General features: G+C 37.8%; 3 protein-coding genes and 3 long non-coding RNA genes across 6 annotated transcripts; 3 read left to right on the plus strand and 3 right to left on the minus strand.

Annotated features, from left to right (window-relative positions):
* Nucleotides 1–1,113: 1,113 nt before the first annotated feature.
* On the minus strand, nt 1,114–7,857 carry LOC119083793 (neurogenic locus notch homolog protein 1-like). The gene is made up of 7 exons (XM_037193601.1): nt 7,575–7,857; nt 6,509–6,537; nt 2,621–2,905; nt 2,378–2,425; nt 1,731–2,018; nt 1,307–1,669; nt 1,114–1,233 (listed from the first exon to the last, which is right to left on the minus strand). Exons 1-7 carry the CDS (start codon nt 7,628–7,630, stop codon nt 1,196–1,198), a joined length of 1,107 nt encoding a protein of 368 aa, XP_037049496.1. The 5' UTR covers nt 7,631–7,857; the 3' UTR covers nt 1,114–1,195.
* Nucleotides 7,858–23,477: 15,620 nt separating this feature from the next.
* Nucleotides 23,478–25,155, minus strand: LOC119083794 (lipase member H-like). The gene is made up of 5 exons (XM_037193602.1): nt 25,037–25,155; nt 24,683–24,970; nt 24,376–24,620; nt 24,116–24,316; nt 23,478–23,868 (listed from the first exon to the last, which is right to left on the minus strand). Exons 1-5 carry the CDS (start codon nt 25,077–25,079, stop codon nt 23,593–23,595), a joined length of 1,053 nt encoding a protein of 350 aa, XP_037049497.1. The 5' UTR covers nt 25,080–25,155; the 3' UTR covers nt 23,478–23,592.
* A 6,380-nt stretch (nt 25,156–31,535) lies between these two features.
* LOC119083804 lies at nt 31,536–32,503 on the plus strand. Its single transcript, XR_005088938.1, has 2 exons — nt 31,536–31,691; nt 32,310–32,503. It is a non-coding gene; the product is annotated as an uncharacterized LOC119083804 (long non-coding RNA).
* A 4,054-nt stretch (nt 32,504–36,557) lies between these two features.
* On the plus strand, nt 36,558–37,058 carry LOC119083815. Its single transcript, XR_005088950.1, has 2 exons — nt 36,558–36,611; nt 36,676–37,058. It is a non-coding gene; the product is annotated as an uncharacterized LOC119083815 (long non-coding RNA).
* Nucleotides 37,059–46,851: 9,793 nt separating this feature from the next.
* LOC119083808 lies at nt 46,852–54,637 on the plus strand. The gene is made up of 3 exons (XR_005088942.1): nt 46,852–46,970; nt 47,960–47,966; nt 54,627–54,637. It is a non-coding gene; the product is annotated as an uncharacterized LOC119083808 (long non-coding RNA).
* A 1,482-nt stretch (nt 54,638–56,119) lies between these two features.
* LOC119083798 (protein rolling stone-like) lies at nt 56,120–57,026 on the minus strand. The gene is made up of 2 exons (XM_037193606.1): nt 56,961–57,026; nt 56,120–56,901 (listed from the first exon to the last, which is right to left on the minus strand). The coding sequence occupies exons 1-2, from the start codon at nt 56,985–56,987 to the stop codon at nt 56,155–56,157; spliced, it is 774 nt and encodes a 257-aa protein (XP_037049501.1). The 5' UTR covers nt 56,988–57,026; the 3' UTR covers nt 56,120–56,154.
* Between the last annotated feature and the right edge of the window lie 13,983 nt (nt 57,027–71,009).

The following is a 71,009-nucleotide window of genomic DNA, read 5'->3' on the forward strand; positions in this document are numbered from 1 at the left end:
TTCTCCTCAAGTTCTTTCTTCAAACGCAATTTTTCTTTCAAAACACTTCTAAAGAGAGTCAATCTGAGTGTGACGGATAACAAAAGCAAAGAATTAGATACTCTGATAACAAAATCTCAAGCAGACAGCGACAATCAAAAGCGCATAACCGATCTATTGATGTTGTTAGTTAATAACAACCAAAATAAGTGAATTTGAATGTTGCTCAAAAAATAATAAATCAAAATAATCCAAACTGAGTGCCTCATTCCCTTAATTAATTTGTTTTAAGTTCAATCAATCCTTTCGATTTCAAATTTCTACAAATTTTGACGTGAAAATCAATTCCAAAACAAACTGCACATGATGTGGTCATCATCAGACTGCTGACAGTGATGATTAATTGCAATATCTGTGTCAGTGGAAAAACCCTAGGTGACCTCATGCCCCCCATTTCCATGGGCAGAAAATTTATCAACAAGTCCCTAACACACCTACGTTTGAAACCTTTGAGACTTTCATATTGAACGAATGAAAGATGCTCCAACGCAGTTGACTAAATTACTTCAAAAACAAATCTTACAAAAGTTCCCAGCAGCTGTGCAAAAAATGGGAATTTTAGAAAAAGTTCACAAAAAATGGCATCGCAAATTCCTATTATCTTCACATTTTCACAGTTTCTGGACATCTGCTGGGACCAGAGAAATGGTAAGTTGATACGCCTGTGGCGAGATTGGTTCCATTCTCTCCCATAGGAGCCAACATGCGTACCAACTTATAATTTCTCTGGCTGTGAACTATTTTCTTTCAACTTTTCATTTTTTTTCATTTTCTAAGAATTTCGATTTTTTTGGCCGTTGAACCCGATTTTCATAAATTTTTTCGCTTTTCGAAGTATTGAGGTGGTCTGTTGGTTCCCTAAGTTGCAACACTCCTCATGGTCCACCATCTTACTCTAAAATTCAAGGATTGGTTTTTTTTGGTACCTCAATAATCCCAACAGTGAAGAAGGCAACCACTGTTGGGATTATTGAGGTGGTGGTAGTATGTTGATTCTCAATATTCCAGCAAGCTCGTTACGCTAGAGGGTCACGTACGTATGTAAAATGTATACGGCATTTTACGCTGTTTTCGTTTTGCTCATTTAATTCGTAATTATATGTATTACAATGCATTTGATTAAAAATTGATTGGAGATACAATAATTTCGCTGATTTCAAGTCGATGCTACCCTGACGATCTGTACTCCTTCAGCTAAATGATCAAAAAAAAAATGTTCAACTTAATTATGGACAAATTGGCGTGTACAACGAGTGTTCGGACTTACCAGCAATGCACTTTGGTATCGCCGAAGGCTCAAAGCGCCCCGTCTCATATCGACAACGATACGTTGCTGCCGGTGAAAATTGATAGTCCGTTCCGTCGGGACAATAAATCGTACAGTTCGATTCTGTTGACGAGCTACTGCAGCGGTATCCACCATTAAAACCTGTTCTCGTTATCGAACACCGTTCGGCGGAATATTGACACTGCGGTCCTCGGTAATTCTTGGTACACTGGCACAAATTGTGAAAAATACATGACCCACCGTTCATACATCGAGGACTGCAAGTTGCTTGGTCAGCACCACCACTATTACCAGTAAACGTTCGTCCGACAGCAGTTCGTTGAATCACTTCAACACCTTCATCTGATATAGAAAACACATCACTGCACAACTATGCAAAGGCGTCATTAAGAAATCACCTCACCGTAAACACATTTTGGAACTCTAGCTGGAAGGTATGTTCCGGTTTCATATTTGCATACGTAAACTCCTGACGGTTGCGAGTCAAATTCAACACCAGGCGGACAACTTAATGTACATCGCATTTCTGTTGATCCGTAAGTGCATTTTATCGCGCCATTGAATCCAATCTTCTGCGGTGCACATCGATCGATTGAGTATTGACATTGAGGACCAACATAGTCCTTGGTGCACTGACACACGTCACGGAAGATGCAAGTACCACCGTTCTTGCAAGATGGATGGCAAGTGACTTAGTAAAATAAGTAAAATATTATAGCATTAAGAAGCTTCGAACAGTCGGGATTCAAGCCGACGGCGCGGCGATCGAAACGAGCTATATGCTATAGCTCAAACGATTCGTCGCTACAAAATATAGAACTTTAATGTAAAACGTCCATACTAATGGAATATTAACATTAATTCAACCAAATCAAGGCATACTAAACTATTGTCAACGTATGCTAGATCAATAAATCCAACAAAAGTGACACTTTTGAAGGGCTTGCTGAAAACCAAAGGCGTGGTTCGGAATTCACGTAAAGCATCAGCTACAACTAGATTCGATGGACTCCCATCTCCCTTTCTACATAGACAGCGTTCTATACTCACCTTGATCATTTCCACCGACAATCCTTCGAATAACTTCAACACCAGAACCTAAGACAGACTTATTAGAAAAGTGGGAAATTTTGAAAACAAAAATCAACTTCTAGATCTGTCAGCCAGAAAAACAATATCCAGATAGCGTTCCGCCGACGCATGGCTCCTCTTCAGTGTAATGCTATGCTGTTATCGTTTCTCTGTTCTATTATGAATCTATCTGTTAAGAATTATTATTAATTTTCCACTTGCCATAATTGCACTTTGGCGCTCTCGATGGTGTGAAAAGGCCAGTCTCAAACGAGCACGTATACACTGGTGCCGGTGGTGAATCGAAATCGACGCCACTTGGACATGATAATGTACAATTCATGCTGGTTGATGTTCCAATACATCTGACGCTACCATTGAATCCAATTTTTTGCGGAGCGCATCGATCAACCGAATACTGGCATTGCTTGCCAGCAAAATTGCTCGGACATCGGCAAATGTTGTGGAAAATACATGTGCCCCCATTCCGACAAGCTGGTGTGCACACTATTCGCATCGGAAAACAGTAGGTTACGTACATTACGCGCAAAAATGAACATGTAGGTAATGGGGAGAAGAAGCGTGTATGACAGGGAATAGATGGGAACAGTGTTATATGTCATCTAAAGCTATGCCTTACTCACTAGGCAATGATAAGGAAACAACGAAACCTTACGAGATAAATTGTTAGTGTGCCTTATCACACGGCGAAAAGGTGAATAAGGTGAAAATACTCTGACTGACTTTGGAGATTTCCAACAACATAAAATCATGGCCTTTTCCAATATGAGCAGGCTACGCCAATCAAAATATATAAACATGGAAGAATGTAATCACTCAGCGGATCAGAGAAATTACGAATCCCGACATTCTGGTGAATTCATTTTTGTAACGTTGCGATCGTCATATTTTCACGTGCATAATGTTGTTGCACCTGCTAAGTATGGGTGTAATCACCACTAGCTGCAACGTGACGCAAACAAATTCAACATGTATTCATCATAACGAAACTAAATTCACCTGAAAGTGGGAATCAGTGCGTAACTGTGCATTTGCATTAAGTTCAATGTTCATTTACTTTCGTTGTCGTAATATCATGTGTTACCAACTTAAAAATGTCAAATGTTCCGAAATTATCAATAGGTTTGTTCCAAGTAAACACGAATTTTGACTAGCCGAACGAACACGATTTCATCCGCAGAGATCGGTATTCAACAAATATTGATGAGGTTATGTCTCTATGGATGAAATTAGGCAGTAATTTGACAATTCGTATGGCCTTGGAACAGACCTATAGAATAAACCAAGGTTGTATATGAGGAGGTTATATACAGTTCGCCATTTTTTCACTGGGACCGTATTGCAAAGAAAGCATATATATTTTGTCAGTATATAAACACTGAAGGTAATGCAAGTCCACGGATTCAAACTTTCAGGTGAATTTTAGCTCCGTCATGTTGCACACGTATTGAATTCGTTTGTGTCGTTTGTGTCAAGTTGCATGTGGTGGTGAATTTGGAACGATTTAGCAGCGTTATGTTGCACACACATAAAATTCGTTTGCGTCAAGTTGGATTTAGTGGTGAATTGGAAGGATTTAGGGCCGTCATGTTGCACAAGTCTAACTTAGACAACATACGAAAATGAATTCACCTGAAAGTTCGGATCCGTAATTTCTCTGATCCGCTGAGGGTCTGCATTACCTTCAGTGTTTATATACTTTGGGTTGACACTGGAACGATTTTTAGCCCCGTACGAAGTACGAAGGGGCTTATAGGATTACGATGCCGTGTGTAATTGATGGAATTCGAAGCAGACGGTAAGGGCAAAGTGTTTGCCTATGTTCATAGATAACGAATCCGCAATAAAAATTTGGGCCGTCTGTCCGTCTGTCCATCTGTCCGTCTGTCCGTCTGTCCGTCTGTCCGTCTGTCCGTCACGTCGATATCTTGAGTAAATCAAATCCGATTTCAAAAATTTTTTTTTTCCTGAAAGATAGTCAAAATAGTGAGGCTAAGTTCGAAGATGGGCATATTCGGGTCGGCCCTTCGTGAGTTAGGGCCACCTAAGTGATTTAAGGTCTTTTGGTGATATTTATGGCAAAATAAACGAAGGAAATGTAAATGACACGGCAAATGATAGGTATTGTCAATACCAATCCAGGAAAAAAAAGTTTTATAAAATCGGGTGAGTGGACCGTGAGTTAGGGCCTTAGAAGTGAAAAGCTACTAGGGCCCTATGTGTATTTTACATAGAACTCAAGTAAATTTCATTCGTTTTTCGTAATTTTTGTGTCATTTGGAAGGTAATCAAAAGCCGAATAGAATGTTGTTGAAAAAAAAAATAAATTTGGGTCCTCGGACTAAGGCCGCTACTAGGGCCCTATGCGTATTTTACATACAACTCGTGTAAATTTCATCCGTTTTTCGTAATTTTTGTTTCATTTGAAAGATAATCGAACACCGAATAGAATGTTGTTGAAAAAAAAATTAAATTTGGGTCCTTGGACTAAGGCCGCTACTAGGGCCCTATGTGTATTTTACATATAGCTCGAGCAAATTTCATCCGTTTTTCGTAATTTTTGTTTCATTTGGAAGGTAATCAAAGGCCGAATAGAATGTTGTTGAAAAAAAATTAAATTTGGGTCCTTGGACTAAGGCCACTACTAGGGCCCTATGTGTATTTTACACTGAACTCGAGTAAATTTCATTCGTTTTTCGTAATTTTTGTGTCATTTGGAAGGTAATCAAAGGCCGAATAGAATGTTGTTGAAAAAAAAATTAAATTTGGGTCCTCGGACTAAGGCCGCTACTAGGGCCCTATGCGTATTTTACATACAACTCGAGTAAATTTCATCCGTTTTTCGTAATTTTTGTTTCATTTCAAAGATAATCGAACACCGAATAGAATGTTGTTGAAAAAAAAAAAAATTTGGATCCTCGGACTGAGGCCGATACTAGGCCCTATGTGTATTTATACTCAATAAATTAAAATTTTAGGTCAATTCGAAATTTGTGTTACATTTAAAAGGAACGTCGTACGGGGCTTCGTAATTGCGCTATGCGCAATTTTTAAGACGTACACATTTCATAAGAATTTTACTTTACCGACGTTTACGGGCGCAGTAGGTTTACGGTAAGAGTAGGGCGACGGACGAACTAGGGTCACGTACGCAATAGATGTACGGGTTTGTACGGGGCTCAGTCGCAGCAAACGCTCCGACTGTTCTGACGGCTCGTTTTTTCGCTTGCTAGTGTCAAGCGGTACATGGAAAACAGAGAGAAGCTAAGATGATGGAACAGCACAAGGCTGTATACTGTTGGGGAGGTCACGCCCCCAAAGTTTACGGCTTTGGGAAAAGCATACATTTGTAGCGCACCAATATTCGCATCACGTCCCAATGTAATTATGGTGTAAATTAATCTTTAGGTTGAATTCACAGTCGTATTGCCTCCTTTTACGTGACGTTTCTATTGTTTGAATGACTTTTGTTTTAATTCCAACTGTTGAGTAAACGGCAAAACTGCTGGAAAACGGACGACTGTACATTCAACTTTAAGGAGTGCCGCACGTTCAGTCAAGGGAGCTTGACGCGATACCGAATATACGGAGACTAGTAGATTTTGAGAAGATATGCAAAGAACTTTCGCACAATCAATATCCGACACGACACGACACGAATTTTGACAAAATACGATCCAACAATTCGTAATGCTCAAAACAAACGAGGCATTGAAAACGTGTTTTGGTCCTATTTTTCATGACGAAATTTTCGAAACTGTCAAATGAAGTTAGAACTTTTTCTATTCAAAATCGCGACTGCTGCATCTGTCAATGAAAACTAGGACCAAAACACATTTTCAATGCCTCGTTTGTTTTGAGCATAAGGGATTAGGCGCAAAAGGAATTTTCGGTAAGAATTCCACATTCACCTCCCTGTGTGTTCTTCTGTGCACAAAATAACAAATGCCTCCCGTCTACGTTGTTTTGATTCATTTCACTTGGACTAAGATAAAGTGACTCTTTTTCGTGGAATAGGTGCATAGGATCAGTTGTAGCAATGAAATTCAATGATAGAGTGATAATAAGACACATAATTGATATACATACCACTCTCACTGGCCGCTATACGGAGAATTCTGAAAGTGAATCAAATTCAAATTTTTATCAGCGATTAGTTTGTGTGTGAACATGAAATGCTACAGGTCAATGTTAAGCAAACAATTTGTATACGCGTACGAAGTGCTTGAGCTTGTGCGTTTGACGAAAAACATAAGCAGGGACCCGGACGAATAATGCACGCAACACAGTAGAATGCTTGAAAAACATCATTTTTACCGAATTATTTCACATTTGATGATCAAGGGTGGGAAACCACATTTTACTGGACGCGGAAAAGGGTAGCCCGAAAATCACGTGGAAAAGAAGCAAAGAAAGCCGAGAAAGAAAAGACAGAAGTCGAGGCACACGCACCGAATCGAATACGATGGTGACAGTTGGTAGCCTAACCGATAGTCTTTTAGATAGATAGATTCTATGCTCCATCGAGGAGTAAGATGACAGATGATGATTTAACATTTACGGAAACCCAATATGGCGGCTGTCGCTCATTCTGTCAGGGTATTGAAAATCGAATAAAACTTACTCGAGATAAAGGTTTTACCTTCCTTTACTGTACGGCCGAGTAGCCGACTCACTTGCCAACTTGTGATCAAATTTGTAATTTTTTTTTTCCGGATTGAAATTATCAGTAGTAGAGCTGTGCGGGCCTTAAACTAATTGTGGGATAATTCCAGCATTCTTTGTTTCGAATTTAACCTTCCTCTTGACATTTCTTAGGGAATCGAACTCGACTTGATACAAACGTAGTAGTAAAAGTGTGAAATCCCTGTATTTCGTGCGGGTCTACAAATTCCAGCTCGATTCGGTCGTGTGCCCTGATGTAAAAGTCTCACACATGACCATTGACAAGGTATGAAAAATAGAGTTTTCGGATGAATTTTGTTGATTTGAGGAATAGCAGAAGTCAATAAACACACGAACATGAGACTTTTCATCTTTTCATCCCGAGTTATCTAATGGATTTTCATTCAACATGTATGTGCTATTGTAAACGTACGGGTCTCCTTGTGTCGCTTAAGTCTTAGAAAATAACCAAAATAAGGTTACAACTCACCCAACTACAAGGATTAGCATCAATAACCATTTTGGTATGTTTTCAGGTTTAGCCATTTTGTTTACTTACAGCAACGCGACGATGTACTTTTCCACTTTTTACAAACAACTTTGTTTACCGCTCACTTATTATGTAAATGAAAAATATCAACTAACTTGGTCAGTGTTCAAACTCACTCTAATTATCTTCAAAAATGTTTTACTCTTTAAAGCTGTTATCGCTAAATAATTAAAAAAAATTTAAGTTATTCATCAGCCTTGATCGCTTTATTAGCCAAAGCTAAAGCATTCTTCGTCTTTATTTGATACAATTTTGTATTTTAAAGTAAACTTTTTCAACTAATCGGACCAAAAATGTCACTTTCTCTCACCAGATAGCAGATAGAGAGCTGAAACAAACAATTTTTTCTCTCATCTTTGATTTTACTTTTCGTTCCCAGTGACATCACTTTTCCTTCCGACTCACGTCACTTTTTGGGTGTTATGAATAAAATGCAATTCGATATCAAGTCTGAATTCACAGTCATCCGTTTTGCCTACGTGTACATGACAGATTGACAGTTGACATTTTATACAATAGTGCACATTTTGAAACGACAACTGTCACGTACATGGACAACATAGAGGTAGACTACGTAGAGGAATTATGGTCAGAAATTCATCGAATCCCGAAATCGCTGTTTTTTAGAAAATCTACAGAATTCGATGTTTAGCAGATCGTGTAACTAGATCTTTAAGAAACCAAATTAAACGACAGTGGCATCTAAAGTTTGAAAATTTTGCTCATGATCATTCATAAACAGTTTTTTTGACACTAACTCAAGAAATAATTATTTATAAAACATTGAGCTCCGCTACCGCGTTAATGATAAAATTACTATCACCAGTGGACGCATGGTTAATATTTTAAAACATTAGACACCGTCAATTACAGACGGCCTCTTCAATAGTTTGACGAGACATCAATTAGCATTCAATTACTTAATTAGTAGTTACATCTTCAACAGGAGTTCCAGAGGCGTTGGCTGTAGGTATTGTGTTCGTTCAGTATTAGTCTGTGCCAACCCTTTTCCCTACCATGTTCGGACCAAAAAAAAATCGAGCCCATTCGCCTCTAGTTCACAAAGCTCAGGTGAAGAACAATCAGACAAAAAAAAGATAAGCTAACGCCGCCCGTACGAAATGTGGAACTCTTTATCTCTCTCCCTTTATTCTCTGCTCTGCTGGAAAGCTATGAGCCCTTTAAAATCACCTACATTATCGACTCTTTTCCTTGTTATCATGCATCCACACACAACCAATACTTCTCTGTTAACAGATTTTTCCAAAACTTTTACAAAAATTCAATATGGCAGCCGGCAGCCATTTTGTTAGGAGACCGGAAATAGTACTGATGCCTTACATTCATGAATACCTTTCAAACGAAAAATTTCATGGAATTCGGTCAAAATTTACTCGCAATATTGACAAAAAACACAGCCCTAACTGTACGGCCGAGTAGCCAGATATGAGCTCACTTCAAGAAACCTAGCTCACGCACTGGTAAACCGAATTTCATCAAATTTTTTTTTTTTTTGATTCATTCATTTGTCTGTCAAGGCAAAAACAATTGAAATCCGTTCACATTTGGCCGACCTACAAGCAGAAACTGCTTCGGGCCCTGTACCTGGTTCACATCAAGGGCTCTAACTCACGAGTCGGTCATCCGATTTCTATAAACTTTTTTTTGCCGATTCGTATTGTAAATACCTTTCATTTGGTGTATCACTTACAAGTGTAGCGCTTAAAGGTCCGGAGATATCTTCGAAATACCTTAAATCGTCCATCTTCAAACTTAGTCTTTCTTTTAACATTTTTTTCCCGCTAATTTGTCATCACTGTACAACCACAATAGATCATTGTCAATGTCGTTTGAGCTGTCAAATAAGTTGTCATTTTCAAAGCTAACCTCAAATCAAACAAAAAAAGTATTGGATGGTGAGACGCCGCACAAATTTTCATACATTTCAAGGGTTTCCCCTTACTCAGGGAGTCGAACTCGACGTGTTACACGATGTAGTAAACCCTCAGTACTTCGTACGGGTCTGAGCACAGGTGACCACTAATGACTTCAAAATGTAAGCGACTCTCCTTAATTGTACCTACTACTTGATGGAATAACACGAACATCAACACCCACAACTTATCTCATTAAAATATTCATGGCTTAATTAAAACGTCTACAAACAGGTTAAGCGACTATATAAGAGGGATACGACATAATTACCAATCATTTCACTCTAAGAATCTGATTAAATTTGTTCGAAAAGTCGTTTCATTTGTGAAGAGGACACCGGTAAAAGCATCAAAGGAAAATTTGGAAATTATGGCAGACATCGACGATTCGAAGTCATCGGATACGAAACTCCAACTGTTTCAGTCGGTACAACGAACTTTTCCGACGCTGGGCATTTATTCTCCAGAGCCGTTCAATGATTTTCGGCGGTTTAATTTAAAAAATTCGATTGTCGGCATTTGTTTCGCTGTGGCCAGCGCTACTACAGGAACCTATCTTTTCCGCGAATCTCGAACCCTCTCTGAATACGCCCATGCAGCCTATGGTTTCTCGTCGGCGACAAGTATTTTCGTGTTGTACGTCGTATTCGTGTGGAACAGTGAGTCCGTTTTCAAGTTGATTGGCAATTTCGAAAAGACTGTTCAGAACCGTGAGTTCGTGCTGCTGTCAAAATGCCTGTAATCTCGTAATTAAACAATTTGTAGGCTTAAAGCATCCAGCGTCAAGAATTCTGTATGAAACCACAAATGAAATGATCGAAAAACGGACGCAGCGAATACATTTCGTCTGTACAACACTGCTGCCAGCGGGTTTCTTGCTACCCAATTTAATTACAGTTACGATTGCTTACTTCACCCAAGAGAAATTGGATGATGGCATCTTTCGATTGGCGTATCCGTCGTGGTAAGATATTTATATAGTTCTGCGGTATATCTTCGCAGAAACTATAAGAAGGTAGCAACGTTCTGCGGGCTTACAAGTTTGCACTAATTCAATGGTCCACCATCTTCCCAGTTCTAGAATTCAAGGGCGTTGAACGATTTCTGAGATTTTTTCTGGCTCTCGTCTGGACCTTCGGAATTATTGAGGTGAGACAATGTGTTGGTTCTCAACATTCGAGCATCACACTTGATCCACCATCTTCCCAGTTCTGGAATTCGAAGAATTTGAAGGATTTCCGAAGTTTTTTTTTGGTTATCTTCTCGACCTTCGGAATTATTGAGGTGGTTCCCAAAATTTCAGCAAAAATCTTGGTCTACCATCTTCCCTGTTCTAGCACTTTGAGCGAGATTTAGAGATCTTTAAGCTTCTTCAGAAATTCAGCGAAAGTTTTATCATTCTGTCTGTCATAAATCAAAGCTCTGAGAAGCTCTACTTCTATACAAAGCTTACACAATAGTTATTATATGCTTTTGTTTTCCCTCGGGTCGAAAGTGGCTTTTTACACTCCCAGGGAAAACAAGAAAATTGTTTTAAGTTTCAAAAGCATGTAGAATTCATACTTTCCAACTTTTTATCCCTTGTTATGTAAATAGCTACTGTTTGCCGAGGGAGAAAATAGAAAATTTCAACCAGAGTGATTTCGAAATTTTGCTTGAAGCTTGGCATTTCCTATTCCTCCCAGAGGTGAACACAACCGTTTTCTTGCGTACATGTTTTGGAGTTTATCCTTACGAAACGAAAACATAAACAAAGTGACAATTCAAGTGAGAAAAGTTCTGTTTTCGCCCCATGGGATAGAAATGTCATTCGACCTGTCATCAATACAACACAATTTTGACGCGCGCATGAAAAACCCTTATTTTGGCGTTCATTATTAAATGTTCGTTACAGGTTCCCATTCAACTGGAAATCATTTCCCATTGGCTATTCAATGGCCTTCTGCATTGAATACGTGTATTTCATACATCTGTACCACATCATCTCATTCATCTTAAATGTATTCATCGGATCGTATATGCTGTTGAAAACGGTTACCAAAGATATGCGGCAGGAGTTTGAAAGTCTCAGCGTTACTCTCAAATCTAGTCAACATCGAGCCGAGAATCTGAACCAATTTTATGAGACAATTCAACTGCATGCGGACGCCTCATTGTTGAGTAATTGAGAGTTTAACCAAACCAGAAATTAACATTTTCCCGTACCGCTTTTGCCTTTAGAATACTCAAAGATTTGAACAACATTTACGAGTTCATTTTCTTGGATTCATTCGTATGGGGACTTTCGACCATATGCGGATCACTTTTGATACTTCAAGCAGACTTGGTAAAGTGTTTTATTGCTTTGGGCAATGTCGTCCGTTGAGTTCACATCTTAAACAAACTAACAAAAGTCTCGTTCGCATCCAGTCAAGGGGAAAATTCAACTTCGATGTGATCGAAATCGCCGTCAACGCCCTTTATACATTTGGCTTCATTTACTCGATTTGCGAGGTCAGCATGGAAGTGACCTTACACTTTGAAGGAGTCGACAATTCAATTCGAGAAACGGCCTGGTATTCATTTCCGATTAATGTCCAACGAATGCTGCCAACAGTTATATTGATGGCAATCAAACCAGCAGGCATAGTTGCTTACGGGAACATTGTTCTGAATCGGGAAACGTTTAAACGGGTGAGGTCTTTTCGATAATGGCCATGAGGTTTGGAGTGCTGTCACTCGATTACTTTCAGATTGTCAATTTGGGCTTTTCTTCCTACATGATATTCCGTGAATTTTGATCGGTCAGCTTTCATCAGTTTGCTGTGAAAATGTAAGCAATATGAGCGCAGCCTCTTTTATGTTTTGAAATAAATGTTTTCTTCGCTAGATACCGTTAGGAGTTGTGCTCTCAGTATTTCGGCAGTGGAAGTTTTCTTTTCTGAGAGGAAAGTTGTTGCACTGTTGGACTGCGTCCGTAACACTATAGTTCACCTGACTCTATTGCCCGGACTCGACAAGTACAACTTTACAGAAAATTTACGTAATTGCGCACAGTACCTTTTGTGTAAAACAAAATCTCTGTGGGCCATACATTTATGATAGAATCTTAGGAACCGAGCAGATAAATTTTCTTGCTGGTACAGACAGCCTGAACATCTGCCACTTTGCGGCGCAGATTTTTTTGGTAAAATTTTGGTTGTTTCCAGTCAAATTTTTGTGTTGGTAAAAATTATTTGGCAGATGATGAGAAAACCTAAGCCAGCTTGTTTGAACTAATTGGGTGTAAAATTTAATTTTTGCGTAACGAAGCTGAAAGCGTCAACTCTAGCGATTTCATTCATTTTAGAAATTATAAGACTGCGTCACATTTTTCTCGAAGAGATTTTTGTTGGGATATCAGTCGTTTTAGAAGTGTAGTCAACACTGCTTTTTATAACAGTTTATAACAGAAATTCGAAAATTTGACGAAAATCAAAAATTTGACGAAATTTAACGAAAATCGAAAATTTGACGAAATTTGAAAATTGGACGAAATTCGAAAATTTGACGAAGAAAGTAATTCTCTATCTGCCACCATTCAAGAAATATCTCCAAAACCCCAATTGATCCACCCATTTCCAACTTTCGACATTTTTCACATATGCCCTTCTGTTCTACTCGTAAAACTCTGAGACTTTGCCGAAGAAAGTAACTCTCTATTTGCCACCATTCAAGAAATACCTCTAAAAACATAATTGACCCACCCATTTCCAACTTTCGACATTTTTCACATATGCCCCTTTGTTCTACTCGTAAAACTCTGAGACTTTGCCGAAGAAAGTAACTCTCTATCTCTCATAACCCAGAAAAATATTAGTCCTTTCATCCTACGCTCGAGTAGCTCAAAATTTGGTCACTCTAATCACTCTAGCTCAAACGAATCTGCCCTGATTTTTAAATTTTTTTTTGTTCGAATCGTGTTACGAATACCTTTCATTTGATGGGTCGAACGCCCTTGTAGGTTTCAATACAGCTAAGCTACAGCCGAAAACGCGTTCCCGACCCTCGAAAACCACACTCAGAAACCACTTCGAGGCCAATAAAACAAAATTCTGGTTTTTCCTGAGGTAATGGCGTATCACATTTTCATTTTTATGCCCACCCTGAGACTCCTGCAAAATTTCATGGAGATTGGCTGACTAGTTTCCGAGATCGACCGTCGATAGATAGATAGAAACATACAGAGTAAGTTGAAAGATTTTGATTGTTTGGGAAAAGTCAATTTGGTGTATTTTCTATGACAGATTTCAAAACGATGTATCTCCGGCAATTTTAAACCTACATAGTCGAGTGATAGCTCGTTTTGCTCGTATTTGAAGCGAGAATATGGATAGAATAGGTTTTGTGGTGATATAAACCAAAGGGTAGAAACTGAAATTTTCGGCTATATATAGTTGCCGCGTCTCAAAAAAATTTCTTCATTTTTGGAAGTTAGACTGCGTCAAGTCCTCCGCTATCGCTCCGGACATGATGAAGTTTGGTTTGAACTGCAATCACTTTCAACGCCTCTTCGTACATTTTCTTCGTTTTATTGGTTGCCAAAATGTAGACTAATGGAACGTACCAACCATCAATTCGTGCTGTAACAGTTTCAAACATTATCCTTTATACAAAAACCAAAATAATGTGCCAACGGACCTTGCAATATGTATCGAACAGTGGCGGCACCGGACGGCACTATATCAAACGTTCGACAACAATTCCGACTTTCGTAACATCTGTAGATTCCGTTCGGTAGAATAGATTAAAGTTTATGTAAATCGGATGACCGACTCGTTAGTTAGAGCCCTTGGTGTTAACCAGGTACGGGGCGCCAAGCAGTTTCAACAGAATGATTAATCTATCGGGCTGATGTAACTCGTCAAAAGATAAACGAGTTATGTGACTGACCCCAACGCATTGTTGCGCTTTTGATGAATTGGAGGAATGTTGGCGAGATCGCCAGTTAATTGAAAGCGCTACACGTTTTTACAGCAACACTCTCATTCATTTCTTATATTGCACAATTACACCCAAGTTTCAGTTTGGAATGTTTCTTCACTTACGTTTCTTCTGAGGAACTGTTCGACCTCGAACTCATAAGAAGCTTAGTCGTAAAACAGAATATTCGCGTCAATCGATTAAGAACATAACTTTAATTTGTAGATTACCTACAAAAAAATGGAACGAAAGGGTTGCAGCTTTAGATTCGAGGACAAGCAGCCATGTCGCAGCTACGCGACAGAAGATTCGTGGTATTGTCGGCATCATCGCGAGATCGCCGTTTGCTTAACAATCAACAGCCAATTGGTCAGCAAGAGACTGGAAGATGGCGAGGCGCTCTGGGAGGTCGAATACTACATGCACTGCTATCGTCGGACCAACATTATTGGTGGATGCGGATTGCGGACGAACAACAAAAAGCAGCAGAGGCAAATGGGGGTACTGCCAGAGCTTGGAGCTCGAGACGGGCGAGCTGTGTCACTCGTACATTGGATACGACTATCGGTTTTGCGCCTATCACCAACTTCAACACGACGTTTTATGCGACTCATACCACTTGGGCGCAATGGACATGGACGCGTAAAAAAATCACCGAGTTCATTCTGCGAAAGCAGTTCAACGCTATCTATATTCATCATAAGGGAAGACAACGGTCACCTGACACGATTTGGATACCTATTCGATGGGATGTTCGATTATCCATATCCTGAAGAGAATCGAACATCCATTGATGCAGAATTCTATTGGGAATTCTATGCGTACATCATCTGCTATCTACAACGACGACACTAGTAAATGATGAGCTCCGTTTAATGCGGTCTTATATGGCGAAACTTATGTTAGAACAAATGAAGTAAGGGATTTTGCAGAAATCTATTGAAAAAATTTGATGAAAAGAAGTAGCAGATCCGATAAATTTTATTGGTACTGTGCTTGAACGATCCTCACGTATTCGATAAAAGGACTGGAGTTCTGGAGGCTAAAACAATTTGAATTGATCCAGTGCAGTTGGATTACCGTAAAGTTCTGACCAAAAATTGGTCGACTAAAATTATCTTCTAGCCTCAGACAGCATCAGTTTTGTCGACGAAACACATGTTTTTGGTTCATTCATTGATTACTTTCAATATATGGTTGGTTCAACCGAAAATTGGTCGACGAAAAACATGTATTGAATCTTTCACAAACGGCAAGCATATCTGAAGCATCTTTTCAACCTAACATCTTGAACGGGTGGATTACTGGGACTCTTATTTACAGAAAAGCAAAACTTTGCGTCCAATGACTAATGACTAATCTAGCATGTCGGTATGTGCTACCCTGACCCCTTGAATTTTAGAGCGGAGAGATTCTCGAATATTCCAACTTGGTCAATCTTCGCTTCCCACGGTGAGCTTGAAAAAACTTTTAGTCGAAAGTATTTACACATGGGATTTTTTTCCTGAAATGAGTCTATCGAGGTCCCAGCATTCTATTTATGTGGAAATTAAAATCGCCGAACTGTATCTTTTTTGATGAAGTGCTATTTTTCTGATGAAAATGTACCCCGGCGAACTTTGGCGACTTTTGCCGCCTGTGAATTAAATGTTTTTCGATACAATCAATCGTTTTTAGTTAGTCCGAGGCCAGAGCTCTCCAACCATACCATGTACGACACATACCGAGTGGAAAAGGTTGATCTGATACCTCTTTAAATGTGTTGAATTCGCCCTACTCGAAAGTACGAGAAAACCATCAAGATTCTAGTGTTTTCTCGGTCAAATTTTTTCAATTTTTTTTTTAATTTTTTCAAAATTTTTTAAATTTTTTAAATTTTTTTAAATTTTGAAAATTTTGAAAAATTTTGAAAAATTTTGAAAATTTAAAAAATTTTGAAAAAATTAAAAAAAAAATTGAAAAAATTTGAAAAATTTGGAAGATTTTTTGCGTGGCCAAATTTTAAGCTGCAAGAACGTGTGATAGCTCGTTGAACTCGTACGGACGCCTAGTTTTTTTTAATGGTAATTTGGAGTCATTTGTATTTGAATTGTAGAACTTCAATATTTGCTGTATATGTGGTTCTGCAGTCTACGACAAAAAAATTTTTTTTTCTAGTAATAGGACTTGCGTCACGGGCGCTATGCTAACGCGCGCCCATGATATGGTGCAATCAAGAGTCACTTACATGACCAAGTATGTAACGTACAAATATAGCACTGACATACGTTTTTATGGTGTTTCGAGAATGGTTGACGTATGCATGTGTCAAACACTATTGACGTTTCTAGACGACGCTAGATGTGTCACGTATCAATTTATCACTCCTCTGTTTAAAGTAGCCGCTTTTTATGCATGGAATTAACTATCATGAGCTTTATTTCTCTGAATTATCTTTTTTACATTCTATAAGAGAAGCATGGGGTTGATTTACATACTTCACAAGAGAAGGTGACACAAACTCTAAACTAATTTTACACAAATCAACATGAGACACAGACGGGAATCCTGCTCCAACCAAGGCTTGGGTCAGACTGGCTCTAGACCAGTAAGTTGCCATCACCCTGGTGTTCCATTTTCCATGGCAAATGTGTAGTTCAACTGGACCTCCATCAACATGACTAAACGATTCACCACACCGCTTCTGTTGTGTGAGCCGGAATCCATACTCCTCATAAAAGTCAGGATTCAAATTGTAATCTGGATGCATTGGAAGTGTAATTAGTCGTCCTTTTGGTTTGAGAAGATTTCCCATCTGGGAACACATGTTAGCCAGCTCAGCCTTTGTGGTGGCGTAAGGTAGCACGTAAACTCCGAGGACAACATCAAACTGACCATTGTAAAGATCCGGGATCAGCTCTGAAGTGAATTCAATCTCAGCTCCAAACTGTAGCGCTTTTTCTTTAGCGTATTGGAGCATTCGGTGACACGGATCGAAACCAACTACTCGTTCAGCTCCAGCGTTTTTTAGATATCTCGAATATATTCCTGTACCACAACCAAAATCCAGGATTGATAGGCCAGAAACATTTCCAATCACTGCTAACGTGTTCGGAATCTCGATTTCGCGTCGAAATGGCCATAAGGCCATTTCTTCGTACACACTAGTTAATTCATCAAACGGAGACCGGCTGGGATTTGTAGGTTCAACAGGTGCATTTTTGTTCTCATCCAAATTCAAACATGTTTCAGTGTTAGCCATCTGTGAAAGAAGTAAATTAATTTATCAACGTGGTGATAGCACACCAACATCTTACCGCCAATAAATGTATATGAATTCAGCAGCTTGTTCAGCAGGTTTTAGCACGTTTCGTCTCAAAGTCCACTTTATGTCTGTTCGTACTACACGAGTCGTGCAAGTAAAGTAATTAATTTACACCAACTTTTTTCAGTTTAAGATAATGAGGAAATAAGATCATGTTCGCACGTTCATAGGTAGTTGTGACGTAGGTTCTATACTAAAAAAAAATACCAAAATTTGTTTGGGGACAAAGCAACATATTTATAGCAATTGCTTGAAGTTCTCTCCTTGGCTCCAACAACATCCAAAACTTAGATCTGAGCATTCATGTGTGTTCAATTATTTGACGTCAGAATCGGTGAAGATTCCGCCGAGATATAAAGTATAGTTTCCACTTAAAAAGAGCACTACGTTTAGCCTCCGTCTACATGACAGTTGAAAATAGAACAAAAGAACTGTCACGCAAACGGAGTGGAAATTGAATTTCCGTTTACCTGACAGTTCCTTTGTTCTATTTTACAACTGTCATGTAAACGGAGTGCTTTTTTTAAGTGGAAACTATACTTAAGTCTGTTGGTAAAGAGGGATTCTTTTGAAAAACAGCCTACCGAAATCGGGCGTGTTTTCTAGTGGAACTTTTTGTAGGTACCTAGAAAGGACTTCGACCCTAGAAGCCAAAACCACTCTTTAAAAAATTCTTCGGAGCTTTTGTGGCTGGTGAAAGGTGATCGAAAGCCGAAAATTTGCATTTTTCTTACCAACATTTCTCCGGGTACACGAGCCGTACATGGTCTTGTGGGGTGTCATTAGAAAGGTAATCACATGTACTATTGAGCCGAATAGAGACTCATTGGTTTTCGAATTAATCCACACTGAAATATGTGCAGTTGAAGTTTTCAACCGAAAACTTGCACTTTTCTTACCAATATTTCTCCAGTTACACGAGCCGTACATGGTGGTGTGGGGTATCATTTGAAAGGTAATTTTATGTGCTTTTGGGCCAAATAGGGTCTTATGGGGGTTTGAAAGCATCTACGATGAAATATGGGCACTTAAACATTTCAACTTCTCATATTTCATCGCATATGCATCCAAACCCCATAAGACCCTATTTTGCCCAAAAGCACATAACATTACCTTTCAAATGATACCCCACACCACCATGTACGGCTCGTGTAACTGGAGAAATATTGGTAAGAAAAGTGCAAGTTTTCTGTTGAAAACTTCAACTGCACATATTTCAGTGTGGATTAATTTTAAAACCAATGAGTCTCTATTCGGCTCAATAGTACATGTGATTACCTTTCTAATGACACCCCACAAGACCATGTACGGCTCGTGTACCCGGAGAAATTTTGGTAAGAAAAGTGAAAGTTTTCGGTTTTTGATCACCTTTCACCAGTCACAAAAGCTTCGAAGAATTTTTTTGAAAGTGGTTTTGGGTTCTAGGCTCGAAGTCCTTTCTAGGCACATATAAAAAAGTCCACTGGAAAATGTGTCCGATTTCGGTAGGCTGTTTTTCAAAAGAATCCCTCAAAACAAGCCGAAAACGAACGATAGCATCCACAGAGCCATACGTTAAAGTATAGTTTCCACTAAAAGAGAGCACTCCATTTAGCCTCCGCCTACATGACAGTTGTAAAATAGAACAAAAGAACTGTCACGCAAACGGAGTGGAAATTGAATTTATTTCAATTTTTTACTCCGTTTACGTGACAGTTCCTTTGTTCTATTTTACAACTGTCATGTAGACGGAGGCTAAATGGAGTGCTCTCTTTAAGTGGAAACTATACTTAAGTCATTCGTAAAATCAAATGAGCTGTCACTTTTGCATCGGCAAAACTGAATTCTTTCAATTTTTCCAACGTTATTTTTCCAGTGACTTTCCAATACAGCAATTCAGCAGAGCACGAATTTGATGTAAACTCTATAAATGTGGTGTACATATTGTGATGTGGTGTAAGTTCACTGTGACAGTAATGCTGAAAACAAACGAGACATTGAAAACGTGTTTTGGTCCTAGTTTTCATTGACAAATGCAGCAATCGTAATTTTCGATAGAGAAATTTCTAATTTTATTTGACAGTTGCGACAATTTCGTCATGAAAACAAGGACCAAAACGTGTTTTGAATGCCTCGTTTGTTTTCAGCATAAGTGGACCTTTATGGTCCTTTATGGCAAAAGTGACAGCTCATCTGATTTTTACGAATGAGGAGTTGCCATAGCAAGACAATTTGACATTTATTGTGGCGAAAATTTTCGCACACGTCACTGCACACGTCAAAGCGATTAATACCAAAACTTCCAAAAGAACTGATATCAGTCGAAACAAATTCTTCAACGCAAGTCCCTGTGTCTCTACTTATTCAAGAACTAATATCGTTTAAGGTGACGCATTCTGTGTCTGGATCGCAAAAACCTATGGGTTACTCACTCTCTTTAACCATTGATTTATCATTGATTACCCATACCAGGTCAAACATAGTAACTTAGCTACAAATCGTGATAAATCAATGAAATATAGTCATTTTGCTTGGTAAATCACTATTTTAATTTTTAGTAAAGTGACCAACCTCTCGACAAAACCTGTGCCAAAGAAATGGCGTCACAAATTGGAAATGATTCAGTATTCGATCTGAACACATTTTTTACCTTTTTCCACCAAAATTTCGTTTAACAAATGAGAATCTAGATTTAAATTTTTTGTCACCACCACAATTTGGGTCACTTCAATATTGGTTATTATGTAAGTAGAGCAACAGGAACTTTGCATCACCTTCACCATTTAAGGTTTTATTTTTATAACTCAATCGTCTTATGTGTTAGTACTGCGGGCAATACACACACAGCTGTAACAATACAAATTTGGTTCACCTCGCTGGATGAATGAAGAACAAACTTTTATTGATTTTATTTTCGATCAAACTTATTTAGAGGCGAAAAATTGATTACGAACAAATGTTGCGTTGAGCTAAATGTATTTTGACAGCTGTGTAGCCGCAGAATGAACTGTTCGAAACCTGTGCGAACCTCACGAACTAAAACAGTGTGTTTGGTTGTAGATACCTTGTGTATGTATATCTAGTAATTTTGATAGCAGCGGTGCGGTTAGCCCGAGCGAAAAAAAATGACAGAAAAGTATTAAAACGTATATGAGAATTTCCTTACACATACTGCAGCGTATACATACCCTTTTTTCGACTTAAGCCCATTCAAAATACGTATATGGCAGTGTATGAAATTTCAGTATATCACCGTATACGTTTTTATACGTGATCAGTATACCAGCATATACGTTTATATCCGTAATCAGTATATCTCCATACACTTTCTAATACGTAATTTCTTCCAATCATTTCTTTTGTAATAAAATTCTGATTTAATTTTATTTAATTTTTGAAGAAGGAAACGAGTGTACGTGTACAGTCTTGATTCAGCTTTTAATTCATCATATATATCGTTAGTTGCCTCGCCCGAAAGATCTAACCTCATCAAGGGTTCCTCTTTAATAAACCAACGCAACACGCTTCAAGTCAATCCAAAATGTCGACTAAATCATTGGAAATTATGAAACAAATTCTACTTTTCAGTGTCATATTATTTGCTAATTCCTAAGACCTAACAAGATACAGAAGATATCCTAGCGAGAGAAACAATACACAAAGAACCTAACGAGAAAAGATCATACACAGACGGTGTTAGGGAATCTCGCGCCGCGTCATTCACAATAACTCACAAAGTGACATCTTCCTTATACAAAATGTGTCAAAATGTGAATTATTGTGAATGACGCGGCGCGAGATTCCTAGCAGCCACACAGACACCTAACGAGAAATGAACCTACACCGAGACCTAACTAGAGAAATCAACAATCATGGGCGCGCGTTAGCATAGCGCCCGTGACGCAGGTCCTATTACTAGACAAAATTAAAAAAAAATTTTTTGTCGTAGACTGCAGAACCATATATACAGCAAATATTGAAGTTCCACAATTCAAATACAAATGACTCCAAATTACCATTAAAAAAAACTAGGCGTCCGTACGAGTTCAACGAGCTATCACACGTTCTTGCAGCTTAAAATTTGGCAACGCAAAAAATCTTCCAAGAAGCCCCATTTCCATACATTTTGGTCAATTTCAGTACTTTAAACGAAATGAAAAAATCCTACGTTACTTTGTTAGTCCGTCCGTCCGTGTTTCCTATCTTCTAAAGTCTTCTTTAGATTTTGTTGAAATTTTGGGAGTAGATTCTAGTCGTCATTCTAAGACATTCCAGAAAAAAAAATTGGGGGGAACCGGCCTCGTTTCGGAGCTAGGGCTCCTCGAAATTCCCATAAAAGCCCCATATAAGAACACCTTTAAGTGTGTGTGTGTGGATGGGTATGGTAGAACAAATTTGTTCGCTTTTGGTAAGCTCTGCTCGCCTCAATTTTTTTTTCCTAAATTTAGTATTTTTAAAAATTTAAAATTTTTCAAATTTTTTAAATTTTTAAAATTTCCAAATTTTTCATTTTTTTTAATTTTTTCAATTTTTTTTAATTTTTTCAAATTTTTTAAATTTTTCGAATTTTTTAAATTTTTTAAATTTTTAAAATTTTTAAAATTTTTCAATCTACTAATTCTTCCAAAAGAACTTATATCAGTCAAAAACACTCAAAAGAGTAAAAGTGACGCAAGTCCCTGTGCATACTTTCAAAATCACTGATATCGCTGGAGGTGACGCATTCTGCGCTTGTACGCAAAAACTGTAACAGCAAAAATTTGACCAAAGAAATTCTAGAAACAAAATTTTACCAAAAAAATTTTGCGTCACAAGTGGCAGATGTTGAGGAAAGTACTTTTAAGAAATTTTTTAAAATAGGCAAGAATACGTCCTAATACGTCCGAATCATCTGTTACTTTGTGACGCAAAATTTTTTGGTAAAATTTTGTTTCTAGAATTGAATTTCTGCTGTTACAGTTTTTGCGTACAAGCGCAGAATGCGTCACCTCCACCGATATCAGTTGTTTGGAAGTATGCACAGAAACTTGCGTCACTTTTACTGTTTTGAGTGTTTTTGACTGATAATGTGAAAGCGACAAGTAGAATTTGTTTCATGAATTTACTAATGATTCAATTTAAAATGTTAAGGTGAATATTGCTCTTACCTCGTAAAATTCATGTGACAAATATGTTGCCACGACAAAAGCTCATCATAGACTGATTGTTACATTAGTAAGTACACAAACGTATTTGATTAAATACTGGTCACAGTATAAAACCGTACATGTTTAAATACTGATAGCAGTATATAAACGTATATATCATATGCTGAATGCTAACAGTATATCAACATATCCTTACATATACTGAAAAAATACGTATATGCTTATACGTTTTGAGTCATTTTTTTCGCTCGGGAGTGCACGAAGATAATTTAATTTGAATCATTAACGTGGATTTGAACAATTTTTATCCTGATTCGTTGACTTTGTACGAGCCATTCGTAATACGGATTCCGTATACCATTTGATCGCCTTGGCTGAGGAGCTAGGTACACCTAAGCTCCAGTCGCTTCTTCTCGGAAAGTTGATTTTAAAGGATTTTAAAGGAAGGAGGGAGAAATTAGTTCGCAGTGCATTTATAGCTTAGGCGACTCTCTAAGCATTTTAAACATTTACTTGAGCATGATGCGATCTCTTTATATGATTAATGTGAAATGCAATCGTGATTTATTCATTCTGCACTCCAATAACACGACAAGTCGAGTTGAACCTTTACAAGTTTTCATTGAAAGCGAAATCAGTTTCCATTGTTCCGATTATCGTGGTCCCTGGGCGAACGGACGAGCAGCATGAGTTGTCAAGAAGAACACGCTGCCGGGTACACTAGGACCATCGAACACAGGCTCGCCGCCCAATCGTCGGCTTTGACCACTTGACACACAGTTTCGGGTGCGAATATCATTAAAATCACGACAACGAGTAGCACCAAACACATTGGCTGGATTGATCGACTCAACATAAAAGTCATTCGCCAACATATGAGAACAAAAGCCACCTACGTCCATTCCTTCGCATCCCGGCTGACTTGTACCCTAGGACACATTTTAAGGACTCGCTTACATTTTCAACAATTTTCATCTAGGTTTTATATGAGGAGGTAACGCCGATCACTGATCGCAAAAATCTACCGTGATTTTCATACAAAATTGTAGCTCAATTTCAGTTCAGTTGAAATTTCGTACTGAAATACAGTTTGAGTTACCAATAGCCGCCAAAATAATTGTGATCGGCGTAACCTCCTTATACAACCTGGGATTTTGATTTAAATCTAAATTTTACCCAATTCGGATAAAAACTAGCATGAGCGATGGGCATTGAAAATGCTAATTGGTCAATGTCGGTAAGTATACTCTCGACGTAAACAGCATCGGTATGGTGTACTCTATCTTGTGGATTATCGATCGAAAAGAGTGGACCAGCAGGATCGATGGCTACGATGGCTGCTAAAGTTCCTCTAGTTACTCTCTTTCCTGCTGCTCCCTGCGTTAGTTACATGTTTTTGGATTCAGTTGTCTAGATCATTCACTAAAAACACAAACCGCGCAGTGTGCCCCCAAACTGTGGCCACTAACTAAAATATTGGCAAATGGAACGCCACGAATGTTTAACCAATCAATGAATTGGGCAACTACTGCACCGACAGCATTTACACGTCCACGTGCCAATGCATAGTTAGGAGTTATCGCTCCCGTGCCCCAGTCTACGGTAAAAACGTTAAAATCGCCTCGATCAAGCCATGCACTTCTCAAAAATGCTCCAGCCATAGGTCCCCCGAAATTCCAACCTAAAATTGTTTATCAAGACGAGGTCAAGATAGTGGTCGTATGAATATTGATTTTGACCAACCGTGGATGGTGAATCTTGTTTGGCGTGATGGAAGGAAAAAACTGTTCGTCAATTGGGCATCATTGAATATGGTAATAGTTTGGGCATTGGTTGGATTGTTTCGCGTAAAGAGACGGAATACTACTTGATCGAATGCAACGAAATTCGGTTCGATGTCGATATCATTGCCATCGTGTATGTTGACTATATGCAACTTTCCGTCCCCATCAGGAACCAGATGCCAATCCTGTTCATCCTCTACCTCAGTATTGTTAGTCGGTTTATTAGATAGAATTGGTGACGAAACAGCTATACGAATTAGTGAAATCCGGTCACAGTTTGGGAAAAATAAAATTTAAACCTCCGTGTCCTCACCTGCTCCAACAAATAATACGCTGACAACAACCACGAATCTCATCTTGAAGACGATATTACTACGACTGACTCTAATTGCTGATAATATGTTTGTGCTTCACTCTTCACATTGTACAATCGCGTTTTGATTTATTTTTATGCTCTTATCGCGCAGATGTTTGGCGCAGGTGGTACTTTATCTTGCAAAAGAAAATATCAAATGATCCATAATTAAGCTTTCAGTTCTTTTTTTTGAAGATGGTTTGGTTGATTGAGCGCGTTATCCTCTCGATTTCTTTTCAAGTCTTTTTATTTGTATATCCGGTATATCACAAAGTGGCTTAATGCTTACCCTCTATAGGCAGAGAAGGTTGGCTAACCAGCTGGCCTACGGTCCTATCAAGAAAAAGAAAGGTTCGATATATTTGAGCTATATTTGAATGCATTATGAGACTTTCACCGACATAATTAAAATAAGCAAAACACTCATCTGTTTGCACAAAATGTATAGCTCTAGAACGAATTTTCTGATATTTCCCTTAGTGCTTGTTGAAAATAATACTGAATGGCAAGTTGAACGACAGCGATAAGTTTTCAGAGAACTTTATAGTGAGACTGTCTGGACTGGAATCATTGTTCTTTTCCAATCCTTTTAACGCAACATCCACTGGACATAATTCCATTTCCTCTGATCTTGCGTGATGAACACATGCGTTAAAGACAGAAACTTGAATGTAGACATGCCTGTACCTGCAGTACTTACTCTGAGCGCTAGATGGTGCACATCTTCAAGAATGCATGTCTCGGTCGTTTCAATTATTGCTTGCAGATGGAACCAGGCATGAGCGCCAACGGAGAAACCTCGGCGGCGGCTAGCCGAAAAAAATTTCTCGGCGGCGGCGAAAAAGTCGGCTTGAGCCGGCTTAAAACGGCTCGGCTGGAGGTTCCTTTTACCTTTTTTTTTTAAATTAAAACGTTTAGATAAATTCATGGAAAATGAACTAGTAAGCATGAAAATGAAATTGTACGGAAAGCGAAAATGTAGGTAGATTAGGTTGTTCAAAGTGCAAGTGGAACTGGTCTTGTTACAAGCAAGTCTCTAAGTCTAAGGTTCACTAACACGTCAAGTTTTATTGCCTCAAAACTTGAACTAAATGGAAAATCATGCTCCGGTACACTCATTTAACTCATTAAGAAAATGGTTTTCGATAAGAAATCGAAAGCTCACGAAAATCAAGTAAAAATTGAAAAGAAAAAAAATCGAGAAAATTCGCAAAGATCGATAAAGTTTTCTCAAATTTGTGAATTAACTGATTGTGCGCCTTCGGCTCGTTCCGCATAGGTTATACTTGCCAAAACAACAAACTTAGAAGCGAGGACGTAATATACCATTCTGGAAAATTCATGAAAATTCAAGAAAATTTTCAAAATTTTCTTAATTTTGAAAAAAAAAAAAAATTCAAAAAGTACTTGAGCTGCTTAGGATCAACAGGAATCTCGGTTTTCAAAATTATTTCACCCATTCACCTTTCGAAATATTTATTTCATTTGCGGCGGCGGCGGCGCTCATGCCTGGATGGAACTATTTTGATTTCCTGACAGATTCTTGTGCAGTTCATTGGTACTCCGATTTATAGTCGTTGTCGTTTAGTATCGTTTAGCTCTAGCCTAACATTGTAATCATTCCGATTCAACAAGACTGAGCGTCTCCTTTTTTTCTTGACGGCTTTCCAGTCCTTCCGCCAACAGTCTTCCGAAGAACGAGCTCCGTTCACTGGAGTGACATGACTGATGACATGTACTGATGATTCGAATTTGTGACATCCTATAGTTTCAATGTTTGCTTGATGAATTAGCTTTTTTGATGCGGTAATATGATATTATATCCAAGTAGGTATACGCGCTAACTCGCAGCCAGATTGATTTTTTTTTCGCAATTCCGGGCCATAATCATCACCTTTCCATGCATCCATTTAATGACGTTTTGAAGGTATTTATTTCACAGTGCGTTTTTGATTATTTTTTTCGCACTTGGGCTTTTTCACCTTTTTTTCGCACGCTACATAGCTCAGTAGCTTTAAGAAAGACTAAATTTTATAAATAAAAACTTTGCACAGACCAGGATTTGAACATCCAACACCAAAATTCTTCCAAACACCAAGCAACGACCATAGCCATTCGGCTACAGAGTCACACAATTATACAGAACGTATTGTTGAAGCGTACATTCTAAGCATTGACTACTTGATTTTATTTAGCGCGTCACATTGCAATGTGTATAGTGCAGGTTGCTTGATCGTTCAAATGAATTCATGTTTGCATGTGAATGTTTGCTAGAAATTTTGGTAATATTTTGCATTGGAAAGGTGATTATGGCCCGAAATTGCGAAAAACGTTGTATCTACCACGGTAGGTATGCCGGTATTTTTTCGCACACGACGTCTTGTCGACCTCGGCTTCGCCTCGACATCTAGTGCGAAAAAATACCTTCATACCTACCTTGGTAGATAAATAACTATAATGCAATTGACAGTAAGTCTTCATTGTCAACAGATTTTGAGATAATGCGTTCTGTTTCAGTAATTCTGCCTCATTATTGATTCGTTGTTGAGAAGCCTCTATCAAACGAAAACATCTACTTTTTTGTTAATTTGTTTCAAAGTAAAACTGTGTCGGGATACTGTGTGTACCATTCATTTTGTCCCATGATCGTAGTTAGAGTACATTACTACGCAAGCGCTCGTATACGTACATGTCTCCTATATACAGCCTTATAGCAGTGAGGTATTTTATCGCAGTAGGCAAACATCTCAAAATCTAGTGATGTAATTTTGCTTGCAAAACCTTTAGCTCTCTAGGGTTTTGTTTACTCTTATGTACGTCGTGTATATAGCGCACAATACACACACACCGTATGCGAATTTATTTAACACAGATACCAAATGTCATGTGGAATGTGTGGAACGCGAGTGCATGGTGTGGCAGCCTTTTTTTTACGGTGATTCGGATTTTATTTCGGTGAATAAGAGATAAACAATATTCGACCATTTTACAACATCAAAAAATCGGATCAGGTCCGAAGAAAACGAAGTAAAAAAAGTTACTTTCTTGATCAATTTAATAACATTTTGAGTAGAGCGGTTCAGCACTAAGAGCATGGTCTATGCACTTCTGATCATAGGAAGATGAAATAGAAGTTGAAATGTTTACATATTTCATCATAGACGCATCCAAACCACATAAGACCCTATTTGGTCCAAAAGCACATTAAATTACCTGTCAAATGACACCCTCCTACACGACCATGCACGTTTTGTGTACCTCGAGAAATTTCAGTTAGAACGGTGTAAGTCTTCGGTTGAAAACTTCAACTGCACATATTTCAATGTGGATGAATTTTAAACACAATAAGTCCCTATTCGGCTCAATAGTACATGTGATTACCTTTCTAATGACAACCCACACGACCCTGTACGGCTCGCGTAACTGGAGAAATTTTTGTAAGAAAAGTGCAAGTTTTCGGTTTTTGATCACCTTTCACCAGCCACACAAGCTTCGAAGAATTTTTTTGAAAGTGGCTTTAGCTTCTAGGGTCGAATACCTTTCTAAGCCCATATAAAAAAGGTCAATGGAAAATGCGTCCGATTTCAGTAGGCTGTTTTTCAAAAGAATCCCTCATAATAAGAAGTTGCAATGAAGCATTACTTCCTTCTGTTCAGTTGATGATGTTGAATTTTTTTGCTAGATCAAAAGAAACAATAGACTATCTTAACTGGCCGTTGACTTTAAAGATTAATGAAGATGTAGAATACGACAATTGTTGCTGGCAGGTGTACGACGTTATAATTGAAGCTAAACCGAATTTGCAATTTTGCCTTAACTATTCGGCCGCTTAATTTCGTCGTTTATTAACACCGGGTATTTCATAAATAAGTGAACAGGTAAACGAGAATCGGACCAGATATGGGCGGGGAAGGGATTAATTTATAGGGACAAGATATGGGAGCGGTTCTTGTAATGAGTCATTATGACTCCTTGTCCTTACACTTGCTGCTATACCGAAACGACGGTAAGACATTTTTTTTTACTTCTGTTTGTTCTAGTAGACCCTCTAGATGCCCTACAGAGTGAAAACTCTGCAAAAGCATTTGAAGTGGTTTTTTTTCGGTTCGGACCCATAACATAGCTTCTTAGCTCGAAAATTTAAAAAAAAACGTAGTGCAAGCTTATATATTGATTTCAAAAAAAAAATGCTGATTATTATTGCTAGTGCGATCGTGAATCGCGGTAGGTCGGAATCCGGAATCACAAAAAAAATGAAATCGACACACCCTACTAATCAGTTGAGCTACCATGCACATTTTCCATTTCAACTTTTGTAGAGTCACAATTGGTCAAGTGATTGAATTCGGTGTATACGACGGGTCTGTATCATAGATATAAAATGAAATGGGACATTACGCTTTGGCAACGGACGATTATTAAATGAGATTTTTTCTGCTGGGAAAGAAGACGTACTAAAAAGTGAAAAGCTGTCGAAAGAGGTGACAGAAGGTTTAGTTAAACATTCTGAAATCAAACATTTTATGAGGTTTAGTGATATGAGGTTTTGTATTGGATTGAAGTAGCTTGGAATAAAAAAAATTCCTGAACCTATCGGTATTTTGCTTCTTTGATTTCGAACAAGTGGAAACAAAACGTTTTTTTGAAAAGATTTCCGAATTTATATGTCGTGTTTAGTAATCTTTGGGAGACGTACTTTTTTCCAGACCCGACCCGTTCGCGACAGTTTAGAAATTTTAAAATCCATCCCTCCGATTACCTATTTGGTTTTGCTCGAGGGGTGGATAAACCAAAAAAACAAGGTTCGAGGCCATCGAAAACAAAAACAAAAACAAAAATAAACAGAAAAAACAATAAAAAACAAAAAAACAAAAACAGAAAAAAACTAAAATAAACAACAAAAAACGGTCAAAAAACTAGAAAACTAACCAAAAACCGAAGAAAAAATAGAAAAAACATAGCTAACGCCGACCTGTACGAAACACCTATTCGTGTCAAAAGCCTTTAAAATCACTTACATTATCCACTCTTTGCCTTGTTATCATATACAAATAAATTGCCGGAGGCAATATAGACAGCCCCGTACGAAGACAAATTTCATAAATTCCTATTTAAACAGCTATATACCGCTATATTTAACTATATTTCACTATAAATAAACATTTCACAGAGGAATATGCTATTATATAGCTCTATATGCCTGTATATAGCTCAATATAGCTGTATATAGGTATATATAGATGTCCATATATGGAATGCCTGAAACACCCCACACACATAACAAATTATTTCTATGTTAACAGAAACTATCTAAGTACAAATTTTCCCACTTTATATCGTTTTACTAAAATTCAATATGGCCGCCGGCAGCCATTTTGTTAGGAGACCGAAAATAGTTCTGACGCTTTACATTCGTTAATACCTTTCAAACAAAAAAAAATTCATGAAATTCGGTCAAAATTTACTCGAGATATTGTCAAAATACACCACGTTCACTGTACTTCCGAGTAGCCAGATAAGAGCTCACTCCAAGAGACCTAGCTCACGCTCCGGAGAACATAATTTCATAAAAAAAAATTTCCCTGATTGGTACGGTCAATACCTATCTAATAAAGCTAAAACAGACGAAATATGTTCAAATGTGGCCGACCTACAAGCAAAAACTGCTTGCCGCCCTGTGCCTGTTCCACACCAAGGGGTCTAACTCACGAGTCGGTCATCCGATTTCCATAAACTTTTTTTTTGTCGATCGGTATTGTAAATACCTTTTATTTGACGTATCACTTCCAAGTTTAACGTTTAAATGTCCGGAGATATCTTCGAAAAACCGTAAAGCACTTATTGGGCCACAGCTCGGGAGGGGTCGATCCAAAATCACTCATCTTCGAACTTAGCCTGTCTTTTGACATTACCAAACGGGAAAAGAAAGAATTTTCAAAATCTAACTCAAGTTATCGTGCAGACAGACAGACGGACAGACAGACGGACAGACGGACAATTTTTTTTCGCGGATTTGGCATCTCTAGACAACCACAATAGGTTACCCCTTACTCAGGGAGTCCAATTCGACGTGTTACAAACGTATGCGTAAACCTATAATTCAACAAGGTTCGAAAACAAGGTTCGAACCAAATTTACGTTTATCCACCCCTCGGTTCAGCTAAATATTGTCAACACACTTACATTGGAAAAGTCCACTTCGGGATTCCCCATGATGTAAATATATAAACACAGTTCGGTTATTCCAGATCAATAGGGAAAAAAACCCGAAAACATCTTAATAACTTAACAACACGCCTTGTTCTCCGTAGTGCACAGTTGTTTATTGCAATGTTTTTCTTTAAATAAGTAATTATTAGTTTCATATTAGCAATTTGATTTGCATATTGCGCTATAAAACTAAATTAAATACATTAATGTCGATGCGACGTATTATGTACGTTGATTCGTTAGAGTATAAATAGGAACGGTTTTCTATAGCAAGGCACATCAGTTTCGTTTTGTGTTAACACTGTAACAAGCAAATCAAGTAAAAGTTCAGAAATTGTAACGATGAATTCCAAAGTAATTATCGTGGCCTGTCTCTTCGTCGTTTTGGCTTCATTTACAACAGGTAAGGTGTTTGCAAGTAAAAACCAAAGTGACAAATTCGAGGCTTCTTCGAAGTGCATATATTGTTAAAAGGATGCTCGCGATCGGCTATAGTACTTACCTTCAGCAGAGACTATAGATCGTTGTGAAAATGTCATTTAAGATGTCAAATATGTTGTCATTTTCACACAGCTAATCTCAACGTTCGAAATAGTACAATAGTGAGCCTTCGGCTCAAATTACAACCTTCCCACACGCCTCAACAAAAAATGTCCCGTCCCGGCCAGACAGTACCAGACCAGAAAAAACCGGTTTTGAGCGAAGCAGTAGTGACGTTTAGATCAGTTCGGAGTGCAGTTTACTGTCAAACGTCATCCACAGAGCGATATTCTCAACACTTTTCCATATATTTTGTTTGGTTGTCTGTGGATGACGTTTGACATTTCTATGTTGCACTCGGAACAGACCTATTTATTTGAAATTTTCGTTTTGACGTCGTTTTAAGAAGAAATTGCTATTCGGCAATGATCTATTCACAGATGTATGCCGATATCTGAATATTTGTGAAATGCGCGGTCAAAATCATCACTCTACTAAATTCGACTCGAATTGCTTTCAATTGAGAACTTTCAATTTTTAGTCGAAGCCGTCCATGTTTGGGAATGCGATGAAGTATGCGCTCGTGGCGAACCGACACAAAACAGGAATATTTCGGAGTGTTGCAGATCTCGCGGTTACCCGAGAGGTGGATGGTGTAATCCTGGCAATAAAGGATGGTGCAATTAATGGAACTCGCAACTAAAAGCAAACTTTGTCGAATATGGTTGGAAGCTCGCAAAATATGAAAATTATTTCTATGTCGAATTCAAAAAGGTAAAAAAAAACGAAAATATATTATTCTGCATTTAATGCGAGGTTTTAATTTGGGAGAACTTAAGTCATAAGTGATCTCATGAAAAATTATGACAATTTCGACATTCCCTTCGTGTTAAAGAACTTCCAAATAGATTTATTGTTTTTACTATAGCTTGGCATATTTTTAATGATCTGGGGATGATTCAGAGGCGCCGACTTCTAGGTGGCAATGGGTGCGGAAGCACCCGACAAACGAATTTGTCGGGTGCGAAGCACCCGACAATGTCAAGCTTTACTTATACTCGAGTGGAATCATTTGCGCTCAAAATGATTTGAATCGAGAATAATTGTGTCTGTTGGAATCAAAGTTGGTCTTTTCCATCTGTCAAAATGACGTTTTAAACGTCAAACGAAAATTAAAAAAACTCCGTTCGATATTGATCTTCGTAGATGCCGCGGACAATGTTACGACGGAGCGTTTAATATGAGTGGAGAAATTACTGGACTACAGACAAGAATAAGAGAATTAGTTGCCAGAGCTTATTATGTGCATTGCGCAGGTCATAATCTTAACTTGGTTGCCCAAGATGCGATGAAACTAATAGATGAAGTCGCCAGATTTTTATCTGTGATGCGTGATTTGATAACGTTCGTCCGTGCATCAGCCGAAAGGGTTCATATATTCAAAGAAATACAATCCCAATTTTCCGATGACGATGACGAGTCACAAGAAGAAGCCATTTCGCTTAAAGCCTTTTGCCCGACTCGTTGGACAGTTCGAATCAAGTCTTTGAAGTCGGTGAAAGAAAACTACAAAAACATCGTTAAATTCTTTGAAGTTGTGGGTCTGGAAAGAAACGACAGTGGAATGAAAGCAAGAGGATTTGCAGAATATCTTCAGAAGTTTGACACTTATATTTTGTTGGAAATCGCAATTTTCACTCTCGAAAAAGTGGAAGCTTTGAATGAGACTATACAAGCAAAAATGATAAACTTTAGAAGCGTATTGAGATGCGTGGCTCTACTCAAAACGAGTTTCTCAGAAAATAGAACCGCAGAAAAGTTCCATCAAGTTTTTGAAACCACAGTAGAAGCAACAACTGCACTGAAGTTGAGTTCACCCGAACTTCCGCGTCGACGAGTTGCACCGAAACGTTTCGACCAGAACTCGCACACCTATCACTTCCCCACCACACCGGAAGATAAATATAAAGCAATTTATTTTGGAGTTATCGACCAAGTTACAACAAGTTTGGATGAGCGTTTCGATTCAGAAACTTATGAAATATTGAGCAAGCTAGAGGATTTCGCTTTAAATAAATGTGGCATTGCTGACATTAAAGAGTACATCGTGTAAAATCATGATGGAAAACGTGAATGTGACTTCGATTTAGACCGTTTAAATTTACATCGATCCATGTTCTTTGATATTATAAGCAAAGACAAGACCGCTAAAATTGATGGGCTAACCAAGCTATCAATATACCTTCAAGAGCATGACAATATTCGGGAACTCTTACCGGAATATGTAAAATTCATTCGTCTGTTGCTCACTTCTCCCCAAACGGTAGTTGTCGCGGAGCGGTCTTTTTCTACATTAAAGCGTATAAAGAACTATTTGCAATCCACGACAAAACAACAACGTACCAACGATTTGGCTATGTTGCACGTGCACCGGACAACAACCAATGAAATGGATTTGAATTCCATTTTGGATGAGTTTATTTACAAGAATACTTTGAGACAAAATACTTTTGCTGTAAGCCATGAAATCAAATAGTTTTGTTTTTGTATTGATTACATATTATGCTAATTAAATTTTTTTTCTTGTGTGTAAGTCTCGGCTATTCAATTACTGTAAAAATAAAACTACGATGAGAATCTGAGTCAGTCAGCAGATTGAGCACCCGACACCTCGAACAAAAGTCGGCGCCTCTGGGATGATTCTTGCATTTTCGTAACTTCAAATATTCGTAACTTGACCACTTGACAATAGCATGCAGAGCCTAATATTTGGGAATTAATTCTCTAAATTCCCAAAATTCCCAAAAATTCCCTAAAATTCCCAAAAAACACAACAAATATTTCAGAACATATTGAATATAATATATTCAGTAAATTGAGCTTAAGCGGCATATCGCCAAAACTGGAGGTGATGTTGATAGGGGAACAAGTGGTCTCCGATTTTAAGGAGTGATAGATTCGTCTTCAATTCTAGAGAATCGTATCTTTCATTTTTTTCGAACATTTTTTTAAATTTTCGGTTAAAGTGTTCAAAGGTGAAAGCATGTCAGAGGGTACCGAAAACCTTTTTGCGGCTATAACTCAAAAATAATTATTTTGAGAGCAGTCTACACTCCGACCATCTATGAAAAACATTTTCGATGATAACTTCTTATTAGAATATTTTTTGAAAAGATTGGTTTCATCGTTTGGTGCCACAACATATAAAGTTTCGATAGCCGCCAGAATAAACCGCGAGCCTTTTTTAATAAAAGTTTAGTTTTGTAATAAAAACTTTTTATATTTTTTTATAGAAATTAATTAAAAAAATCACTGCCATGATGAACTCACGTACGGAAACTCTAAAGAATCGAAATGTGATATTAGGTATTTGTCAGCTGATAGGAATATTTTGTTTGTTGGTGTTGGTTTTTTGGTTATCTCGGTGATCACAATTAAAACAAACTGTCAACAAATAAAACATCCCAATTTGTTAAGTCACGAAATTGTTTTTTTTTTAAGCGCGAGATTTTTTGAAAATTGGAGCGGCTTTTTAAACTGAAATTAAGAATTTCCACTTTTCCAATATCAATATACATTTTCAGTGTGTTTTTGATGTGTTCATTGAAATAAAAATGATATGGACTAACGCTCGCGGTTTATTGTCAAAATTGATGCAGTCTACGCCGAGAAAACTCAAAAGTCCAAAAAATATCATAAAAACACAAATTTTAGGAGTTTTGAGTTTTTTCTCTTTTGTACTACATCAATCTGGACAATTCCAGTGGCTATCGAAACCTTATGTGTTCTGGCACCAAACGATGAGGCCACTTTTTTCAAAAATAATTCGAATAAAAAGTTATCATCAAAAATGTATTTCATAGGGGGTCGGAGTGTAGATTGCTCTTAAATTATTGTAGTGTTGTACTAATGTCGGCTTTGGAGAGACCTACAAGTAGAGTATACGCCCTGGCTGGTGCGAGTACATCGACATGATTTATATCGTTCAGAGCATAATATTTGGGAACCAATTCTCAAAAGTTCACTAAAATTCCAAAAAAAATCCATTTTTTTTGCTTGTTCATAGTTTTTAAAGGTTTTTGATCTTTTACGAGCATTTAATTATAAAAATGCAAAGAAAAGAAATTTTTGGGAATTTTTGGGAATTTTTGGGAATTAATTCCCAAAATTCCCAAAAATTCCCGAAATTCCAAAAAATTCCCTAAATTCCCAAAAATTCTCAAAAACAATTCCCAAATATTAGGCTCTGATAGCCTGCATAAAATCACATAAGAACTGCCAAGTTACGAATTCATAAAGTTACGAACGCTACGCGAATCTACGCCCTGAAATTTCAATTCTGCGAAAGTGTTTGGCGTCACCACATTTGAATTTCGCGCACGTCACACACATTTTAAATCCATGCCACTGACCATCGAAATGAAGCAGACACCTAGGGTCTTACAGCAGATGTGTATTTGTTTAGACAATCAAATTTGTATGACATTCGCACCAGCAGCACTGAACCTGCCAGTAGATCTGTGCACATTTGTAATGTAATGTAGGTGCCATTCCAGTGGTCAGCATGAATGGAGTGGAGATTGGTTATTCGGCAACAGTGAAAAATTTGGGATTGATTATAAACTCTCAGTGTAAGTGGAATGATCATGTTGCTAAAATATCGCAGAGAGTCTACATTGGTCTTCGCAGCCTATGGCCTCAATCAAGGTCGACTCCTCTGCGGACACGTTGCACTCTGGCTAAAGCGCTTCTTTTACCGCATCTGAACTATTGCAGTGCTGTGTTCTACTATGGACTGGATCATGAGTCGTGGAAGGTGCTGACTGCTTCGATTAAGTCAATAGTACGATATGTCTATGGTCTAAAGCGTTATGATAGCACTGAAGCGTATGTGACTCGATTCCTAGGTTGCTCGCTTGACACTTTTTTTAAAATTCGGGCCATGACGTTGTTGTACAAGATTGATTGCATGGGACAACCGGCTTATCTGAATGAAATTCTTGTGCGTGGTCGGTCAACTCGGACGAAACAATTTGTTATTCCTCGAGCCGAACATGTGGTGGGAAAGCAGACTTTGTTTGTACAAGGAATCAACGATTGGAATTCAATACCAGTGAGGACGAGAATGGCTAGTTCGTTGAACCTGTTTCGGAAGGAGTGTGTGGAATTTTTCAATGGTCAAAGTAGGCCAACGATATATGTGTGAGTGAGGACTTTTATCGGTTTAGTCTATTTTTGTGAGTGAGAGAACTCCGTAAATCAGATAACGTTGAGATGAAAGTTATGATACGAGACTAGTTGTATCCGGTTTTGAGTTGCTTTGTTCATGACAGACAAACGTTATGTTTTAATACTTTGTTTGTATAAATTATTATTAAGCAGTGAGGGTGGTGCCAATTCTGCTATTGTTCTCTTATTTTTATTTTTATTCTTTTTTTTTTTTTTTTTTTTGCAATTCATAAGCTTTCATTTATTATTCGTTAAAATTAATCCTAAATTTGTACCTGTACATGACACAAATTCCACCCATGGAGTGGCTTCTATTCTTAACAAAAATTACCCTACTCTATTTATCCAGAACCATGGAAACTGGCCTGATTCAGGAGAATCAGGGGAAAACATTAACTATCGTTTTTTATTCTCATTCGAAAGAAGATAATAAACCTCGTCCAATGATTGGGTTGACGGCAATGTACCGAGCACAGAAGCTGAATTTCCACGTTGAATGTCTATGGATAGTCTCTGCCGAAGGAAAAGCGTAGCTCTCTTCTCGTTAGTGACATTTGAGATTCTCTTGCCTAATTCGGAAACAAATTGCTTTGCATGAGGACCCCATGGACCAAGCGTTTCAAAACCTAAAGGAACAAAGAGATATTGGCCAATTAGAGAATTATATAGTGTGATCTTTTTATCCTCTGCCGTTTTTGCCACCCAACCAACATGTCTTGAACTGTTCATCAAATACGATTTTGCAACTGTGTCTCGGCAAGTTGCGTCCCATAGCAAACATTTTCCAGCAGACCATGGTATCAAGGTGAGTCCATCGGGATGTTTTCCATCTTCACGCGCGACTCCAGGTGGTTCCAAAATTGCTGGAACTCCTGCAGAAACTATACCTCTTCTAAGTGTTTCATTTCATTTCATTTTTATTCTTCTTCGTAAATTTTTCATGTGTTAATGTAGAGTGTAACGTCTTTTGTTTCCTTTTTTCTTTCTCTTCTTCTGTTTTTATCTTACTGTTGTGGGCCAACGAAATTATGCGCAAATTTTTGTATAAGGGTTACCCTTGCATAATGGGAAAATAAAATGATGAATGAATGAAAAACATTTGCAGTGTATTTTGGGCGAAAAGTAGATCTGTGAACATATTCAGTGTTTCAGTGACGAAATTTTAAGCATGACCTCAGAAAACGGTAATAAAGCGGCTTCATTGAAGCCCAAATTTCGCTATTATTTTGCTTTTTTTTATTTATTTAGTTTTAGATTGGTACTCTTCACAAATCGCAATTAAACAAATCATGCCCACCGTTTTATGAAGTCATGCTTAAAATTTCGTCGTAGATGGAATTTTCTCACTTAGGCACTCAATAGAATGGCACTGTTGACCAGAGATATAACAAGTGGGATGTTGTTGGAAAGATGAGTCTAGCAGCCTTTCGATTGCAGCCCCAATCAGTTCTATATAGCACCCACAGAGCACTCTAGGGAGCCTTGGTACGAGTGCTTCAAACTGCACGGTTGAAAATCAAAAAATTTTGTGGAATGTGATTCAGGGTCACAAGCAGACTAAGAATATCCAAAAATATCAAATTTGCGACGACATGTTTAATTAAACTCCATTCAACCACACCGTGCCGTATGATGAAAGTGACAACGTGGGTTCTTCTTCGCCCGATGAAGAACAAGAAAATGATCAATCCACAGAAGCTACTCGCCGTCAGTTCAAGACAGTTCATCTAACAATGACGACAGTAATTTGCAAGAAAATCGTTCTGATGAGAGACACAACAACTCCATTTTCCAGCGCAACGAGGACGATCGAAGTGACTCGAACGAATACCGTCGAACGTCGAAGGATTCGCAAAAGATATGCTGTTGTTAATAGATCTCTTCGTTTGGTGAAACTGATGACAGAAACGTGAGGAATAGTGGGGAAAAGTGTGCAAACTAATCGAAACCAACTTCACAATTTCACAAAGTAATGAATAAGTGAGTGCGTCCAATTCTTTGAAATGAATGCAAATGAACTAAATACGGGGAATTCCCTTAGAAGCAAAATTGGTTGTCATTAGTTTGCACACAAAACCGAACCGTCGATCGTCACGCCAGCGGTCATTTTAGTGATCTATTGTTGAACTGAATCTCCGATCAATAAACAAAACAGCGAAAATCAACGTCTAGTTTCATTCAACTCTTTTCTTAGAATTTTTCGAATTTGGTTGGTCGAATTTTTTATCTTATTTGACGTACGAGTGACAATTATTATCATTAAACGTTCTTCTTTTTGGGCTCCGAATAAATGTTTTATTCAGCAATTCCAATTCCAATTACTCAACCTAGATGTTTCTTAAAATGTTCAGCATGCTGTAAGCTCCACGTAAAATCTGTTGGAGAAGACACAACTTGACCCGTTTGAAACATAAACATAAATTCTGTGCACTCACTGCGGTGAAGGTCTGCAAATTCAGCGGATACAATTTACCAATAGTTATTTCACGCGGTTTATTTAGCAGTTCCGCCAAAATTAAAACGTTTTCCTTGCATATCTTAGTCTGATCCATCCAATTACACTCAAATAGACAGTAGGACAGTCTATTTCGCAATTCTTTCATTTCATTTCCGAAATACGCCAACATAAATATGTCGAAGATGCAGTACAAGGAGAGGCTCAAATTGATCAACAATTGATCGATGCTTTGCGAGCGATTCTGTTGATGCGGTGAAAGATAAATTGTAAAAAGACAAACATTTTGTTTAAGACATGAGTACAAGGTTACTTGAACCAAATTATTTTCAGAGAAATCTTTTTTAAAACAAAAAGAGATCGTAGCAGATGCTGTGACGCTAGCCCCGTACAATAACGTATACCAATTGCGTACGTAACCATATTTCGTCCGTAAAGTATAGTTTCCGCTTAAAAAGAGCACTCCGTTTAGCCTCCGTTTACATGACAGTTGTAAAACAGAACAAAGGAACTGTCACGTAAACGGAATAAAAAATTGAAATAAATTCAATTTCCACTCCGTTTGCGTGACAGTTCTTTTGTTCCATTTTACAACTGTCATGTAGACGGAGGCTAAACGGAGTGCTCTTTTTAAGTGGAAACTATACTTAACCCTATAGTGTACTCGATCTTATTGCCCGCGGAGTTCAAGTGCGACACGTACAGAGGGATTCTTTTGAATTTCGACTGACCGAAATCGGCGCTATTTTTTCCGGGACTTATTCATATATGCCTAAGTAGGCCTTGGTGCCTAGACTCCAAAACCAGTCCAAGATATTCTTGATCTTCCATACCTGGCTGGTGGTAAGCGGTCGAAAGTTGAAAAATTTCATTTCCGTAAGGTGGTGAGGACACGGGCGTGTTTTTTGCTCGTTGGAAAGCTGAGGTTGAGTACTCCCAGGGCAAATATTAATTTCATCAAATTTGATGACAAACGGCCGAAAATATGACATCCGGAAAATTTCTCAGAATCGATGGAACCTCAATGAACTTTGACGAGGGCGGTGACCTCACTAACGGGTGGTCCACAAATCTCTAACTTCCGCACGAAGTACCTTTCGTATAAAACAAAATCGTGGGAACTAACCTTTCACCACCTTAACGATCCCAAAATCCCAAAAAAGAACCTCACAAATCGTTTAAAAACCTGCTAATTGCAGAACTGAGAAGATGGTAGTTGCCATGGAATTTTGCCACCTCAATAATAGCAAAAGTCCAGAAGGGAACCCAAAAAACCCTAGACATCCTTCGAATTCCGTAAATTCTAAAAGTGAGACGATGAAAATTAAGTTTTCTTCAGTTTTACATGCAAAAACCATCATTTATCACTCTACGTCGTTGAACCTCTCATTTGCATAATTGGTCAACGTTGTACGCTCTATACTTCCGTAAATATATTCGAAAAACCTTGAGTAGCCCTCTTAAAACGCACCATAACACGCATAACACCGAACCTACTCGACCGATTTTTCCCATCTTCATCTGGGAAAATTGACGATACTTATCAGTGAATAAAGAATTTTTGAAATCGGTTCACATTAACTCATGTTAAAGCGTCTACACGGACATACAGCAGAACATAGCGGTTCCATAAATCCCCAGTACTTCGTACAGGGCTGAAACCATTCTAAACGAGATTAAACCCCGGAACCGCACTTGCATCTGTACCTGTATTAGCTATACAGTACAATACAGTACTCTGAGGTAAACTTCATACCCAGCTCTACTGACTATACGAAGAGATTAAGCGCTACTGTTGAAATGTGGACGCGTTCACTTTGATTTATGGAGGGAACTATCTCATGCACAAATTTCGTAGTAATTTTGATCAATGCCCTTGCCTGGTAAGTGAAATTTAACTTATTAAATCAATTTTACCAATGTTGCTGCATAGACCGAACCACAAATGCAGAGCGCACTTGTGCCAATTTGGGCGAAGAATAGATTCGACAAGAGGCTTTTCATGCTGTCGATGTTCCTGTGATTAAAAAGTTGGAATTTTCATTTTTGGTTTGCATTTTCAACTCTCAGTGTGTGCCATACTCTTCTATTTTCCGATGCACCACAATCAATTCCACTAGTTTGTCGAGGAAGCAACATTGACCGCTTTTGCCACTCGTAACAGTCCCCAGATTTTTGAATCGCTGCCCAAGTATTTGGTACTTTATGGAACAGTTCAGCATGATGTACCAAATTATTATGGTGAGCAGACAGATGAACGAATTGAACGTCAAACAGAAAATAATGTAGGAATAGGCTAGCCAATGTGCCAACGAGGAATTTTTCCAATCGAATGGAAACCAAATATTGAAGGGAAGCTTTTTGTTAGACGTCAGCAGCGGGCAATACAGGGCCAAGAATGTGAATAAAATAACTAGAATTATACCGAGGAAAAAGGTGGCAAACTTTTTGAAGATATTCAGTTTTCTGTTGACTTCGTGGAGCAATTGATCGCTATTCGGTGCGGAATGAAGGCAGATCGCGTGCAAGACTGCCAAAATCTGACTGCCTTTCAGGTAGTTTAAATGAGTTTTGAAAATCAGAACGGCTACGATTATTCCCGCAGTCAATAAATACAACGATTCGTTGTAATCATCGGCGATCAGAGATCCACCGATCAACGCAGTCGTAAAACCAACGGAACCCAACACGAAAACCATGAAGCGTGCAACTTTTCGATACCATGTTGCGTTGTCTTGTTGCCACATACCGAATTTGTAATAGGCGTCAATTATTTGTTGTATTACGGGATGTATTTGGATTTGTATGTCAGGCATTTTAAAAACAGCTGTCCACCACCTAACAATATATTTTTGGTTTGTTTAAACGGGGCCGGATACAAATTAACTGAAAAACCATTTTCATTTTGGTAAATCATTTTAGTGAGGCAGGTGGATATTATCATTCAAGTAGAAAGCACTTGAAGGGTAAACGTGACGCAAGTCATTTAAAACGAGAAGAGTCAGTTGAAGACGCTGCGACAGTAGCCCCGTACGAACCAGTACATCAGTTGCATCCGTAACTGCAGTGCTATTCTTGACACTAGATACTGAACGAACTATACTTTCACCAAGAAGACCTGGGCTCGATTGCCGGTGCTGACTACGACAATTTTTTTTCTTTAAGAAGCAGCACATAGCACAACGTGCCTAAGTTAAGCCAAGGTTCACAAATTGGTTAGTTTCGGCATTCGATGGCCGGAACGCAAAAGTAGACACTTATATCTGACGTCATTCACATATATGAAGAGTTTGGAGAATATGGAATACTTTCCACCACGACTGCTGAACCACCTGTTCCACAATAGGACAAGGCGGATTGAAAATAGAGCAACTGTCAAGCACACGTTCAATTGAGGTGAGATTTGCATGAACCGAAAATTATTTATTTGGGAAATGTCTTTTTGTGCAAGGCTGTATAATTTGGGGAGGTCACGCAGATCGCCATTTTATTAGATACGCGGTAACACACCTTTTCCATACAAACAAATTCACCAAAATTGAATTTGTATGGAGTGGTGAATTTTTTGTATGAAACGTGGTGTGTAACCCGCGTATCTGCATCTGCGTGACCTCCCCAAAGTATACAGCCTTGTTTTTGTGACAGTTAGTGCATAACTCTACTCAATTGCACGTTCAACAGATGACACTACCTTCTAACATTTATATTTTTTTTCAATCTGCTCAATATTTGCTAAGTGATGAGAGTTTGGAAAACCGATATGATCACCTCTGAGCAAATATTTTTAAATCTTACTTAGGCTTTTGTCACTCACATTTTAAAAGTTTGCCTTTCAAACCACCCTACAATCACACAATTTAGCCTCAATACATCATTAACTTGTTAGGCATACAATAACAGTCGCGACGATAATTGAATACAATTCATTGGAATTAAATTCAATATTGTCAAATTTTGATAATTTGTTTTCATTGTGTTTATATACAGAATGCTAAGAATACAACAGGCTGTTTATCTATATACATATAATTGAAATAGCTTATAAGTTATCTAGATCGAATGGAGAACCGTATCTTAGGGCTTGATTTCGACTTAAAAAATTTCGTCGTAATTCGAATTTCTAGTTGCAACCGACAGAAATGCATCACGGAGTTCCCTTACGGCAAACATTTTTAAGTGTAAAACAGACTTCTAGTTCAAGTAGATATGATTAAACGTATTTGTTGCAAAGTAGGCATTTTCTGTGAAACTTCTTAGACCCGTACGAAGTACTGGGGTCTTATAGGTTTACGCATACGTTTGTAACACGTCGAATTGGACTTCCTGAGTAAGGGGAAACCTATTGTGCCAAATCAGTGAAAAACAAAATGTCCGTCTGTCCGTCTGCACGATAACTTGAGTAAAACGCATCCGATTTTGAAAATTCTTTTTTTTCCCGTTTGGTAATGTTAAAAGACAGGCTAAGTTCGAAGATGAGTGATTTTGGATCGACCCCTCCCGAGCTGTGGCCCAATAAGTGCTTTACGGTTTTTCGAAGATATCTCCGGACATTTAAACGCTATACTCGTAAGTGATACGTCAAATAAAAGGTATTTACAATACCGATCGACAAAAAAACGAGCCATCAGAACAGTCGGAGCGTTTGCTGCGACTGAGCCCCGTACAAACCCGTATATCTATTGCGTACGTGACCCTAGTGCGTCTGTCACCCTACTTTGACCGTAAGCCTATGCGCCGGTTAAAGTAGCTAAAGTAAAATTATTATATAATGTGTACATCTTAGAAATTGCGCATAGCCCCGTACGACGTTCCTTTCAAATAAAACAAAAATTTCAAATAGCCCTAAAATTTTAATTTATTGAGTATAAATACACATAGGCCTAGTATCGGCCTCAGTCCGAGGATCCAAATTTATTTTTTTTTTCAACTACATTCTATTCGGCCTTTGATTACCTTCCAAATGAAACAAAAAATACGGAAAACGGATGAAATTTGCTCGAGTTATATGTAAAATACACATAGGGCCCTACTATCGGCCTCAGTCCGAGGATCCAAATTTAATTTTGTTTTTCAACAACATTCTATTCGGCCTTTGATTACCTTCCAAATGACACAAAAATTACGAAAAACGAATGAAATTTACTCGAGTTCTATGTAAAATACACATAGGGCCCTAGTAGCTTTTCACTTCTAAGGCCCTAACTCACGGTCCACTCAACCTATTTTAAAAAACTTTTTTTTCCTGGATTGGTATTGACAATACCTATCATTTGCCGTGTCATTTACATTTCCATCGTTTATTTTGCCATAAATATCACCAAAAGACCTTAAATCACTTAGGTGGCCCTAACTCACGAAGGGCCGACCCGAAAATGCCCATCTTCGAACTTAGCCTCACTATTTTGACTATCTTTCAGGGAAAAAAAATTTTTGAAATCGGATTTGATTTACTCAAGATATCGACGTGACGGACAGACGGACAGATGGACCAAATTTTTATTGCGGATTCGTCATCTATGAACATAGGCAAACACTTTGCCCTTACCGTCTGCTTCGAATTCCATCAATTACACACGGCATCGTAATCCTATAAGCCCCTTCGTACTTCGTACGGGGCTAAAAAGTTTATGGAAATCGGATGACCGACTCGTGAGTTAGACCCCTTGGTGTGAAACAGGCACAGGACGGCAAGCAGTTTTTGCTTGTAGGTCGGCCACATTTGAACATATTTCGTCTGCTTTAGCTTTATTAGATAGGTATTGACTGTACCAATCAGGGAAAAAAAAGTTTTTGAAATTATGTTCTCCGGAGCGTGAGCTGGGTCTCTTGGAGTGAGCTCTTATCTGGCTACTCGGCCGTACAGTGAACGTGGAGTATTTTGTCAATATCTCGAGTAAATTTTGACCGAATTTCATGATTTTTTTTTGTTTAAAAGGTATTAACGAATGTAAAGCGTCGGTACTATTTCCGGTCTCCTAACAAAATGGCTGCCGGTGGCCATATTGGATTTTAATAAAAGTGATATATCTTGGGAAAAATGATACTTAGAGTCTTTCTGTTAACATGGAAATAATTTGTTATGTGTGTGGGGTTTCAGGGATTCCATATACGGACATCTATATATACCTATATTCACCTATATTGAGCTATATACAGGCATATAGAGCTATATAATAGCATATATTTATCTGTGAAATGTTTATTTATAGTGAAATATAGTTAAATATAGCGGTATATAGCGGTTTAAATAGGAATTTATGAAAGTTGACTTCGTACGGTGCTATCTTTATTGCCTCCGGCAATTTATTTGTATATGCTAACAAGGCAAAGAGTGGATAATGCAAGTGATTCTAAAGCGCGAATAGCTTTTCAGTAGAGAATGAAGTAAAAGAAATGAAGAGTTTCACAGTAAAGGCTTTAGATACGAATAGGTGTTTCGTACGGGTCGGCGTTAGCTATGTTTTAATATTGTAACTTAGGATGCGAAGAAATATTTTTTTTGCAATAGATGGCCTTAGACGTCCATCGGGCATGATGGTCTGCTCCAGATGGATGGTAGAGAACTCTTTTTTTCGAACACCGCCAGATTGAGAAGGATTTTCTAACTCTTTTCTTATTTTATGGATAACTGTAAAACCGAGGAAAAGCCGAGGATTGATTTTGTCTTTGGTTACCAGGTCCATCGTTTTTTGATTGAATTCTTTTAAAGAATCCACAGAATCTTTGAGTTACTTAGATGTGTGGAAGGAAAACATTTTTAGAACGACTCAATTTCGATAAAGAAAAAACATGCGTTTTTGAACCTTGCAAATAATTTCACTTTCGACCCGGACATTATTTCGATCTTGAATTCAAAAAATAACTTTATAATTAGTTATTTATGGGAGATACAATTGGTGAGTTAGGTGGAATAAGACGTCTCCAAAAAGACGGCTATACATCTGCATGAGGATGAGTTAGTTTCGATTGTCGTATAGTGACGACCAAAACCTACTCCCAAAATTTAAATCGAATCTAAAGAAGCGTTGAAGTGTTTAGGAGATAGGTCTCTTCCTGGAAACACGGACGAACTAACAAAGTAATTTAGGATTTTTCATTTCGTTAAAAGTACTGAAATCGACCTATTTCGAAATCCAGCTTATTGGAAGATTTATCGCCTGGCCAAATCTTAACCTACTTTAACTCGTTGAACTCGTTCGGATGCCCAGATTAAATGCTAATATTTTCTCCAAAACAGATCAGATCAGATTATTGCTTAATAGATACTAATAAATCATTTCCTTTAAATTTGAGATTAACTTCAGTTCAGAAAAAAAAGATCAGAGGAGAACCTCACTTCCCAATTTGGTATCTACCTTTTTACTTATAATTATGTCAAAGGATTAACCGTTCTACCACAGCTCTGCTACTAGCATGAGCATAAGAAATATTCGAAGGCTAATGCAATCGAAATAGGCCTTGCATTTTCTCGTAAAGATAGGAGTCATGATTTCTTGGTGTGACACAATACATACAATCGTACACGCATACATCTTTGAAATTTGGAGGCTAATTTGACGTTTGTAAAATGAGTGTTTTTAGCTAGTAGCAGTGCTATGCTTCTACACTTTGTCGAACATTTCTAGCAGAGTGTAGTGCACTTACCGTCCCTGTTTGTGACAGTGAAAATGCTTTTACCGTACACATCATGCAAAATGTATTACGTAATTGCTTGTAAGTTATTTGGCTTGTGTGATTACTCCAGTTGAAATCGGCAACTAGGATCGAAAAATTCACTATTTTCTGACCTCACAAGGTAAAAAAAGCGTCTCGGCCACTTTGATGGATGCTGAAATTGTTGTGTAGTAGAGTGTATCTTGTTTACGTTTTGTTGTTGTTTCGGGTCATTGCGCAAAGAACGTCGCTTGTGACTCGACATGAAAGTGGAATCTTTTCATCACTCGTAACAAAGAAATACAATTATTAAATTCGTTTCTTTTTTAAAATAATTTTTGTCGATTAAAAATTGTTGCGAATCTCCTCAGTACAAAAAAACGATTTCGCGAATTTTTTAGCGATCTGAATTCCATTTAACTCACGCTCCCATACCGGTCTTATCTTATCATCTGTACACAAAAACGTCATACATTTAAAGATAACATTTTCACTTTTAGCCAAGGTATTGTTCTCAATGCGTTGTTTTAGTACATCAGTTCCGACTGACACGGCCATTGGTGTATGCATAAAAAAATGTCTTATTTTGATTATGCTGAGTGTGTGAACGAAGGAAGACTTTCGTATATGCAATGTGCATTAAAAGCGGATGAATCGTTAAAAGAACATCAGCGCGGAGAAGTGGATTTAAGACAACAAGAACTAATGAGAGAAGCAATTGAAAAGAAACATTATGAACAGATGGGAAGATATATTGTCTATTGTGTTTTGATATTCGCGTTAGTTGGAATTGTCGGAATAATTGTAAGTCGCATGTGCGGATGTAGAAAAAAGAATCGTGAACGTACTCGCAGTCACAACGTTCGAAATCGTCAACCAACCGAATTCACTGAATTGGAATTGGTCAACGAACAACAGATGCGACCATTGCAGCATCATTCATCAGAAGGCCAGACTCATCGAATGCATCATAATTCAACAACAGCAGCTGAACAACTCATTAATCCGACAGCACCAACTTTACATGATATTCAGAATCCATTAAAAAACAACGAACAAATGACAGACGAGCTGCCTCCAGCTTATGACGACTGCATGAAAACTGTACCGGTTGCGCAGACTATTTAGTATTGTACGAGCCATTCATACTTTATTGTTCAAAATAAATGATGGTCAGTTGATAAGGGGCGTGACGCTAGTCCACTACTACAAAAAAAATCCAAAATTTCTTTTAGGGACTAAAGTTACGGCCACTTTTCGACTTTCCTCCCTTGGCTCTAACGACTCCCGAAGTTTGGATGTTTGGTCAACCGGACGAGTTCTACAAGCTACCACACATCGAAATCGATTAACGTTTGGCCGAGATATTGCAAAGTTTGAGACTTGCATGAAAAATTTCTTGTTTTGACATAACTCAAATTGTCTACGGTCGTTCATATAAAAAACTACGATTTTGTAACTTACATATTTTCCTGACATTTTCAGTATACTTCAATCTTTCATTTTTAAGCCCGTGCGAAGTACTGGGGGCTTATAGAACTATATATGCTGTTTGTAACACGAGGGATTCAAAGCAGACCATAATGTTTCAAAAATCCGAAAAATCGGCGTGTGTAAAATCCCACGGAAAAATCAATCGTTTTTCGAGATTCTTTTTTATTGTTGTGTTAGGAATAGATAGGAGTATAAGATTGGGTACAAGGCAGTTGGATACTTCTCTCGTCACGGTGCCGGCACGGTGCCTAAAGTCAAAAATAGTTTTAAAATACGAAAACCATCTTCATTCCTTAGACCGTCCATTAGTAAAAAGATAAAGTGTTTAATTACAATCAAAATGTAATTTCATGTTAGTTTTCCAGAATTCCAGGAACCAAACTTAAACCACAGAGGTACAAAACATTCAGAACTTTATTGAAAAACATCTTCATTCATGCGTGTCCTGGGCCCATAACCTGTTAGTTTTCCAGATTTCCAGGAACCAAACTTAAACCACAGAGGTACAAAACATTCAGAACTTTATTAAAAAACATATTCATTCCTGCGTGTCCTGGGCCCATAACCTGTTAGTTTTCCAGATTTCCAGGAACCAAACTTAAATCACAGAGGTACAAAACATTCAGAACTTTATTGAAAAACTTCTTCATTCCTGCGTGTCCTGGGCCCATAACCTGTTAGTTTTCCAGATTTCCAGGAACCAAACTTAAATCACAGAGGTACAAAACATTCAGAACTTTATTGAAAAACATCTTCATTCCTGCGTATCCTGGGCCCATAACCTGTTAATTTTCCAGATTTCCAGGAACCAAACTTAAACCACAGAGGTACAAAACATTCAGAACTTTATTGAAAAACATCTTCATTCCTGCGTGTCCTGGACCCATAACCTGTTACTTTTCCAGATTTCCAGGAACCAAACTTAAATCACAGAGGTACAAAACATTCAGAACTTTATTGAAAAACATCTTCATTCCTGCGTGTCCTGGGCCCATAACCTGCTAGTTTTCCAGATTTCCAGGAACCAAACTTAAACCACAGAGGTACAAAACATTCAGAACTTTATTGAAAAACATCTTCATTCCTGCGTGTCCTGGACCCATAACCTGTTACTTTTCCAGATTTCCAGGAACCAAACTTAAATCACAGAGGTACAAAACATTCAGAACTTTATTGAAAAACATCTTCATTCCTGCGTGTCCTGGGCCCATAACCTGTTAGTTTTCCAGATTTCCAGGAACCAAACTTAAATCACAGAGGTACAAAACATTCAGAACTTTATTGAAAAACATCTTCATTCGCTGACTGACTTGTTCACTATGATCAAATCATCAATTGAATTACTTTTCGGTGAACTAGATTTCACCAAATCCAACACACCCCTTTAATTCAATTGATTCACACACCTTCAACTACACACCCAAATGTCCATTGACGAGCAATCCAAAATCGATCCAAGATCGCCTTAGACGTAAATTAAATTCACCAATTTCGTTCACATTTTCTATATTCCAATCCACATTCCACGCCGTAGTCACTGCCATTTTTTTTTTTCACTGCCCGTTTTCGTTTTTCTAACGAATATTAGCTGGACTGTAGCATTGGCTACTCCCAACCAGAGCCGGATTAAGGTTTTCAGCGCAACGGGGCTATTAGTTTTCGAGCGCCAATTACAAAAACATGGCTTTTATTGTTCGTGAACGTATTAAACGTATTAAAAATAATATTAGTGTCGATATCCTGACAATATCCTAACGATCGTTTCGGAGGAATGGTAATAAGAACGTAAACTGGGTTGTAACATTCTGTAGCCTAGCTAAGTTTTACTTCGGTCGTAAATAATTATCTTGACTGAAAATCATGGGTCTGACGAATAATAAACACTCTAAAATGATTGTCCTACTTTGTTCATTCCTATAAAACGATAACTTAAGTAATTTGCCACGGATTTCCATTTTTTTTAATTAAAATTAAAATTAATTAAATTTTTGAGGGTAATTTTCGAAGATAGGTTAAAACGGATGGGCGATGCGATCTCTATGATACTCCCAAAAGAATTTTTGTCTCGTCTATTGATAACAAGATAACTTGAGAATTTCCATTTTTTATCGTCAAGAAATGAAATTCCTGAGGTTAAGTTTGAAGATGAGCTAAAAAGGAACGGGTGATCTCTATGATATTCTCAAAAGAATTTTCGTCTCGAGTAATTCTGAATGTATTTCCAAAAAAGTTTTTGAATCGAGAGGACTGAAATTTCTGAGGCTAGGTTCGTTAATGGAAAGTATTGGAGCAATAATCCAGAATTCATTTCGAAAAGATTTTTTTTGAGTGATTTCGTGGTAAGCTGTTTGTAAAAAAATTGAACGAGTTTCATTTTTGTTCAAAACATAAGCAAGAAATCTTCTTCGTATTTTCGCGTTATGGGATTTTATACACGCAGCTCTCAAGTTACGAATATTTATGGTTACGATAACATGAGAATCGATGGACAGTTTTATGATACAACAATCGATATAACGATATAACAATCGCAAAAATTGATTCAAAAATTCAGTCAGTGAAAGGACCTGACCTACCCGTAAGGTGGGCCTAGTTTTTTTCTTTTTGCTGATATTCGTTTAAAACTGAAAGGAAGTAGAAAGTAACCGCGAGCGAAGCGAGCAAAGAATTTGTAGATTCTTTCCATGAAAGAAACTTTCAAGACTGTGTGTGCAACTTTATTTTTCTTTCATGGTTTCGTGAATGAATTCTTAGACAAAATTCGTCGATACCCTGGATTGATTTTGAATAACAATTTTACATCTGCCATGTTATTACCTCTAAATGACTTTTGTAGGACATTTGCTACTACTAAACGAGTATGCTAAGAGCTGAAATTTCCCGATGATAAAACTGATTTTCTTATCGGAAATAAAATGCCAATCAAGAATTTGAAGTTTAATTTTCCTGATTTCCCAGTATTATGGATACAGTGGATATCAGGAATTTCCAAACAAGAAAATGTAAAAACTGTGATGCCATATCTTTTTAATTGCGCCGCAGGAATTTTTTTTTCAAATATCGGTAAAAGTAGTTTATTTTAACCTGTTATAGACGGCTGTCATCTGTTATCGACAACGACAGCAATAATAAACGACAAGCTTTGACTAATGGGGTCTTATATTGCAAAAAGCATGTTAAAAACAAATGAAGTAAGAGATTTCTGAAATCAATCTCTGAAAATGAAATGATCAAATGAAGTAATAGATCAGATAGTAAAACTGTTAATATGCTTGCCGTCTGTGACAGGTTAATGAAACCAGTAAACTAAACACGATTCATTATTAATTTTCCAGCGCCACTTTTATCCAGCGCCAAGGGGCTAAGCCCCTAAAGCCCATCGTGTTAACCCGGCTCTGCTCCCAATACCACTAATACCGCTGTACTCGTCTGTTGATTCCTTTATAACAATGTTCCGTTATTTTAGTTTCATATTTCTGATTCTGTACTTCCGATTCTGTTCTTCCAATTCCGTAGTTTCCAATTCCGTAGGTTCCAATTCCGTAGGTTCCAATTCCGTAGTTCCCAATTCCGTAGGTTCCAATTCCGTAGTTTCCAATTCCGTAGTTTCCGATTCTGTAGTTGCAATTCCGCATTTTCGATTCCGTGACTTTCATTTGTATTTTTTCTTTGCTTCTATTTCTGATTCTTTCCGAATTCATTCATTCCTGCGTGTCCTGGGCCCATAACCTGTTAGTTTTTCAGATTTCCAGGAACCAAACTTAAACCACAGAGGTACAAAACATTCAGAATTTTATTGAAAAACATCTTCATTCGCTGAATGTTACAAGTAGAATAGTGGATGAACAAAGACAGCGTGGGGTCTAACAAAACAAATGATAGCTGGCTCCATACTCAAATTAATCTACTGATACACGAAAATGAAATTTGCCGTAAGTTATTAATAGTTCAGTTCTTATAGTTGATAAACTTTTGAATTTTATAATCTTAATCAAGGAAATTCAATGGCACATGAAAGCTCCTCTCAGGACTCTACTCAGGTCAATCCTTTATTGTCAGATGAGAACGATGAAGTTAGTATTATATCCACATGTGAAGCTTCTTAAGAAACTTCTCAAATTATCTTGAATAAACTGCTCGTGATTCGGCTACCGCTACTACTTTCGAACTTGTTTATGTTTCCGATATCATTGTATTACAACCAGTACAAAATGGTGGTAGCTAATTTCAATTTTTTCGCTACTCTCATAAGCCATGTGGAACATATCTTAGCTTCGTCTCATCAGAATGTTTCAACGTGTCAACACCAACGCAAGAAGATCGAAAATACAACAACAAAAACGTTATAAAACGTCAAAATTACATTCGATGATGATGAGTGGAACAAAATGATTGATAACAAGAGAGATTTTGTCGAAGAGGTGTCTTTCAATAACAAAAGAAAACGTTTCCAACTAAATGTGACTTCAACTGCTTCAAGAAATACAGCGGATCATCGACTTTGACCATAATGTTTAAATGTAAAAAGTGTTCAAAAGAGGTAAAATTTACTGCTTGTATTACAAAAACGTTCACACTGTTCAGTTCTGGCACACCAACACAGTGTTTTTAACAGATCCTTTTTAAGTTTTCAATATAATTTTTTCACTAAACGGCAGCCGTGAAAGATAACACGGCTGGTTCAAATCAATATTTTTCGATGATCGAACAGTAAAAAGTGGTAATACTCGAAAATTCGTAAAAATTATTCTGAAAAGTCAGCATATCGTCAATAAAATGGCGAACAATACTATAAGATTTGCAGTGTGACGTGAAATGTAATTTCAATAAAAAAGGTTAGCTCATCCGCTTTTAGACGGACACACTCTTGAAGTAGTTGTAAAAAAACGGAGTCTAACAACACTGTAGTCAATATTTGATTTTAGGCTAAATATGTCAAAAACCTAAAGTAAAAGTAGTTTGCGAACATGGTTATAGCAGAAGAGCAATTCGGATTTCGTTCTCCCACCCATCGAGTCAAAAGGGTTGTACATATCATCAGAATCAACAAACGAAAAAGTAGGGCCGCTGGATTGATTTTTTCGACATTGAGAAAGTGTGCGACTCCGTCTGGCACGACAGATTTTTAATAAACTCAACGGATATTGGGTTCCGAAATACCTTTTAAAGTTGATTAAGTCTTTCGTTAGTGATCGGAAGTTTCTAATTGCTGTGAAGAGCTGTCTGTCCACACTGCGGACTTCAAGAAGCCAACAAATTGCTTAATGGCCTTCTACGCTGATGATAGAGTGGCTCGTCGTCAAAAAACTTCATTTATTAACTTTTTTTAATAAGGGAGGGACTTATCGATTTTATTCGCGATTTCTTGTCAAATATCAATAGAAATACGAAAAATAAGAAACTCGTACATCGGGCATCCTCAAAATATTGTCTCATTTAAAAGATTTTACAAAAAGAAAATCGATGAAAATAGCACTTCCCACTCAATTTCACACCCAAATCACATCCACCTTGAACTTAGTAAAATATGGTTTAACGAAGAAAATCATCGTAAAAGTCGTTCATCGGAACATATGATTATAGTTTTTCAAACGTCAAATCGCCAACACAAAAATGTAGTGTTTGTTGTGAAAATGTCATAATTTCGGTGATTTCGGTGTGATTTAATTCAGATTTTGTGAGGAAATGTGCTTCTTGTGTTGTTTTTAACAGTTCACTTATCGGTTGACTTAAAATATTCGTCGAAGCAACCAAAATTATGAAAAAAAATTTATGACCAATCATGTAAACAAACAACAATATTGTCGTTTGGTGGGACGTGAGTTGCAGAAGAGATGACCCAGTAGAAATAAAATGACGGCGGTAATCTTAAAAATTACGTTTTAGCGGAAACGTTTTGCTTTAAATGTGTATCCGTTTCCGGTAAAATAAATTAGTGCGAAAGCAACTACTTTTCATGAGCTTTATAATAACACCTTTAGTTAGGGGTGGGTCACATCCCTTATTGATGTCTTAGGACTATTAAAGACATTTCAAAAAGCCTGTCAATATGACACTGTCTCCCTGCTGGATATAAAACAAAAAAAACGAGATCTATTCGCTAAATTAGAAAGCGATGAACTTGATGTAGGCTGGGAACAGCTATTTTTGAAAGATTTTATCGAAACCGGTAGTAACTTTCACTTATATGGTATTCCGTTGAAAAAAGGACAAGGTCGAATGACTTGCTCGCTTACGTCTGCGAACCGAGAATTCATACTACAGAAATTAGTCGGGCATCTAAAGATTAGACTTGGTATCGATGACACGTTGGAACAGAAGTTGAAGCCACTAATCGAAATAAACAACTCTGTAACAAGTGAAGACCTTCGGCAGTGCCATTCCTTTATTCTGCCCGATTATGACGAAAGCCATTTTTACATCGAATACAACAGGGCTGCCGAATTATTGAAAGATTTTGATGGAAATACAACACAAACTACACGAACTTTGCCCAGGTGAATTGACAACAATCAAATGTGGTTTAGCGAGAATTTCTGCAGCGAAACCGCATTCGGCGGATGTTGAGAGATTAATTAGTGAGTTTCAGTTATTTAAATTTTAATTGGTCACATTGTTTAATCTTCAGATATGTATAACAAATTCAAAGACACGGCCCGATCATCACTTGGCCCTTCAGCACTATTTAATTATCTGTATGTGAACATGAATATGCCATGTTTAGAAGAATTTGAAACCCGACCCGCCATTGAATTTTGGTTAACGAAAAAAAGAAGACGGCCACAGTCGAACCCGAGAAGCCGGAAACAAAACTGGTATAAGGGCGTTTTCAAGGACGCAGGAATGAAATATGTATCTAAGTATAAAATCCAATTTTAATTTTAAAATGTGCATCTCACTTTAGAGACGATTACCAAAATAAACAAAGATTTTGAATATGCATTCACGCAATGAAACTCGCCAAAATTTTTATAAATCTGCAAAAAATTCACAAAAATTTGCAAAATTCACAAAAATTTGCAAAATTCACAAAAATTTGCAAAATTCACAAAAATTTGCAAAATTCACAAAAATTTGCAAAATTCACAAAAATTTGCAAAATTCACAAAAATTTGCAAAATTCACAAAAATTTGCAAAATTCACCCATAAATTCTACATAATAGGCCCTGGTAGCTAAGCAGGACTTGAGACCAGCAACAAATGTTAAAGAAAATGGACGACTCAGCTTAACGCAGCTAAAACTCAATTCCCGTTCAACAAATCGCCTAAACGAATTCAAAATTCACCGCCGATGTTCCAACGAGAAGAAATAAAATTAATAAAAACCGCTTCGTATCTCGGATTTGAATTGGATGAATTGGACGAAAAACTTACTTTTAAACAGCTACCGTCAAAACAGCTGAAAAAACCACGAAGTGCTTAAGGAGCCTCTCTATCCGTTGCTGTCAAAAAATTCATGGCTAATTTTGTGCAACAGGGATACCTAAATACTCAAGATAAGTAAAAATGTTTTCTTTCTGCTAAATTATGTATTTTGAGTCAGTCTCATTTAAGCTACACAATTGATTGCTCATGGCAGCTCTTCCCATTAACCTCCATAACTTCCTTAGGCGATTTATACTTGGTATACAAATAACATCGAACAGTGATTGAAAACGTTACGAATAAGTGAACTAATACAAACGACGCGCTCAGCAACAATGTTGACTTAATTGCTACTGTTGTGTTGTTAGTCCAATCCAAGCTAGGATAAATGTAAGCCTTATAATGTCTATTCAATCCTCCGAGAAGCTGGTACGGTAAACTGAACAATATTAAGTAAACAATTCCGAACGCCAGCGGATAAATCAGATGCCCATATCTAGGCGGTCGTGCATGTATAAAAGTATCTGCGAATAATATTACTGAGTTACCAGCATGTGTTAGCACATCATTTAGCCCTGCATCTCGACCATCATAGCTCGGCCAATAAGCCAACGAAACGGAAATGCTGACAACGGGTGACAAAGTTGATAGAAACCAATGTGTTTCGAGCAATTTTCCCATTCGATTTGTTTCACGTTCATTGTCCATGTCAAGTGTGTTACTGTTGTTGTAATGACGTGTTATTACAATGGCACCGAACAGTGATGAAAGTGCATTCAACATCACATTCCAGTTGGTTAAGTAGATTAAATAAAAATCAACTTGTTTGCACTCACTGGCGGTGTAAATCGATAGAATCAAGACGAACGTGAAGTAGGTGGCTAATGTCCAGGCGTAAATTAAGTATTTCAGACATCCATTCGTATTGCTTTGCCACTAAAAAGTTTCATTTGTTAATGCACACAAATCGAAAACGAATGATTTTAATAACGTACTTGAGACACAACGAAACAACGTGGCATTCCATATTCAAAACTAACATTCAACCGCTTCGTACAACTCATTATTGCTGACTGGTTTCTTCCCATAAAAATGTAAGCAAACATCGGTCAGCATTTCGTGAACTCAGTATAAACATCAATTGAATAGTTTGCTGGGTGTTGTAAAAGATCACTTTAAACAAAATTGTTTGAAGAGACACTCCAACGTGTTTAAACCGCATGCAGTAGTTCCATATATTAATCACTAAATTCAAATTTGGTGTTGTTTTGTTGCGACTTTGAGTGCGACTAACAAGTACTTGTAGATTGAAATTAGTAGATTATGCGGGCTCAATGGGAAACAAGTTATTACACATAGGCAAATTGTGCGACTCCAAGTAGAGCAATGAGCCAACCAGAAGATTTAAAACGGTTTTTTAACGTGGCTCCCGATGGGACCTGGCTCGAGGCATGAATTCAATTTGGTTAGAAAAACGTTCGTAAAATTTCTTTCTCTTGGCTGAGCATGCCGAACTCATGAACTCCCTAACATTTCCGTTAATGATTTGAAAACGTGTATGCAGTTGCCAGCGGTGAAACGAAAACGAAAGTGAAAAGAGTCATCACCATCACTGTCAAAACCGAAAACAATGAGATTTTTCCTGAATTATCAGAACGGTCGATGCACAGCCCAGCCAATTGGAAAAAATAAATACGACATGCCTCAGCGAATCGCCCGTTATCTTCGCCTTAATCAGCCGGAAAAATACACGGGTGCGAGGTATCAATGGGTGCGTCAACACATCGAACTGATTTGCTGAAAATAGCCGAAAGAACGTCCGATTTTTCTGATAGAGTTCGTAGATACATATCGAAAATGTCGCTATCTAGACCGAATGCAGCATGAATTTCTCGAAAACCTGAAAACTAAAAAAATGATTATTGCAAACGTTGACTTTGGGCAAAATTACACTTTTCACATACAAGATGAAGTCACGGAGATCACATATGTTGTAAAATATCAGATCCCAACAAAAATCTCTTCGAGAAAAGTGTGACGCAGTCTTTGAAGTACAATTTCTAAAATGAATGATATCGCTAGAGTTGACGCTTTCAGCTTCGTTACGCAAAAATTAAATTTTACACCCAATTTTAGTTCAAACAAGCTGGCTTAGTTTTTCTCATCATCTGCCAAATAATTTTTACCAAAAAAAATTTGACTGGAAACAACCAAAATTTTACCAAAAAAATCTGCGTCGCATGTGGCAGATAAATTTTCTTGCTCGTTTGTTCCTGAACATTTGCCACTTTGCGACGCAGATTTTTTTGGTAAAATTTTGGTTGTTTCCAGTCAATTTTTTTTTTTTTAATTATTTGGCAGATGATGAGAAAAACTAAGCCAGCTTGTTTGAACTAAAATTGGGTGTAAAATTTAATTTTTGCGTAACGAAGCTGAAAGCGTCAACTCTAGCGATATCATTCATTTTAGAAATTGTACTTCAAAGACTGCGTCGCACTTTTCTCGAAGAGATTTTTGTTGGGATATCAGTCGTTTTAGAAGTTTTAGAACACTGCTTTTTATAACAGTTTATAACAGAAATTCTTAAACTCGGCAAAATTTGAAAATTTGACGAAATTCGAAAATTTGACGAAATTCGAAAATTTGACAAAAATCGAAAATTTAACGAAATTCGAAAATTTGACAAAAATCAAAAATTTGACGAAAATCGAAAATTTGACGAAATTTGAAAATTTGACGAAAATTGAAAATTTGACGAAGAAAGTAACTCTATCTGCCACCATTCAAGAAATATCTCCAAAACGAATTGACCCACCCATTTCCAGCTTTCGACATTTTTCACAAATGCCCTTCTTTTCTACTCGTAAAACTCTGAGACTTTGCCGAAGAAAGTAACTCTCTATCTGCCACCATTCAAGAAATACCTCTAAAAACATAATTGACCCACCCATTTCCAACTTTCGACATTTTTCATATATGCGCCTCTGTTCTACTCGTAAAACTCTGAGACTGCCGAAGAAAGTAACTCTCTATCTTTCATAACCCAAAAAAATATTAGTTACTTCATCCTACTCCTACGCTCGAGTAGCTCAAAATTTGGTCACTCTAATCACTCTAGCTCAAACGAATCTGCCCCGATTTTTTTAATTATTTTTTTGTTCGAATCGTGTTACGAATACCTTTCATTTGATGGGTCGCACGCCTCTGTAGGTTTCAATACAGCTAAGCTACAGCCGAAAACGCGTTCCGGACCCTCGAAAACCACACTCAGAAACCACTTCGAGGCCAATAAAACAAAATTCTGGTTTTTCCTGGGGTAATGGCGTATCACAATTTCATTTTTATGCCCACCCTGAGGTTCCTGCAAAATTTCATGGAGATTGGCTGACTAGTTTCCGAGATCGACCGTTGATAGATAGACAGATAGATAGAAACATACAGAGTAAGTTGAAAGATTTTGATTGTTTGGGAAAAGTCATTTTGGTGCATTTTCTATCAAAATGACCAACTTCAAAACGATGTATCTCCGGCAATTTTAAAGTTACATAGTCGAGTGATAGCTCGTTTTGCTCGTATTTGAATTGCGCGAAAAAGATAGAATAGGATTTGTGGTGATACAGGCCAAAGGAAAGAAACTTAAATTCTCGCCTATATATAGTTGCCGCGTCTCAAAAAATTTTCTTCGTTCTTTTTTGGAAGTTAGACTGCGTCAAGTCCTCCGCTAACGCTCCGGACATGATTGTCTCGACCACAATTGAGATCACATTTTACTGTTTTCATCACGGAGTCATGACCGAAGTAGCAAAGGTGGTGGAAGGGCTAGAAAAAGTACACCTAGTGACTGATGGCAGTGCACAGTATAAGGGTTGTAAGAGTTTTTACAATCTTTTATTTCATTATAAAGACTACGGTGCCACCGCTCATAACAAGTCTAGTTGTGATGCAGCATCAGGAATATGTAAGCACAACGCACGAAAAGCGAGTAAAAGGGGTGCGAAAAAAGCTACCCCATTCGATATTTCTCTATGTGGTAGTGTCGAAGGAACGAATAGAACAATTTGCATCAGCGATATGAAAAGGCCAAACCCATTCCAGGAAGCCGGTATGGACACTCCTTTGCTGCCGTAATTTGCATAACGGACTTTTGTTTAAATTTTCACTAGGTCCGTTATGCAAATTACGGCAGTTTGTACCTTCTGCGGAATGGCCAAAATATTATAGCGAAACAGTTTTAATCGTCAGAAAAGTGTACGGAACACTCAATTTTTAAGTGTGAAAAATGATGAGACATGTGGTGACGTTAAGTTACAGAAATCAATCTAATATCACTTTTCGTGGGGGTACGTGTGAAGTACAAAACAAACATTTAGATTGTTCCGCTAGTTTCCGGCAATGCTAGAAATACTTTTCGAGGAATTTCCAGTTGAAATGTGGATTAGCAATTCTGCTTTGTTGTGCACGAACCGATTCTTACCTCTGGAAGGTTTTACAAGCTACAAAATGAAGACTACGAAAAAACTTGTCAATTGTATAGCAACCTATGCATGTTTTGTGTCGTTGAATAGCTGAGACCAGCAGTAATCAGGCAAAACTGCTTGTGGATGCACAGAAACCGTTAAAAATTCGCCGCAATAGTAGAAAATTTACCCACATTTTCAACTACCCATTTTCAACTACGACTTCGTACATTCCGTGGAGACGACGCCATAACAAAGTACTTTTTAACGTTTTTCGACCACCTCTCTCACAAGGCACAAAAGCACCGTGGAATTTTCAAAAAAATATTTTTGGCTTGTAAAGACCTATATCTAGGCACATATACAAAACAAGGCATCAGAACAGTCGGAGCGTTTGCTGCGACTTAGCCCCGTACGACCCGTAATCCTATTTCGCCCGTAACCATAATACGTCCGTAGCCGTAATACGCCCGGAACCCTAATACGTCTACAACCCTCTAATGCGTCTGTTACCAAAATGCAAGTCAAGTTGGGCATGGTCAAATTTACTGAAAGTGTTCATTTTTAAAATTGCGCATAGCGCAATTACGAAAGCCCGTACGAAGTACCTCTCAAATAAAACCAACAATTTACGACATTATTTTAGAAACCCAAAATTTTTTGCCATCATTCTATTCGGCATTCAATTATCTCTCAAATGAAACAAAATCTAGCAAAGTCGGATGAGATTTATTTGATTTATGTGCAAAAAACACTTTGGGCCGAGTAGCGGCCTTAGCCCAAGAGCCCAAATTTGAAACTTTTTTTGCCATCATTCTATTCGGCATTCAATTATCTCTCAAATGAAACAAAATCTAGCAAAATCGGATGAGATTTATTCGATTTATGTGCAAAAAACACTTAGGGCCGAGTAGCGGCCTTAGTCCAAGGGCCCAAATTTGAAACTTTTTTTGCCATCATTCTATTCGGCATTCAATTATCTCTCAAATGAAACAAAATCTAGCAAAATCGGATGAGATTTATTCGATTTATGTGCAAAAAACACTTAGGGCCGAGTAGCGGCCTTAGCCCAAGGGCCCAAATTTGAAACTTTTTTTGCCATCATTCTATTCGGAATTCAATTATCTCTCAAATGAAACAAAAACTAGCAAAATCGGATGAGATTTATTCGATTTATGTGCAAAAAACACTTTGGGCCGAGTAGCGGCCTTAGTCCAAGGGCCCAAATTTGAAACTTTTTTTGCCATCATTCTATTCGGAATTCAATTATCTCTCAAATGAAACAAAAACTAGCAAAATCGGATGAGATTTATTCGATTTATGTGCAAAAAACACTTAGGGCCGAGTAGCGGCCTTAGCCCAAGGGCCCAAATTTGAAACTTTTTTTGCCATCATTCTATTCGGCATTCAATTATCTCTCAAATGAAACAAAATCTAGCAAAATCAGATGAGATTTATTCGATTTATGTGCAAAAAACACTTAGGGCCGAGTAGCGGCCTTAGTCCAAGGGCCCAAATTTGAAACTTTTTTTGCCATCATTCTATTCGGAATTCAATTATCTCTCAAATGAAACAAAAACTAGCAAAATCGGATGAGATTTATTCGATTTATGTGCAAAAAACACTTAGGGCCGAGTAGCGGCCTTAGCCCAAGGGCCCAAATTTGAAACTTTTTTTGCCATCATTCTATTCGGAATTCAATTATCTCTCAAATGAAACAAAATCTAGCAAAATCGGATGAGATTTATTCGATTTATGTGCAAAAAACACTTAGGGCCGAGTAGCGGCCTTAGTCCAAGGGCCCAAATTTGAAACTTTTTTTGCCATCATTCTATTCGGAATTCAATTATCTCTCAAATGAAACAAAAACTAGCAAAATCGGATGAGATTTATTCGATTTATGTGCAAAAAACACTTAGGGCCGAGTAGCGGCCTTAGCCCAAGGGCCCAAATTTGAAACTTTTTTTGCCATCATTCTATTCGGCATTCAATTATCTCTCAAATGAAACAAAATCTAGCAAAATCGGATGAGATTTATTCGATTTATGTGCAAAAAACACTTAGGGCCGAGTAGCGGCCTTAGTCCAAGGGCCCAAATTTGAAACTTTTTTTGCCATCATTCTATTCGGAATTCAATTATCTCTCAAATGAAACAAAAACTAGCAAAATCGGATGAGATTTATTCGATTTATGTGCAAAAAACACTTAGGGCCGAGTAGCGGCCTTAGCCCAAGGGCCCAAATTTGAAACTTTTTTTGCCATCATTCTATTCGGAATTCAATTATCTCTCAAATGAAACAAAATCTAGCAAAATCGGATGAGATTTATTCGATTTATGTGCAAAAAACACTTAGGGCCGAGTAGCGGCCTTAGCCCAAGGGCCCAAATTTGAAACTTTTTTTGCCATCATTCTATTCGGCATTCAATTATCTCTCAAATGAAACAAAATCTAGCAAAATCGGATGAGATTTATTCGATTTATGTGCAAAAAACACTTAGGGCCGAGTAGCGGCCTTAGTCCAAGGGCCCAAATTTGAAACTTTTTTTGCCATCATTCTATTCGGAATTCAATTATCTCTCAAATGAAACAAAAACTAGCAAAATCGGATGAGATTTATTCGATTTATGTGCAAAAAACACTTAGGGCCGAGTAGCGGCCTTAGCCCAAGGGCCCAAATTTGAAACTTTTTTTGCCATCATTCTATTCGGCATTCAATTATCTCTCAAATGAAACAAAATCTAGCAAAATCGGATGAGATTTATTCGATTTATGTGCAAAAAACACTTAGGGCCGAGTAGCGGCCTTAGTCCAAGGGCCCAAATTTGAAACTTTTTTTGCCATCATTCTATTCGGAATTCAATTATCTCTCAAATGAAACAAAAACTAGCAAAATCAGATGAGATTTATTCGATTTATGTGCAAAAAACACTTTGGGCCGAGTAGCGGCCTTAGCCCAAGGGCCCAAATTTGAAACTTTTTTTGCCATCATTCTATTCGGCATTCAATTATCTCTCAAATGAAACAAAATCTAGCAAAATCGGATGAGATTTATTCGATTTATGTGCAAAAAACACTTAGGGCCGAGTAGCGGCCTTAGCCCAAGGGCCCAAATTTGAAACTTTTTTTGCCATCATTCTATTCGGAATTCAATTATCTCTCAAATGAAACAAAATCTAGCAAAATCGGATGAGATTTATTCGATTTATGTGCAAAAAACACTTAGGGCCGAGTAGCGGCCTTAGCCCAAGGGCCCAAATTTGAAACTTTTTTTGCCATCATTCTATTCGGCATTCAATTATCTCTCAAATGAAACAAAATCTAGCAAAATCGGATGAGATTTATTCGATTTATGTGCAAAAAACACTTAGGGCCGAGTAGCGGCCTTAGTCCAAGGGCCCAAATTTGAAACTTTTTTTGCCATCATTCTATTCGGAATTCAATTATCTCTCAAATGAAACAAAAACTAGCAAAATCGGATGAGATTTATTCGATTTATGTGCAAAAAACACTTAGGGCCGAGTAGCGGCCTTAGCCCAAGGGCCCAAATTTGAAACTTTTTTTGCCATCATTCTATTCGGAATTCAATTATCTCTCAAATGAAACAAAATCTAGCAAAATCGGATGAGATTTATTCGATTTATGTGCAAAAAACACTTAGGGCCGAGTAGCGGCCTTAGCCCAAGGGCCCAAATTTGAAACTTTTTTTGCCATCATTCTATTCGGCATTCAATTATCTCTCAAATGAAACAAAATCTAGCAAAATCGGATGAGATTTATTCGATTTATGTGCAAAAAACACTTAGGGCCGAGTAGCGGCCTTAGCCCAAGGGCCCAAATTTGAAACTTTTTTTGCCATCATTCTATTCGGAATTCAATTATCTCTCAAATGAAACAAAATCTAGCAAAATCGGATGAGATTTATTCGATTTATGTGCAAAAAACACTTAGGGCCGAGTAGCGGCCTTAGCCCAAGGGCCCAAATTTGAAACTTTTTTTGCCATCATTCTATTCGGCATTCAATTATCTCTCAAATGAAACAAAATCTAGCAAAATCGGATGAGATTTATTCGATTTATGTGCAAAAAACACTTAGGGCCGAGTAGCGGCCTTAGTCCAAGGGCCCAAATTTGAAACTTTTTTTGCCATCATTCTATTCGGAATTCAATTATCTCTCAAATGAAACAAAAACTAGCAAAATCAGATGAGATTTATTCGATTTATGTGCAAAAAACACTTAGGGCCGAGTAGCGGCCTTAGCCCAAGGGCCCAAATTTGAAACTTTTTTTGCCATCATTCTATTCGGCATTCAATTATCTCTCAAATGAAACAAAATCTAGCAAAATCGGATGAGATTTATTCGATTTATGTGCAAAAAACACTTAGGGCCGAGAAGCGGCCTTAGTCCAAGAGACCAAATTTGAAACTTTTTTCGCCACGTTCTTTTCGGTATTCAATTACCTTCCATAAAAAACTAAATCTAGCAAAATCGGATGAGATTTATTCGATTTATGTGCAAAAAACACTTAGGGCCGAGTAGCGGCCTTAGTCCAAGGGCCCAAATTTGAAACTTTTTTTGCCATCATTCTATTCGGAATTCAATTATCTCTCAAATGAAACAAAAACTAGCAAAATCAGATGAGATTTATTCGATTTATGTGCAAAAAACACTTTGGGCCGAGTAGCGGCCTTAGTCCAAGGGCCCAAATTTGAAACTTTTTTTGCCATCATTCTATTCGGAATTCAATTATCTCTCAAATGAAACAAAAACTAGCAAAATCAGATGAGATTTATTCGATTTATGTGCAAAAAACACTTAGGGCCGAGTAGCGGCCTTAGTCCAAGGGCCCAAATTTGAAACTTTTTTTGCCATCATTCTATTCGGAATTCAATTATCTCTCAAATGAAACAAAAACTAGCAAAATCAGATGAGATTTATTCGATTTATGTGCAAAAAACACTTAGGGCCGAGTAGCGGCCTTAGCCCAAGGGCCCAAATTTGAAACTTTTTTTGCCATCATTCTATTCGGCATTCAATTATCTCTCAAATGAAACAAAATCTAGCAAAATCGGATGAGATTTATTCGATTTATGTGCAAAAAACACTTAGGGCCGAGAAGCGGCCTTAGTCCAAGAGACCAAATTTGAAACTTTTTTCGCCACGTTCTTTTCGGTATTCAATTACCTTCCATAAAAAACTAAATCTAGCAAAATCGGATGAGATTTATTCGATTTATGTGCAAAAAACGGTTGCTAGGAATCTCGCGCCGCGTCATTCACAATAATTCAAATTTTGACATATTTTGTATAAGGAAGATGTCACTTTGTGAGTTATTGTGAATGACGCGGCGCGAGATTCCCTAACACCGCAAAAAACACTTAGGGCCGAGTAGCGGCCTTAGCCCAAGGGCCCAAATTTGAAACTTTTTTTGCCATCATTCTATTCGGCATTCAATTATCTCTCAAATGAAACAATATCTAGCAAAATCGGATGAGATTTATTCGATTTATGTGCAAAAAACACTTAGGGCCGAGAATCGGCCAGAGACCAAATTTGAAACTTTTTTCGCCACGTTCTTTTCAGTATTCAATTACCTTCCATAAAAAACAAAATCTAGCAAAATCAGATGAGATTTATTTGATTTATGTGCAAAAAACACTTAGGGCCGAGTAGCGGCCTTAGCCCAAGGGCCCAAATTTGAAACTTTTTTTGCCATCATTCTATTCGGCATTCAATTATCTCTCAAATGAAACAAAATCTAGCAAAATCGGATGAGATTTATTCGATTTATGTGCAAAAAACACTTAGGGCCGAGTAGCGGCCTTAGTCCAAGGGCCCAAATTTGAAACTTTTTTTGCCATCATTCTATTCGGAATTCAATTATCTCTCAAATGAAACAAAAACTAGCAAAATCAGATGAGATTTATTCGATTTATGTGCAAAAAACACTTAGGGCCGAGTAGCGGCCTTAGCCCAAGGGCCCAAATTTGAAACTTTTTTTGCCATCATTCTATTCGGCATTCAATTATCTCTCAAATGAAACAAAATCTAGCAAAATCGGATGAGATTTATTCGATTTATGTGCAAAAAACACTTAGGGCCGAGAAGCGGCCTTAGTCCAAGAGACCAAATTTGAAACTTTTTTCGCCACGTTCTTTTCGGTATTCAATTACCTTCCATAAAAAACTAAATCTAGCAAAATCGGATGAGATTTATTCGATTTATGTGCAAAAAACACTTAGGGCCGAGTAGCGGCCTTAGTCCAAGGGCCCAAATTTGAAACTTTTTTTGCCATCATTCTATTCGGAATTCAATTATCTCTCAAATGAAACAAAAACTAGCAAAATCAGATGAGATTTATTCGATTTATGTGCAAAAAACACTTTGGGCCGAGTAGCGGCCTTAGTCCAAGGGCCCAAATTTGAAACTTTTTTTGCCATCATTCTATTCGGAATTCAATTATCTCTCAAATGAAACAAAAACTAGCAAAATCAGATGAGATTTATTCGATTTATGTGCAAAAAACACTTAGGGCCGAGTAGCGGCCTTAGTCCAAGGGCCCAAATTTGAAACTTTTTTTGCCATCATTCTATTCGGAATTCAATTATCTCTCAAATGAAACAAAAACTAGCAAAATCAGATGAGATTTATTCGATTTATGTGCAAAAAACACTTAGGGCCGAGTAGCGGCCTTAGCCCAAGGGCCCAAATTTGAAACTTTTTTTGCCATCATTCTATTCGGCATTCAATTATCTCTCAAATGAAACAAAATCTAGCAAAATCGGATGAGATTTATTCGATTTATGTGCAAAAAACACTTAGGGCCGAGAAGCGGCCTTAGTCCAAGAGACCAAATTTGAAACTTTTTTCGCCACGTTCTTTTCGGTATTCAATTACCTTCCATAAAAAACTAAATCTAGCAAAATCGGATGAGATTTATTCGATTTATGTGCAAAAAACGGTTGCTAGGAATCTCGCGCCGCGTCATTCACAATAATTCAAATTTTGACATATTTTGTATAAGGAAGATGTCACTTTGTGAGTTATTGTGAATGACGCGGCGCGAGATTCCCTAACACCGCAAAAAACACTTAGGGCCGAGTAGCGGCCTTAGCCCAAGGGCCCAAATTTGAAACTTTTTTTGCCATCATTCTATTCGGCATTCAATTATCTCTCAAATGAAACAATATCTAGCAAAATCGGATGAGATTTATTCGATTTATGTGCAAAAAACACTTAGGGCCGAGAATCGGCCAGAGACCAAATTTGAAACTTTTTTCGCCACGTTCTTTTCAGTATTCAATTACCTTCCATAAAAAACAAAATCTAGCAAAATCAGATGAGATTTATTTGATTTATGTGCAAAAAACACTTAGGGCCGAGTAGCGGCCTTAGTCCAAGGGCCCAAATTTGAAACTTTTTTGTCATCATTCTATCCGACATTCAATTATCTCTCAAATGAAACAAAAACTAGCAAAATCGGATGAGATTTACTCGATTTATGTGCAAAAAACACTTAGGGCCGAGTAACGACCTTTGAGCCCTCCCAACAAGCCCACGTTGCATCTTACCCCAAAACAATGTTCAGCAACTTTGTTCTACTCGTCAATACCTTTCATTTGATACATCACAAGCAGCTATTGCGTGCGTATTTCGGTAGATATCGTCGAAAGACTGAAAAACACCTATAGGGCCCTAGCTCTGGAGGGGCCGACCCTACCATGCCCATTTTCGAACTTGACCTTACTTTTGTCGATACCAATCGGGGAAAAAAAGAATTTTGAAAAAAGGTTGTGATTTACTCAAGCTAGAGGGGTCACGGACGGACGGACGGACGGACGGACGGACATTTTTTTTATTGCGGATTCGTCATCTATGAACATAACCAAATGCTTTGACCTTACTGTCTGCTTCCAATTCGACGTGTTACAAACGGCATATTAATCTTATAAGCCCCCAGTACTTCGTACGGGGCTAAAAAGTCCGCTGACTTTAATAATCCCTCCGACTGATTACGTTATTACGTACCACTTTCGCCCAAAGCGCACGGCACAGAGTCGCATGGAAATCTTCAACATTTTCATTTTGTAATGCGAAATTAGAGAAAACATAAAGGGTTTTGCAAACTTATACTCGAGTAAATCCAGCATATTTGAGTATATCGACAACTGTCAACTGAAAAATAATTAAATTTCGAGTCAGACTTTTTTCGGAAAATTACTTTTTTTATATGAAAACTGAAGATCTGTGTCACTCGAAAGCTACTACATATGACCTCACGAGAAAAATAACTTTGGGTCGATCAGGTTCGTTGGGTGAGCGAAGTATGTGAAAATAGATTCCCAATGGCGATAAGTGACGTTCTCGAATTTTAACTCGTCGAGTTGATCTGGAAAAATTGTGTAACCATTTTTAGCCCCGTACGAAGTACAAAGGGGCTTATAGGATTACGATGCCGTGTGTAATTGATGGAATTCGAAGCAGACGGTAAGGGCAAAGTGTTTGCCTATGTTCATAGATAGCGAATCCGCAATAAAAATTTTGTCCGTCCGTCCGTCCGTCCGTCTGTCACGTCAATATCTTGAGTAAATCAAATCCGATTTCAAAAATTTTTCTGAAAGATAGTCGAAATAGTGAGGCTAAGTTCGAAGATGGGCGATTTTGGGTCGACCCTTCCGGAGCTGGGGCCCAATAAGTGCCTAACTGTTTTTCGACGATATCTCCAGACATTTAAGCACTACACTTGTAAGTGATACGTCAAATGAAAGGTATTTACAATACCGATCGACAAAAAAAAAGTTTATGAAAATTGGATGACCGACTCGTGAGTTAGACCCCTTGGTGTTAACTAGGTACAGGGCGGCAAGCCGTTTTTGCTTGTAGGTTGGCCAAATTTGAACGTATTTCGTTCGTTTTAGCTTTATTAGATAGGTATTGACCGTACCAATCAGGGAAAAAAAAGTTTATGAAATTCGATTCACCGGAGCGTGAGCAAGGTCTCTTGGAGTGAGCTTATACGTGGCTACTCGGCCGTACAGTGAAGGTGGTGTTTTTTGTTAATATCTCGAGTAAACTTTGACCGAATTTCAAATTTGTTTTTTGTTTGAAAGGTACTAACGAATGTAAAGCAGCCGTACTACATTCCACCTCCTAACAAAGTGGCCGTCGGCCGCCATTTTGGATTTTTGTAAAATCAATATAAATCGGTGAAAATGATACTTACTTAATTTTAGGTCAATTCGAAATTTGTGTTACATTTGAAAGGAACGTCGTACGGGGCTTCGTAATTGCGCTATGCGCAATTTTTAAGACGTACACATTTCATAAGAATTTTACTTTACCGACGTTTACGGGCGCAGTAGGCTTACGGTAAGAGTAGGGCGACGGACGAACTAGGGTCACGTACGCAATAGATGTACGGGTTTGTACGGGGCTCAGTCGCAGCAAACGCTCCGACTTTTCTGACGGCTCGTTTGTTAATATCTCGAGTAAACTTTGACCGAATTTCATGAATTTTTTTTGTTTGAAAGGTATTATCGAATGTAAAGCAGCCGTACTACTTTCTACCTCCTAACAAAATGGCCGTCGGCCGCCATTTTGGATTTTTGTAAAAACAATAGAAATGATACTTACAAAGATACTGATCAGTGGGAAGTGATTGGTTATGTGTGTGGGGTGTTTCAAGCATCCCAAATATGGATATCTATTTATAAATATATACAGCTATATTGAGCTATATAACGGTGTAGATAGTTCTTTTGAGCTATATAACGGTGTAGATAGTTCTTTTGAGCTATATAACGGTGTAGATAGTTCTTTTGAGCTATATACTAGCATATTTATTAGTAAAATGTTTATTTATAGGTAAATATAGGTTAATATAAATTGTTGCAAAAAATTTTAAGTTTGGGTTACAGTTGAAAGGAACGTCGTACGGGGCTTCGTAATTGCGCTATGCGCAATTTTTAAGACGTGCACATTTCATAAGAATTTTAGGTTAGTAGGTTTAGGGTAAGAGTAGGGCGACCGACGAACTAGGGTCGCGTACGCAATAGATGTACGGGTTCGTACGGGGCTCAGTCGCAGCGAACGCTTCGACTGTTCTGACGGCTCGTTTTAAAACGGTTTTGAGCAATATTTTATGTTGGGCAACAACCACCAATTTCGAAAACAATTTATTTCTGGCTATTAATGACTCCAGTAAAAAATCACTTTTATAGACATATCACCCACAAAATTTGTGGACATATGGGGCTGAAACTAGGCGTCTGGTCAACAGCTTTCAGGAAAAGTTTACTGAAATCGATTCAAATTTAGTGAAAATATATCGAAATGTCACAAATGTGTAACACAGCTAACCGATGACGTCTTCGATCACACAACTCCCACTTCGCTGGTGAAATATTCGAATTCTCGTTGGTATGAAAGCACTGGATCGCCTGAGTATTTGAAAAATAATAGACTGATCTGTTCACGCAAAACATACAAAATTATGCAATTGATTCATGTTCTGTGTAAAAACCAGTGACATAACATTGTGTGTGAAATATTTAGTTCAATTTAATATTTTTGTGTCTCAAAATGCATC

Source organism: Bradysia coprophila, unplaced genomic scaffold, assembly GCF_014529535.1.
Source record: "Bradysia coprophila strain Holo2 unplaced genomic scaffold, BU_Bcop_v1 contig_70, whole genome shotgun sequence".
Classification (NCBI taxonomy): Eukaryota; Metazoa; Arthropoda; class Insecta; order Diptera; family Sciaridae; genus Bradysia; species Bradysia coprophila.

Bases quoted from the DNA above. Each gene is read 5' to 3' on its own strand.
- LOC119083793 (XM_037193601.1), bottom strand. From the start codon at position 7,630: ATGGCTAAACCTGAAAACATACCAAAATGGTTATTGATGCTAATCCTT. The intron at 6,538-7,574 runs GTGAGTTGTAAC...ATTCACTTTCAG, and splicing joins ATGCTAATCCTTGTAGTTGG to AATTCTCCGTATAGCGGCCA. The intron at 1,234-1,306 runs GTAAGTCCGAAC...TTGATCATTTAG, and splicing joins GATACCAAAGTGCATTGCTG to CTGAAGGAGTACAGATCGTC.
- LOC119083794 (XM_037193602.1), bottom strand. From the start codon at position 25,079: ATGAGATTCGTGGTTGTTGTCAGCGTATTATTTGTTGGAGCAG. The intron at 24,621-24,682 runs GTTGGTCAAAAT...AAACAATTTTAG, and splicing joins AACAAGATTCACCATCCACG to GTTGGAATTTCGGGGGACCT. The intron at 24,317-24,375 runs GTTTGTGTTTTT...TAACTAACGCAG, and splicing joins GTTTGGGGGCACACTGCGCG to GGAGCAGCAGGAAAGAGAGT.
- LOC119083798 (XM_037193606.1), bottom strand. From the start codon at position 56,987: ATGCCACGTTGTTTCGTTGTGTCTCAA. The intron at 56,902-56,960 runs GTACGTTATTAA...GAAACTTTTTAG, and splicing joins GTTGTTTCGTTGTGTCTCAA to TGGCAAAGCAATACGAATGG.